Raw genomic sequence first — 72089 nt, forward strand, 5'->3', positions numbered from 1 at the left:
ATTGGGTTAAGACTAGGCTCACCACAACTGAGGAATATTATAAAATAACATTATAAAATACAGCAACGGAAAGTTCATGTTTTCATTAATTACTTACGTACATGTATAATACGCAACTCACACTAATAAATATACATTATCTCCTAAATGAAATGATACCAGTATGTACACAAAAGAACTGTTCGCTAGTAGACAATGGGGAAAATAGCTTAACAGCTTAGTATGCATTAAAAACATCGTGGCCATCGTTAGGACACACTCTATTTTCTTGTGTTGTGAAGTAAGACGTGATTAGTGCTCGTCGATATCTCTGCTGGTTCCACTTCCGTGGTTCTCACTTTGAGAGCATGGGGAAATCTGGATTTGACCTAGATTTACACGGTGAAATGGCGAGTGCCGTGGATGAAGCGGAGGATGCTTACCGTTCCGGAACACCTGGACCTATTCTTGAAGTTTTTCAAAGGTCCGTTTTTGTGTCATTTCTGAATATTCACTTATATTTACCATTAAGATAATTATATCTATTGTACTAGTATGTTTGAAAACATTCCTTGGTGTGTTTTAATGCTTCTGAAAAAGTGTCGTGTCCATAGTGTCCATACTTTATCAATAGTAAACAACAAAAATCAACATTCCTGTTATAAATATCATATATATAATGATATATACACTCTGTATAATGCTGTCATGTTGACTTATATTAGTGTGTGTGGTACGTTATCAATGTCGTTTTAAACTGTGGGTAATGTCCACGTTCTCCCAGTTCTATAAAATATTCCTCTTTTCTACATTGCGAACCTGTTCAAACCTGTAAAGTAGGACTTTTAAGTGTTCACTCACTTAGACGACACCTGTATACACTAAATGGATACCAGCAGTTAATAAATCAAAGTTAGAAATTGACGATGATTGAATTAGTATGAAGTGAGGACATGGAGATATTTGTAAGTGTTAATGTAATACAAAACCTTTATCCAAACCATCACTACCACATTCTAAAATAGTATAAACCATTCACATATCATATACATGTGTAGAATTAAATTCTAAAAATTGTAGAAAGGAAAGACGATTCATAATTATAGAAATCGAAACTCAAACGCGTATCATATAAGTTGTAAGTTGACAAGGAGATTTATATTTTTTTCCAAAAATCTTAAAATCACGCGAAAGAAAATAACCCAACGAATGTGGTATTCATTACCACATTTTGTTTTCTTCAAAATAACGTTAACACCATCGTGATACGGTCAGTCAAGTTGTAAGAGATTATCCTATATCAGCTTGAAAGTTTATTCTAAAAAAGTGTAAAAGTATTCAGTAGATTAATTGTCTATGTCGTTAATTCTCGGTATAATTAACACATTTTTGTTTTTCCCCAGAAAATTATTACAAAAACATCCAACATTCAACCGACAGTAATGGAACCAGAGAAGCATCATGGAAATGTTTCACGTGTGTATTGTAAGTAGGTGTAATGAGCCCCCCATTGTCAATATCGATATCTTATCCGACAACAATCAGTATAGATAAATAAAATGTCCGCTGTACAACTCTCCCACTCAATAGTAATTTAATATTGATAAGATCCGTGTGTAGGAGGTACCCGTCCATAGCCGTCTCGCTTGATTACTGTGTAATTATTATATAGTTATTTATATTTTCTGTTTTTACTGACCGACACGACATTGGCGCGTCGTGATTATTGTGTCGCCTGTCAAGGGGAGACGTACAGGTTTGTGACGACATTCATTAATATGACTATTGCTGTATGTTAATGTGCTAAGCTCTGATGCCATAAATAAAAGTTGTTGACGATCATTAGTTTAAATAGTTCACTTAAGCAACCATTATATAGTCCAGTCTTCAGATAACCTTACCAAAATAGTCTAATCTTGATGTGTAAAATACTGTAAAAGTACATATTTTAGCGATAATCTTATTTTGGCGTTTTTCACCCTGGAAGCATTCCACTAAATTATGATTGCACTAATTATAGTTCATTTACATTGGTTACTATGGCAATCTTTGTTGGTGAGCTAATGAATCGTTCCGCTAATCTGTTTTAATTTGGTTTTGTGCGAAAATGTGAGTTGTCAAAATGAGTACGATTACAGTAAGTGTAAACATTGATGCTCAATTTATTAAAAACAATTACCATCACAAACTGTTAAATCTTTCGAGTCCTTTTTCGATAATAACCGAAAAAACTAATCACTACGCTATTATCCTAGAAAATCAATTATATTGCATATTAGCAAAATGTTTGGACAGTTAAATATGAACTTTCGAATAATGTTTGACAATGTATATCATGTCGATAATGTTTCAGTAACATAACTACGTATATGACGTGTTTGAATGTACTGGAACTAACTGCAAGGGATCGATCAAGTCCTAAACTAAATCAATGTGCCTGTGTTTCAGATGTGCTGTGCAATCCGAACAGATTAAACAGGGTTAATTTTTATGAACATGTATAAAAGCAAAAATCTGAATACACCCTAGAATTTGTTTGTGCCGGGATAAATGTCCTAGCATCAGCCGTGGTCAGAAGATAGATATGCTATTTAGATGAAAAAACTACTCGCTGTACACAGTTGTAACTACGGACACTGTTTTGTTGTTAACTTAAAAGTAAACTTTCTTATTTCCTACATGGAAGACTGTATTGTAACCATTTGTTTCCATACAACAAGCGTACTCTTCTTTCTGTTTTAATATACACAAACTGTATGTAAGCTCACATAACCCAACGTATGTCAACAGCAGAGATAAGAAAAATCCAATTAACTTCGCTGTGACTGGTCAACAATTGATAATTGTCTCCTTTGGAAGATTTCAACAATGTCACATGAAAACAAAATCGTTACCTTCTATAGTAGTACATTGTATGCGCGTTCAGGCAATAGAAATTACGTATTCTATTGTTTATTAAAAAGTCATTATCTACAATAGATACATTGTAGTACCCGTTTTCGGTTTAAATACATCAGGAGAGTTGGGACTATTGGTGTATTAATTATCACAATTTTGAAAGCCTCCTATGTTAGAGCACACAATATTTTGTCACCCAGATGATATCAGTCTATAACTGTACGTAGAAGAATGAATTTCTGTATTGGTCACAGCTGTGTGGTGGTACTGTAAGAAGGCTTGATCTTTTGTGACATTTCCCCCAACATATTATTGTATGTGATGTAGGTTTCGAAATACCTAGCTTTAATACTTGCGCTCTTCGCACAGCTCGAAACTTTTACACGTTTTGCAATAACATGAAACCTGGGCTGTCAGGTTTGAAAATCAGAATATTGATGAATTATAACACCAAGTAACATATTCAGTCAATCTAGGAAAGTGGGGAATTTCGCAACTCACGTGTACCCGACTAGGAATGCGCTATGGAATTTACAGATAATTTAACAGGTGGTCAAGTAGCAAATATGCTTTATAAAAGATCTACTATAGCTCTTGTTATTGCTTAAATTAACACAGCCTGTTTCAGGCTTTAGTAAGCATTAGATTTGTATTTATGACTCATAGTATGGCAGGCTAAATACAAATTGTACACTGTAATCGAATTTATTTTGGCGTGAATTTAACCTTTTCGCGCTGTTTGTGCAGCGCTAATTCATTTACAGGGCTAAACCTTTCAATTTAAAAGTAGCATATACATGCGGACACTTTTTCCAGTCCCGTTAATTTTTTTCTATACACGTATGTCTTTGTATTGGTCGCTTCAGTACTATGACCATCCCGCATAACGACCACTTCTGACTGTCCCAAAGACCAGTGATCAACGTTGATTGACTAATTAATATTGATTGATCCCATAATTGCGACCACAGCTTAAATCAAATCCAGATCAAGTATAAAATAAAGTATATATACAAGAACAACAGAAACCATTGGATAATGCTTGAAATAGAAATAATTGTATACTATCTTGTAACATTATGAAAAGATACATAAAAAAGAACATAATGATACATATTATTATGAAACTTATATTTTTATGTCTAGTCGATGGAAGGTAATGTTTTCATATCATGTTTTGTATATATAGAACTCACTATGTACATTGTTTAAGATATTTTATTTTTACGTCCGGAAAGAAATTTTATTGTTGTATAAAGCTCAGGTATTTACATCTCTAAGCGTTATCCCTGGTCATGAACTCCATTTTGTTGATCCCTTTACAATAACACCAGTTTAAAATTAAAATAATATTTTCATATCAATAAAGACATCACAGATAAGCTTCTAATAACCGTACTTAAGCGGAAGAGTAACATTATCAGAGAAAAGACTCGCCTGATATAAACAGTATCTCGTTTTAATGTAACCAGTGAAAAGCCTGTCATTTACAGAGGATTATCTGGACAGACATCATAGAATCCCAGTATAATGAAACAAAATCGACCATAGTAAATATTTATACTCAGAACTAATCTCGGTTAATCTGCATTTACAATTTCATCATCTGACGTATTATCAATTGCTTATAAAGTCTATATTTATGCTCTGTGTGTATCTAGTAAAGGAAAATCCCAAGCGATAAGGGCACATTACTCGATAAAATCTTCACCGAGGACGTATTGATGATGTCACCTTTCATACATTAGAAAGGTTAAACAGATAATATAAAGGTGTATTCCGATACCCTACCTAATAAAGTACACTCGGAGTAACAATCACCTGTCATGCTTAGTGTTGACGGCATGCTTGTTAGGGTTGCCAAGGAACGGGAAATCCTAGCTGAAAAATGACCAATCAAGGGATTTAAAAGGGGCTTTCACACCTTCAGTGATAAAAATAGACGAGACAGATATTTACTCAATAATATACCGGGGATTCGGCAGCGTGGTAATATGTTGTGCAGTAGGATGGTTATAGATTTACAGAACTTCATAGGACGACAGAATTTGTAACTGTATGTACTGTGGTCATGGATTAAAACACAGGTAAGTCTTAAGATAAATTTTAAAAACAACAACTTTCATGTCATTATTATCAAAGAGTCCTTATGTATACAAGTTATTTGTACTGTTGAATGCCTGGTTATAATACCGCCCTGTACTGTATTGGTATAAGTAATAGAAAACTTTAGTTTACACGTGAGCACATGCTGTCTGACATGAAGACATGCTAGTATTTATTGCTGGTATTCAATTTATCGTCTGTTGTAATATTTTAGTTACCATGATCGTTAAACACAAGTTTTGTCTTGTTGTAGCATTTAAGTTTCATTTCAACCATGACCTTGTTTTGTAGACTTATCCCGTGCCGTGGTTTTAACTTAGCCTAATGTTTTGTATCTCGGTAGAGAAATGAAATATGATATATCCAGTGTAGGTAAAAGGGGAATATCTATATACAGCAAAATTAGTTTGACCGAACTTTAAGCAGATCGACAGCTATTTCACTAAACAATATACCGTCTTGTGAAGATTTACAGACACGTGAAGATTGAAATGAGATTTTCAATAATGTTTGATAAGCATTATTTGATCATAACTTTACAGAACATTCTCACGCATCAGCAAACAGCCCTCATGTCGATTTAAATGTGCTAGGCTGTGCCATGACCAATATCCTATTTGGATGATAAAGCTCCCTTCGTCAACGCCTGTTTAACCTACCTGTGTGTCAGAACCTTTAATTTAAATGAGTTGCACAAATACCGTACAGGTAAGATGATTCGGTTTACACCTGTCATATCCTATTGTTGTCAGAACAAATCAACACGCGCTTATCAAGTGATTATATCTAGTAGCAATTGATGAGTTATGTTATTTGCACTTATTTGGAATTTTCAAAAGAGATAATTTTATCTGAAGACAAAAAGTATAATAATACCTCGATCTTAAGATTAGCTTTTATTTCTTCGTTGGCTCTCTTTTATCTAAATCTCAGTTTGTACTGAAACGTGATCGTATCGTGTAAGTCTTTCGTACAATCCTTTTAAAGGAATCTTAAGCATATACATGTATCCATGTCATTTTTTTTTTATTTATTTAGTTTTTAATTGCATGTTATATATGTCGTCTGAACGGTTTATACAGAATTAATTTTTAACTAAAGACAAATAATGCTATAAATCTTAATCTGAACTATGGTACGTTATGACTGAGTGCAATATCGGTAACAATTACTGAAAAACTATTTCCATTTATGTAATTTATAGGCCTACTTCATAAACAATTTGTCACATTGGCACGACTGTAGTGTCATGTCATGTTATATATGGCTACTCGGATAGAAAGAACAGACTAAGCACTTAAATGCTGCCATAATCATTGAAATGTCCTGTGTGACATTTGAACAAGGACACATAATTTATATTACAATATATTTCATACTTTGACCAATTTATGTTTATACAACAAGTGCCTTATGCAATAAATAATGTCACCTGGTACCTAATTTAACTGATCCTATGGGAAAACAAATTTATCGCCATTTGAAAAAATACCAAATATTGAAATAAAAGATAGGGTAATTGAAACGGCCAGTACTGGACACGTCAAATACAAGTATGATATGTAGAGTCTAACAATGACTCTTGGTAAATAAAGTCGTGCGTCAGTCCCTACTTAAGATAACAAGAACCATTTATTTGTTAGTGGACCTTTTTTAACATTTTGGTAAATTAGGTTGTGCGACATCCTTCTTAAGATAACGATAACGAGAACCATTTAATTGCTAGTGGACATATTTATTACTTATGACGTGGACCAATTTATTACTTATGACATTGCGTATGTTTCCACAAAGGTCAAATAATGTTGTTCATTTGGTAGGTATGATTTTTCTCGTCATGCGTACCTGGCAGGTGAACATAAGTCTAAACATCAACAAGTCATGCCACATGCTTTCTCGTGAGTCTTGTTTATTGATTTAGAGTTAATCTGCAGCTTCAATAGACGTATGTCTTATTGACTCTTGCTGTTGATCTTGGCTGCTGCCAACAACCTTCAAACAACCATCAACAACCTTCAAACAACCTTCAAACAGCTTTTAACACCCTTCGCAAGGGTCAATTTTGATACGATCCGACATAAACATCCCACTCATGAATTCTATTGACAAAGATACAAATGAAGGATTTGGTTGTTCAAAATAAATTAAAGATAAACAATATACTGCTCGCTGATTCTAAGATTGCATTGAGCATGTTTTAAGAAAGACGTACTGCTCCACTATCTCGGGCGCATACATGGAACACAAGAAATGCTATGGAAATTTTGTTTTGAAAAATCTGAAACAAAATAAACAAAACTTTATGGACAATGGTAATTGCTTGTTTACCGAATGGAAAATTAATGAAGCTTTGGTCTACAATGTTTAATGCTTTATCTGGAATTATAAAGGCATGATATAGGTAAAAAGGGCATATAAACGTATCCAAATGTATATGACGATTCGTGTACACTCAAATAATATTGTTGATATGCAAATTACATGTTTTTATATTTCGTACGTATAATGGACAAGGCTTGTGAATCCAATTAAAGTATACCTATAAATAATACTCGTCGACAGTATCAACGACTTTATTCATAACAGTAGTACGTGTATTTGAAATTGCCATTTTGTTCATTAACGAAAACAGACATTCGGTCATTTACATTCCTTTTTTCATAATGAAGCATTCGTCAATAATTTATATGCTATTAAAGAAACACAATATGATACAATCATTGAAATATAAAGGTAGTTATTCCAATAATGGACGGTGTCAATGATGACAAAGCAGGTCTCCATTTGGATCTCAATTCGTTGTGCACTTGACAAGACATGTCGTTCTGATAAAGAGCTTTCCCAATAAACCTAACTCCTAGTTTCTATAGCTCGGGTTGCGTGACCGCTGATATGTCTGTCGTAAACGGAGATGCAGAGACTGAAGATAATTGATGGCTATATAGTACTGATTATTAACGCTCGTCAGGTCAGCCTGATTGTTACTGCTGTAGTCTCCATATACTCTAGATCGATCACGTATTTATATACATCAGAAATAACGATCCGAAATTGTGTAGGAACTCGCTACTTTTACATGATATAAACAAATACCCTAATGGCATTCTTATGTAACACTACGGACATAGAGAAAAGTTCACACTTAAATAACACCGTACACACAAAGAGCGATGGAGTTTAGCATAAATTAACGGAAGGTGTTGAGCAACGATGTTCTTGTATACTTTCGCTCAAGCGTATCCATTAAATACTTTAGGTAAATACGCCTATGTATTTATGACGTGTTGAAAGGGTGACTGGTTAGGCCAATTCAGAGGACAGGTAGTAGTATAATGGTCGTTCGGGTGAAATTTGTATCATACCAACCCAGGACAGTAGCTCTGTAGGATCTTTATACCGCTGTGTCATGGCTAACAGGGATTTTACGTCTTAATGCTTGCCTGTTTTATGAAGATATTCTTTGTTGTGTGATGATATCCTAGTAAGGTGAGTCAAATTGTTAATGTTCATAACACAAAATTAATAAACCGCAAAACAGAAAAAATGGGCGGAAAATAATAAAAATTCAAAAGAATTCAATAAAATAAAACATCTTTAATGTGTGGAAGTGCAGGCATGGCAGTTGTTTTGTAATTTATAAGAAGGCGGTAATTTTATTATTTAATCTTGACATTGCAATAGCAATTCTTACACGGTTTTAAACAATAAAACAATCGAATATCAAATTATATCAAAAGTAAAACTATTCTCTAACCTGGTTTGAATTGCTCTATTTGAACGAGTGACTGACTGGTCACATCCAACCCAATATAGTTAACGCGTTGATAAATCGTATTGGAAAAGTCCACTTAATAGAGATATTGCTAATACAAAAAGTGTAGCTTGGGATGACCTTACAAGGTTTATACAGCAGATTTTTACTGTTCTTTCGATCAAAATTTTAAATTGCATTTGCTTCACTGACTATAGCAGTCTTTGAATACCCATAGCATTGAAATATTTTCTTATTTTCCTCATACCACTGAAATACCAGTTAAATATTGAGCCTTCATCACACGGACCTATCATTTTAGATCTTATTTCGCCCAGTTGACCATCTAGTCAACGTTGTACTGGACATGAAATTAATATCAGTTTGTTTATAGGGCCCACCATTACCATCCCATAATAGATTGGTTATATATCTGTTTTTAACTTGATTTTGATTCTTAAATATCATCGCGTTTCCATTCCTTTTTAAAACAGATACGCGCCATAGGATATTGATATTCACACTTAAATTACTGTAATTGATTTTCAAAAAATGTATTTCAAGATAACTTCTTGAAAATTGATTGCAAAAAATTCTTCTCAAGATCATTCCAATATTGTATTTTTAGGTTATGTATATTTATTTCTGAACAACCGAAGAAATCTCCTAGCTTCTTTTCTTTTGAAGATTGACATATTGCCCTTTACAATTATTTGAAGTAGCAATATAGCACTCTTAACAACTCTGACGTCACCGAGTATAATTAGTGTAATTTCTACATTCGTTCCTAGTGATAACAAACACGGCCATCTACAATTAGAAATGACAGGTAATATAATATACACGTTGTTTTCCTGACATAAAACAATAATAAGACCGCTAAGTATATGTTTGTATGATACCTAAGTCTCTGTTTAAACGCCCGATATTGTCCCAGCTGGTGGCTTGACAGGGTGCGTGGTAGTCAGGGACAATCTGGAGAGATTTGTGGTCTTGTATTTGATATCCTTATGATTCACCTCCTAATAATGAAGTACTCCAGACAACGCTCAATGATTAATGTTGGTATTCGTCTTCCTGTTAGGCAGGTTCATTAATGATTCTCTGGATTGCTTATCCGGAATTAAGTATTGGGCTTGGTCTTGTAGCCTTGCGTCTTCATTGCACTTTATCGAAATTAACTATCAGTTGTAACAGCCTATTGAGATGCTTTCAATGCCGACTTGCATATACTCGGCCTAGTAATCACTCTATAACAGAAGAGTTTCTCTGTAAAGCCTGCCCATCAGGTAGGGCGTAAGAATCGTGCTTTCTGTCCCGTGTCGTGGTCGTAAGAGACTATTAAATTTGTGATCTCTTCTTTCTAAACAACTTTCTTCTTCTGAATGTCTTCCTTGACACTGCCTCACTTTTGGCCTTTAGATGAGCGTTCCCCCCTTTTAGAAAGACTTAAGGTTCAATTCTTTGCCTCGACATATCGGTCTCCAAATTGGTAGTGTCTACCCCTGATTAAGGCTCAAATGTTTGGGAATGGGACGACAGGTTCGTCCGTTGTCAGTATAATGTGACCGGGCGGGGTATCCTGCTGGATGGCTTAGGCAATATGTTTCAGTGAGGCAGCACTATAAATTCAGCATCAGGTCCGCTCTATCCCATGGGACACAAACATGAACATACCACAGTCTCAAACAACACACACTCACCAGATGCACTCATCTCGTACATTGGACGTCGTCCTTAAATGATAGAACGTTAAAAAATACGAAACTAAATCAAACTATGTGCAAAGCAAACTTACTGCGTAACGTCTTGTTTGTTTTGTTTTATAAAATCATTTACATTTTACTTACCGATACTTGTACATTCATTAAAAGCAATACGGCAGAATTAAACGATTATTTGGAATGTAGCTCCTTGGTACACTGTTTATAAAATATTTAATTAATAATTCGCTTTTTATCTGGTTTCGTAAGGATGATTCATCACTTAAACCCCACTCTACATTTCACTCTCTATCACATATCATCATAGAGTTCAGTTATTTGGACTCCAAAGTCTTTAGTGTATGGTTTTGGATTAAACTCGTTCAACTCTCCTTTTAATGATATGTGCAAACGCAACATGCACCTAAGTGTACCTGATACCACAATTTACTCGATGTGTTGGTCTATGATATCCAGTTGACAACTTGACAGATTATAATCACAATCGAGTGTACTCACATAACGGGCCTCGTCCATATCGGCAGTCTATCGACCTGTGAGCTACATGTGGGGGCTAGGACACACCTGGATATTATGTCGATGCACATTCGTTGATAAGCATGCAGGAAATCAAACTACAGGGGTCTCTTAAAAGATCTATATATAACATTGTATCACATATCAGGGGGGTAGTTCAAAATTTCACATTATACGGTTTATACATATTTACCATATACTAAATGGGGGCCGCGGTGGCCGAGTGGTTAAGGTGTCCCGACACTTTAACGCTAGCCTTCCACCTCTGGGTTGCGAGTTCGAAACCTACGTGGGGCGGTTGCCAGGTACTGACCGTAGGCCAGTGGTTTTTTCTCCAGGTACTCCGGCTTTCCTCCACCTCCAAACCTGGCACGTCCTTAAATGACCATGGCTGTTAATATGACGTTAAACAAAAACAAACAAACAAACCATATACTTAACACAGAGTTATATCATGTTTAATATCAATTCGATAACCTACACGAAATACTTGATATGGAGGTTACACAAATAATGGTTGTTTCATATGGCATTTCTTTCACTTGATAATACACAAGCTTTGGTGAGTGTTTTGGTAACGTTTGGAAAATAACTAATACGGGTAAAGAAATACCATACAACAACAACGAGTGTGTTTGACATGTTTCTACTACAATAAAGAAGTCTTGAGTTTTGTTTATTATCGGTTGGGGAATAATAGTACATATTGTGCAATGCCGCTAAACACAAAACTGATAATTTCAGAAATACTTGGAGACATAAGAAGTTATGATTTATAAGTTTATGATAGTCAAAACAAGAAAAAGATAGAAATATATATAAACAAAAATACTGTTCATGTGTTATCATTTCAACGACCTAATGAAGCACCTTTCTGTCAAAGTTTACCGCGTTAGCCAATCCAAAATTGCATTTACAGTCCATACCACATGTGGTATACATTCGTATAATGTATCTTATACTACAGTTGTAATGCTTAATTGATGTATTAGAGATTAACAACTTCCATTGTTGTAGAAATGGTGTTAGATTCACTGTTTTATGAATCTCCCTAAAACTATTCACGAGATTAGTATGTTTGTTCTTGCTAGCAAAAAGTACAAATGTAGATGGATTTTACTTCAGCTACTCGTACATAGTGTATCAAAGAACAAAGTATTTCAGAGGATACATGTAATTTTGCTTTTATGTTCTTCATGGTCTATTCTTTGATGTAGAGCAGTCAAAACATAAAAATGAATCGAAATAATAGATTGTTTCCGGTGCCAATGTTTGGTAAATTTCTTCAAATTCACTAATTTGATGTCGATATTTTAGCATAGTTTTACTTAGTGGTATACCTCAGGCTCCCAACATTTATGGAATTTCAAAACATTGACAAATGTAATTTTTAAATAATTTCATATATTAAAAAATATATATATTCTTGCGTGTTTCTGCTGTTTTGGACGTTACAATTTTTCAGATATTCGTTGGACACTTCAACAACTTTTATCTAGATGAGCATATTTGTTTTCTAAAAGAAACATTACTCGTTTGGTGAATTCACCATATCAGCACAAGTGTCGTATCTGAGAGCTGTCTGAATATCTACCGATATTAATAGTCGCATTCATTGACAGTTGTCAGGATCAACTGTAGATTTTATTAGTCTCATTTATTGACCATAGTTAAGATCAACAGTCGCAATGACAGTTGTCAGGATCAAGACTTGATAAAAATAGTCTCAGTCCTTGTAATATGTTTGTATTACAAGTCGATATGCACCATCACGAACCCATTGTGGTAGGTGTACACGCTTTCGTGTGTGTTATAAGGCATTGTTTTAAAGTTTACCGTATTCTAGGTAGGTTTAAAGCCAAAGTTACATAATTGTATGACTCGGTAGTGTTGTGTAACAAGAGGTTTAATTCGATAACCTCAATCATCAGTATATGGAAATAATTAAAGCGTCTAAGGAATTCTGTTGTTGCCGCCGTTACTCTCTCAGATTGTTTTCTCGTCTGAACGGTTAAAGACTATTATTTACGGTTGGAAGAATATCTGATGTACTTACATATATATATATTTAAAAATATAATCAACATGGTTGTTGGGTTTATATACATGTACACTGTATTGCAGTGTGTTAACAGAACTGGGAGGGATTAATTATAGAATCGACGAACTGTGGGGATTTATTATAAACTTGACGAACTGGGAGAGATTCGTTATGGAATTAACGAACCGGGAGGGATTCATTACGACATTGACGAACTGGGAGTGATTCAATATGGGATTGACGAACTGGGAGGGATTCAATATGGGATTGACGAATTGGGAGGGATTTATTACATAATTGACGAACTGGGAGGGATTCAATATGGGATTGACGAATTGGGAGGGATTTATTACATAATTAACGAACTGGGAGGGATTCAATATGGGATTGACGAATTGGGAGGGATTTGTTACATAATTAACGAACTGGGAGGGATTCGTTATGGAATTGACGAACTGGGAGGGATTCATTATAGAATTGACGAACTGGGAGGGATTCGTTATGGAATTGACGAACTGGGAGGGATTCATTATGGAATTAACGAACTGGGAGGGATTCATTATGGAATTAACGAACTGGGAGGGATTCATTATGGAATTAACGAACTGGGAGGGATTCATTATAGAATTGACGAACTGGGTTGGATTTATTACATAATTGACGAAATGGGAGGAATTCAATATGGGATTGAAAAACTGGAGGGATTCATCACGGCATTGACGAACTTAGAAGAATTCATTATAGAATTGACGAATTGGGAGGGATTCAATATGGAATTGACGAATTGGGAGGGATTCATTACGGAATTGACGAACTGGGAGGGATTCGTTATTGAATTGACGAACTGGGAGGGATTCAATATGGGATTGACGAACTGGGAGGAGTTCATTACGTCATTGAGGAACTGGGAGGGATTCATTATAGAATTGACGAATTGGGAGGGATTCATTACGGAATTGACGAAATTGGTTCTATATAAGTATTTAATCGACCTACTACAAACCATAACAAAATTCATGGATGCACAACACACTTACATTACGTACAAGTACTACAGTTTAAGTCAACCGTCTCTATTCATGCAACAGATAGCGTAATATTCCAACGTTTGTTGTACCCGTTAATATACCACACATTGTTGTTGTAATTTAATTCGCTCGTGCAGATCTATATTTTGTTCGTGATTTGCCCTCGCTCTATCGATTTTCAGTTATTGAATTACGGTTTCATTTGTACATCGGTATTCTTTGTTTGTTCTTGGTCTATTTACGTTACGATAACAAAGGAGTCAGGTTATTTTAAGAATAAGATTCATCGGAGTAAATTCACTTCCTCGAATAAATATGTATGTATATAATAACATATATATATTAAATGAAACGTTTTCCATACAGGATAAAATAAACGAAAAAAAAACAACTAACAAAAAAAAAAAAAAAAAAAAAAACAACAACAACAACAACAAAACAACAAAATAAAACAAACAAAAAAAAACAAAAAAAAAAACAAACAAAAAACAAACAAAAAACAAAAAAAACTAAAATTACGAACGCATTAAGGTGTTATCTACCAATTAACTAATTTCAAGATAACATTTTACAAGATAATTGCAAGTATTTACACGCGTTGTAATGTAGTCTCTGGGGAAGAAATGGATGTCGCAGGAAGAAAAAATATCTGTGGTCAACCATTGAAAGATATTTTATCTGATTACGTTGGGCTCGTATGTTTCGGTTCCATCATTGATAACCGTGAATATGCAGCAATGATTCTCAGTGTGTTTAAGTGTGTCGTGTCGATAACCCCCACTCCTTCAATATATTCTGAGTTTTTTGTCTGTATTTCAAATGATAAGAAAAGAAATGCTTTGTATCCTCGTTATTTTCAATTGGAATCACTTCATTTTTTTTTATTATGACTTATATTACTTTTCGAAATTCACAATATGACAAAGTAAGATTTCTTTCAACTGACAGGTTTCGGAATCCCTGGTAATTTTCCCCCTCACAATGATGTTCTGTAAAAGGATAATTCAGGGTAACTGTCATTAAATAAACCTGAACTTTATTTACACCCGGGGTGGATTTTAGTTCAAGTACCATATTTGGGAGTTAGAGTGTCGAGACGTGATAGACAACCAGTATGTTAACAAGTGTAAATACAGACCCAGGGCCTTCTCAATTATTTCAATAACTGTGTAAATGAACGATTCTTGGTCTTCTGTAGTCGCTGCTTCTGTAGGACGTTTTGTCGTTGCTGAATTTAACCAGTACACTAACTTCGAGTTGGTCTGCCATTGTATTGGAAATACGAGATGTTGTTTAGACGCTTCTGAACCTTCGTCAATCCAATTATTATTGAATTATCATATACGACGCTCAAAACTGTTCTTCCAAATGTACTATTTGTTGTCGAATAAACTGTATTGAATTTTCAAATCGGTATTTGAATCTGTACATATCTGCAATATTTTGTTAAGTAACGTTAAGCTTATTTTGGTTCAGGACTATTTAAAAGAGAACAATTCATTTTCACCCTAGATATGGATATTATCTGACGACGAAAATGAAATAAGTATTGGTGCGGTGCAGAATTTTATTCTTTATTCTAAAAGGTTCGACTAAAAGCAATCTGAATATATATCATATTTATCCCCAGTAGCAAATCAAATTGAAACTATTTACGTGATAATTATGTATCAATGTATGATATTCAAACAACTCGCAACTATTTTTCGTTATGCATGTTCCAACAATTTTCTGTAACTGACATTTCGTTCCTTGAATGTACATCTTATGTTTTAATACATTTTCATTTGTATTACTACCTATTTAAATTGTAAAAGGATTAAGCAGCGCTGTAACATGACCTATATGTCAGATAAAATCATGCTGAACTTCGGAGGGAGATGGATTAACATAGGCTCAAGCTTGTTTCCAGATCCTTTGGCGAATCAGAAAAGGATATTTTTGTTAGCATGTCTATGGACTAAATAAAGTACTCTTTAAACTAACAGTCATCTTAACCAGACTCTATATTATTCAATATGTAACTTCCGGTATACAGTAATTAAGGGTTTGATACTGGCTTTGTCATTAAAGAATAGTTCCTGGTTACGCCAGTGTTTAGATCCTTTTTCAACAAGTTAACATTAGATGCCGAGACAAGCATTCTGTCAAGTTATTGCATATAGATGCAAATCTGACTGAAAGTTCTTTATTAACAAGTTCCTGGAGCGTTTTGGGTATATTTTCTTATTTGTTAAAAATTTCAAAGTGATCATTTAAGCTGGTATGCAATTTACAGGAACTATAGACTGGTTGGGGCACCATTTCAAATATGTCTGGCGAAAGCATGTCACTTTTTCTAAGGGCCTGTCTGTGTCGACAATGGACTGTTTAGTTTTGTCACATCAAGCGGCGGGGTAGACACCAAAGATTTGACATGGCGAATATATGGCCGTGTTTAGATACTAGGAACGGAGTTTAGATATCAATCCATATATGACAGACACCGCGATACAAGTCAATATTTGTATGTTAGAGTCTCGTCGGTCGGGGTGGAGGGGAATACCGAGATTTGGGTTCGTCTCCTGGAGTCTCCTACAATAAGCGGAACGTTAGGCCTCGAGTTTATAGTTTAACAAAACACTAGTGCTTAAAACAGCTAATCAGACAGAAAAACGAAATTGAAAACCAACAGGCAGAGCCCGTAAAAGATAATATCATTGTGTCAATATGTCATTCTAAAACTTTAAATCCCATTGTAACCCTGGTCAATGCTTTAGGGTGTCTACCTAGATCTAAACAGCATGTACAGTATTGCTGTGTATATTTGCGATCAGCGAAAACGTCCTGGAGACAATAGTCGCCCATTTAATTTCTCTCTCAAGCGGCCTCTCACTTAGAGGTATACGTCTTTCATTATCTTTGACTTCCTACCAATCGATCGCAAGAATGTCCGGCAAACGCAGATCGATAATTGGCGCATTTAAACGAGCGTAGACGGTTTCCACCCCTAAGACAAGTAAGTGTTACCGTTTCGGAGTGAGAGTGTGCTGGGTTGTGAAGGCTAACGTGCTTATCCCACTCGCGAGCTACTCTTACCGTTTTCAACTTGTACGGCCCATTGCATACTGTTATCACACTGATTTTACTTTGCCAAGAACCATTTTAATTGCCAGGTCGTCACGCTTTCTAGAGACGCATTCGATAAATGTCTTGGTTTGGACATTTATAAAGGATATAAACGTGGAAAGTTCATATCTAATTTGTATTGTGTGTATTGGGTCGACTTGGAGATGTTTGCGATTGAGGATATACAGCTGTTGGATAAAAATCTTTTCGTTTCTGACATGATGACTTCCTGATAATGAAACCGACGTTATACATTCACCGTTAACGGTCCCGGTAAGGCTGAAGTACATTTCTATAATCTTTTAGAAAAGTTCATGGAAAAATATCTGACATCCGTCATTGTAATTGAATTTGTAATATAATTAATATGTATAGGCTTTCAACAGCAATATTAACTGCCACAGTATTTACATACAACATCAATTATACCTGTTTATTTAACATATTCAAATGAATTTTCCTCTTTATTGAACAAGTTTAAAAGGGCAAACTTGTGAAGGTTGAGAAGCCTTTTATTACAACGAATCTGTACAGGGCAAATGACACACGACTGGTTCCGCGGGGCGATTAATTGGGGCTAGCACTGTAGATTTAGATAAATTACACACTGACTACACGGTGGAAGCAAACATAACAAGTAATGAAAGGAATATAACATAACCAAGGTCTGCTATCTGAGATCTCAATAGGTATAGTTCACTCTTAATGGCTATTGTTGACGAAAGAGGCCAGCGCTGCCTAATGCACTTTGTAATTGTATCCAATTCGTTGTATTTCTATAATCAAAAGGCAATTTTTTTTCATTCATAAATGGTATTTTTCTAAAGGCCTTTTTACGAGCGTCGACAAGTTTGAGCTTGACATAAGGTTGTATTCCGAAATCTCATTTTGTTTACATTTAATTACGTTGAGATGAAAATCAATTATCGACTACATTCAATTATTGTAAATACTAATCCAATATATCTAATTATTGTATTATTGTCAAATGACTTTTCGCTGTAACAACACATATGTAGTTATTGTGCCGGTAACATTGATAATAAGGTTTATTCTTAGGTTCTGTGCATATCGCTTTTAATAACCTAATTGTCAACTACAAATTAATTTCAACACTTCTGGAATGATCTGCTTCTTTATCGATATACATGTGTATATCTTAAGTTATTTACTGTAAAAATTATTGTTGTTTTTTTATATAACTTAAAACGCATAATTTAGTAAATTACATTTATATAATAGAACCGAGAAAATGACACATCAACATTCATCAGATTAAAATATCATAAAACATATATCAACATTAAAACGTCCTAACGACTGTTTTATTTATTAGCTGAGGTCAATGGTTTAAAAAGTATGTTTAAACATAATAAATTGTGTCCAAAATTCAATTACCAATGTCAGCTCTTTTCATCACTAATCAGTAGTCATATTTAGTTGTTTTGTTCACCTGTATTATAAAAAATAAGTAAGTAGATAAATAAAAATAACGGTGATAATCTCCTTAAAATGTCAGTATAACTCTGATATGATTGCTCAACGTAAACAAAAACGATAGAATGGAACTTGAGCTTGTAAGCCGGAGAAAAGCTCTCAAATTACGTCACCTAACAGGCAATTACGTCATATTACTGCAGTTTAGTGTTATGTTATTTCGTAATCTGTATTAACCACGCGTACAGACACTTTGATCGGTAATCAGTCTATGGGTGGGGATTAATATCATCATCAGAACAGGTGGCCGTGAAAAATAGGCTAAAAGATGCGTATATTTTTATTACAAAATCCTACATTTACCCAAAACTATTGACGAAATATGAGTTGTTTATTGCTTATTTTCTTGAAGATTATACATTCAACAGTTACGTTAATATTAAAGACTCATGGGTGACTACCACACACCCCTGCGATTACCCTGGTCGCTATAAGGCTAAATAGATTACGTATTACGGGTAATCTTTTAGATGGAACAGCCATTTTGACGGCGACTTGGCGTCGTCACTGTGGTTTAAATTATAGTTTGGAGTCGTTTATAATCACACTTGTATGTCTAGTCGGTTTTAAACTTGACATTACCATATTTTTTTTAAAATATCACTGCCACCGCTATTTCTTGGACCAGATCGGTTATGTCCCTTTCTTTTCCTTCTCGTATAGTGATGTGTCTTGTTCGTGGGTATGACGTATCTGTTCTGTTACGTCATTAGGTTGGCGATAATGAGGACTAAAGTAAATTAAAACTACTGGTTACACTTAAGAGCCAATCCTGATTGCAATGACAAATCTACTGTTATCGCCAGAGGAGTGATTGATCTTATTTAATCAACTATCAGGCACATGGGGACTTGCGACAATGTTTCTGGGGGTGGGGGCTTGTGTAATATACTTTAAATAACATACAGGGACATGCGACAATGTTTCTGGGGGTGGGGGCTTGTGTAGTATACTATAAATAACACATATGGACATGCGACAATGTTTCTGGGGGTGGGGGCTTGTGTAATATACTATAAATAACACATAGGGACATGCGACAATGTTTCTGGGGGTGGGGGCTTGTGTAGTATACTATAAATAACACATAGGGACATGCGACAATGTCTCTGGGGGTGGGGGTTTGTGTACTGTACTATAAATAACACACAGGGGCATGTTACACTGTTTCTGGGGGAGGTGTTTGTGTAGTATACCATAAGTAAAACACAAGGACATGGAACAATGTTCCTGGGGAGGGACCTGTGTAGTATACTACTAGTTGCCCACAGGGGCTTGTAGCAATATTTTTTGGGGAAGAGGATTGTATACTATAGTATTTCATGGGGAAGGGAGATGTGAAGTATACTATAAGGAGTACCACAGGGGCAGGAAGCCATGTTTTTGTGGGAGGAAGCTTGTGTAGTATACTATACGTAGAACACAGGGGCATGTAACAATATGTCTTGGACAGGGGGCTTGTGTAATATATATAATATAAGTTACACACAGGGGCATGTGACAATATTTCTGGGAGAGGAAGCTTGTGTAGTATACTGGTTAGTTGTTATCAGTAATTAAAGTATACTACACATGCCCCTCCCTCAGAGACATTGGTCTCCGTGTGACATAGAAAGAAGTATTTTCACTCTCACACAATTAAGCACTTGATCAAGTTGAGGCGACCCATGTGTTAAAACCTGTAGAGTCGTACGTAAGCCAATACCAATACCGACATTGTTGGTGAAGCTTCTAGAGTAGTGAAGGACATCTCTATCAACTCTTCTCTAGCAACGTGGACATCACCTTCTCACAACATCAGGTACGCGATATCTGAACAAATACTTTCCATTTAGAATGAATCTGAAATCCATAATACTACCAGGTAGCATAAGTAATGTGTTAGGTTAAATGGAGAATCAGTAAATATTGACTTTACCATGTAGAGGTGTATGACAATGAGCCGAAGTGTGTTAGGGTACTGTCCAAGTGTCTATACATCTATATGGGGTATTGTGATTGTCAGAGAGCGTTTTGACACATATCCAGGCAATTTATAGTTTTCTATAGGACGTGGGTACAATAATAATGTACGTGATTTTGTTGTTAAGAGTGGTCTTACTGAGAAGTAGTCAAATAAAAGCTTGAAAGGAAGTTGGCCAGAATAAGAGTGATGGTCATGACAAACTCTGTCCTATTTTTACCAGACGTTTGGCATTCACAGCATTATTGTTATATATACATATATATATTTCAAATATTGAACGGGTGTTTCAAATACTAAAACCATAAAAAAATCTTAATAAAACGCATACAGGGGAGACAACTCGTTCAACTGTGAGTAAAGTAGTATATACCCTTAATGTATATCAACAACAACAAAATATGTGTGTGATATATACAGTTTCATTTTACATATGGGATACTGTTTGATATGGAAAAGGAAGCGTACAAAGAAACATAGACAGTGTGAGTGAAATGTAGTTCTTCGATCCACTTTATTCCAGCAGTGGAACCAATCGTCATCCTAAATACACTGAGCAGTCTTTTGTTGTTCATGGTGTGCACGTATATGTTCTATAGCACCTGCCATATGAATTACCAATTCGTAATATTTTCTCCATTCAATATCAGACATGACCTTATTCATAAGCATCTTTTAATAATTGTATTGCTTTGTTCCAGATTCGTGAAGTGATCACGTGACCGGCGCCATGTCTGGCCAGCGCCGCCTCGATAATGACCACGAAAAGGCGGTCATTCGGTACAAACTGAAGCAGCAAAGAACCCTGGAGAAGTCCATGCAAACTCTTCAGCTAGAAAAGGACTATTCCATCAAACTGCTTAACCTTGACCATAGGATCGTCAAGGTCAACTACAAACGCCTTAAGGAAAAAGTGTCGCGAATAAAATCAAATTTAAACGCTGATGAAATTTCAACTTTGAAGGATTTAGATTCAAAAGGCAAGCTAAAATCATATAGCAATACTGTGAACTTAAGTAGTGCGCTTAAAATCGCAGCGGCAGCAAAAAGACTCAAACTTCAAGGTCAGCCACAACGTGCTGTGAGTGTGTATCCATTCCCTATCACAGCTGTGGACAGTAAAAACGGCACACCCCGTCCCGATACTGTGCCGCCCAAATTAGGCCGAAGTAACTCCGTCACAGGGGCTTTCATAGATGCTCCCGAACCAGTGTTCCAAAAGCGACGGAACTCAATTGATGGTGGCCGACCGTCTAGTGCAGTCAATGCCGTGGCCAATGAAAATACTTTAAAGCGTGCGCGACCTCAAACCGCAAGTCGTCCTTCTGCCCAAACGCCAAGGTCACCAACCGCAACGACAATGCCGTCGCATTCCTTATACTCATCGCATACCGCTGTCGAGAAAGATCTTCGGGTGCAGACTGCGCCTGCGCCTACCGCGTGTTTCTCTGACGATTCCATAGATAGTAACCTTGGGGAGGATTTATACGAGGAGAGGCGACAGGAGATGTTACTGGAGGAAGAACTTCGTTATAAATCACTCCAGGAGAGAAAGGATGACTTCATGGTGAGGCTGAATGAGTACATCGCCGCTAACCCTTCACCAGACTGGTCAAATGCCATGGCGCACTTCGATTTCCCGGATAGTACTGCGGAACGTGAGGAGGAATTAGAGGACGAAGAAGAAGACACGCATAGTATCAGGCCGAAACCGAGGAAGAGATTGCTTCCGGGAAGGTCACGTCTAAATATGGCGACCTCATTCTCAAACGAAGAGGTGTATAAACAGAAAATGTTAGAACTTTGGCAGGACTTGAACAAATGTCGGTACCTGAGACTGCCGGATGAGAGGATTGACATCTCTGGTGTAGATACATTAGCTAAGCGACAAGTGAAGTTGTATCAAATGATCAAGGATCGCGATGGTCAGGCTGTGGCCTAATGACAGGGAGATAGTGGTTATACTCATCTTATATCATCAATCATGGGTCACTGTTATCGGCTAATTATATTGACACGTTTATGGAATATGTGATTATATGCTGTGAAACTTGACGCAAGAAAAATTATCGCGAGATGAATTCAAGAACTGTTCTTGTGCTGTTCTGGCAAACGAACGAGGGGTGAATGTGTTCCATACATGTCCTCAACGTTACCGCTTTGACTCCAGACTGGGTGGGTCTAATGCATTAATGGATTTTACACTGGCATTGTGATGATGTTGCAAATCCATCGGATTTGGATGATGTCTAGTTTACGTAATACGGATTATAACATACAGTGGCACGTGCGTGTAGACCGCAGTACGATAGGTAATAATGAGACACTACGTCATGAAGGTAATACTTCCTTATCGTAATGATGTTAAATCGCGGTATAGCACGCGATGGATTTGGAATCTATGTGTCAAATCAATAGTCTTCCTGGTGTCTGTTACCGCTGACGACAAACGGCGATTGACGACGTGCAATTCTTAAGTTATGTCAATCTCTTTCAAATGCCTCAAGTATTAATAACATGTTGTACAAATGCTTCTGATGTTATATGTACACATATCCTGGTGACGTCAGTGTCCGAAATGTACCCAATTTCTGGTTACGTCATACTCAATCAACGTAATGATATCAGAAAAAGTATGTGTGTGCACAAACGTTTAACGTCTTATTTAAAGTTATATTGACTGAACCTTTTTAGGTCCATCCCAGAGGTTGTGGGGTATGTGTACTTTGTAAAACGCAAACCATACTAGATTGTATGTGCTCATGACTGAAACATTGGGTAGTTTGGTACACATTTTAACAATACAAATACATCGGTAGCGAACACTAACACAATTGTTATGCATTAATAAAATATATTACGCAATGTATTTACAATGTGTTATGCGTTTTATTGTCATAGTATTGAGTGTCAGTTTTCAAATACATAGCCAGGTAAGCGCACGTGCAGCAATTTACAATTAATCAATTTACAGGGCGGTGGACCAGTAAGCCGAGGGTCGCGGGTTCAATCCCCGATGGAGGCACACCTCTCGCTTTCCTATTACATATCAGTCAAACTAAATAGCAATATTCATGTAAAATGAAGAGTAACATGAATTCGTCACATTTTGTTTTGTTCAACTAGAGACGGCTATTTTACACATTAAAATTATTTAGTAAATTGATAGTTATATTATGAAGTTGATACGGAGAGACCAGTCTTGTTAAAGAGATATTGAGACAGATTGCATTACAGCTGACAATATTTTCTAATAGTCTATCCATAGAAACGGTATATTTCTGTAATCAATGCCAACGCCGATTACGTCAATTGTGTGTATACCTTGGCTCAGTTATTAGGACCTGACTAACTTTATGTACATTTTAAACTCAAAACGAGCATGATTTCACTGAAGATTGATAGTGAAAATCAACATTTTGTATTTTGGGGGATAAAACAAGAAAAACGTATGAATGTATTAATGCCATTCTGTTTTTGTTTGTTTGTTTTGTTTGTTTGTTTTTTTGGTGGGGGGGGGAATTTCGATTACATAGGACCAGTCCTACACAAGTTAACACTATATTATAGAATGGACGATAATGCTGTTTTTGCTATTTTAATTATCAGAAAAAATATATATCTATGTCGACTGAAGCTAGTTTTATGAAATAAGGTCCATGGTACATGTAAGTAGAAGTAGGTACCTGTTCTGTCGACTGTTATGTCTACAAAATCAAAAACAAGAGAGATTTGTTAGAAAAAAAGATCTTCCTCCATTTATTACATATCATCCCACACTCGACATTTTATCAGGGTTTTTCACCTTTTAACCATTTATCAACGGCTGACGATTACCAGTCCGGAGCACAGGGGCTTGGCACGATTTTCCAAATGATGGTCCATATATATATGTATTATAGTGTCCCTTGACACTATTATACATATATATATGGACCATCATTTGGAAAATCGTGCCAGGACCACAGGGGCTTGGCACGATTTTCCAAATGATGGTCCATATATATATGTATTATAGTGTCCCTTGACACTATTATACATATATATATGGACCATCATTTGGAAAATCGTGCCAAGCCCCTGTGGTCCGGAGCATAGTACTCTTCAATAGACGTACCAACAATGATTACAGTTGTGTTGCTATTTTACATGCAAATGCAGCTTGATACATTTTACTGACTTCAGCAAGTATGTACGCTCCATACTTTATGTAATTAAATGCTGCTTGCGTTTGTTTAGAAGGGGTATCCATAACAAACAAGTGCTGACTGTCTATCGATCCATTGTAATTATATATGGCTGTCAGTGTTCCGACTTCTCCATCAGTCTCGGATACAGCCGTTCGATACACCTCCAACAGTTACCTATTGAATTCATCTACCCGGAAAGATTGAGTGCCCTAATATAGCAATTAACTAGTACGCTCCACTTGTACTGGACAAAGTCGGTCTGTGAGGCAGCCTGGGAAAGACATTGTGTGTAAAATAATAAGGTAACGAACTATAATATGAACGAAATTGATTAAAGGGGCATTCCTTCTTTTTAAAAAAAAGTTAAGGTCGTCATAATTAAACTTACTGGAAAATACGTATTTTTTTCAAGAGGTTAAAGTTATAATCTTTACATTAAGACAGTTTTATTCTCAAGATAAACCAAGGTTCTTCGAGTATTTTGTCCTGAAAAATTCTTACTTCGACCCGAAGTATCACTAAATACTGCAAAGGCATACGGGATTTGTACATTTGTACATTTCGGCGTTAATTCTATGTAGGCACAGACACTCATATAAACATCGTTCGAACATAGAATTCATCAATAGAAAATGTGCATGTTTCTGATGTCCGAACAAACGAATGCCCCTTTAAGACTCATGACCTTTTAACCTTAGCAGGAAATGTACTTAGTATTTGATTTTGAACTGTTAATGAATGTATGAAACTTAATCAGAAGCAGCGTAACCACTTCTACACACTGCGGCTTAGAAAATAAGTCATTTAAAATGAAATAATTTGTGTGTGTCATTACACGAATGAAAAAAATGGTAAAGGGTCAGCTTTTCAGGTAAACATATATCCTAAGCTTACCACAAATAATATAATATTTTAGAACTCGTTATTTTTCGACTGACATTTTCTCCTGAAAAAAAACACTTGGCTGTTGCATATATTAGTAAACCAGTATGAATAAAATGAGTTATGTTGTGTCAAACAGACATATTGTTTCTTATTGCGTTTAAATAGTGAAGACGTGTTCCTAGTGGCGATGGAGGTAAGTAAGTGAAATACCAAGGATTGTCTACCTTGATGTGTTCACGAAACTAATTATTTAAAGCCACATACTCCGGAGGAACATATATCAATGCTAACATTTTGAGCTTTTAACAGTTTTCGGACTTCAGAAACTGAAAGAAAATGTGTATTTATGAAAGTATACGGGGAATTCCCAAAAATAATAACTGTGGCTGCCGGACCAAGTTTCTCTGCAATTCAACGGCGGTTTTCACAGTCCATAGAAAATGGCGGAACGCCGAAAGCGTGGACCTGCGAAAACGCAGACAGATTCTGCCAAAGACGCAAATGTGAGTGGAATCGGCAAAACCCGAGTATTTCCTTAGGAAAGGAAATGATCCGTTGGAACCTAGCGTGAGAAGGAAAGAGACTAGACTCGAATTCCGATTTTGCCGGACGTCTATTGGATTGCTGGTTAGCTTTTGAACATTATCAATTTCATCGATCTAAAATATTATCGATGTTTTGTTGTTTGCATTTTGCTACATTTTTTAATTAAGTATTTACAGGTAAGCTATGTTTGTTTATTTTGTTCAGTTACTTGGGTAATACGCGAATATTCTGTTAATATGTTTAAATGAAAGCATTATTAGGCAAAGTCCACGTATGCTCGATATGTAAACAACGGCCCTGTGCAGTGCTTGTTCTCGGCTCCGTGACAAATCTCGCAATAAATATAAATGCTGCGAGTTATTTTTATACACTGATGTCTCAAGGACTCCCCGGTCAAGCGACCAGGCCAGTGGTCATTTTAATGTTAGGAGAGCGTGAATGAGCATCTTCAATTGCCAGTAATACATGTATGCAACTAGAATTTTAGGTTGTTTGGGAGTATGTGGCTTTAAAGGTAAAAGAAAAACGAAAAAAGTTCACAATTATTCACCACACGTTTACGATAATTAATTTAGATGGAAAATACCCTACAACCAAATCCCAATACACTCCGATAATCGTATTGATACCTGAATGTATTGCAGGTTTGGAACATTTTTATTCAATTTCTTATGTATACCAGAGTTACTTCCCTTACAATAAATGTGTACACAAGCGGGAATTTTCCTTTTAGCCTATACATTCCTATGTATTATCGGACAGGAATCGGACCCGGGCCGACGGTGTTATAATCCGCTGATCTACATTCTGAGCAAAAGAAGCATACTTCATTAGCTGAATGACAAAGGCCGTTACCTACAGTGTAAAATGCGATGAAATCCAGGCCTAACGTCATTGGATACGGTTATCAACGAGAGGAAGGGATGAGTTATATTTTGTTGCATTTCGCACGTGATGATGCACATGAGGAAGGTAAGACATCAAATGACGATAAGGTAATTGAAGATGATTAAAGTCATGACAATAAAGATATATTACAGTTATATTGTTTAAGGATTCACGAAGAGAACCTCGTCCGTGTGAAATATGTTGTGTACAAAGCACCATGTACCCTATGAAGAAGGGGAGGTAACTATCGCTATCATACAGGTATGGCACCGTGATTTATTTCCCATACTCTACCATGTAATGTGTCGACGCACTTACATACTAATGAATTACTTATACCTACTTATACAAAGTAAAAGTGAGCGGATAGGTTTTTACACTTAATTTATGTTCACAATGCTCAACAAAAAACTCTTTCAATCACTCTTTGCGAATAAAAACAATAGAAGGGATTTTCATATAAAGCTCATTGCACACGGGTCATAAGAAAAGACGTGGTCCCAAATAATATATTTTCAACCAATCAGCAGTGCCAAAAATTTTCCGGATATGTCTTTCGCAGTTGATTTCCAACCAATATGTCCGTTCAAACAATTCCTAAAACAGCATCACTACTAATATTACATTTTAATTTTCTATTGCAATTTTGGGTAATATACCTTGCAATAAATATTGGAGTTTAACTATTTTTATAATAAATCCTCACACAAATAACCTACTATCATTTAGTCAATGCCTTTAAGCGTTTTCATGAGCTGAATCTGATCTGTTCCGAGTGTGCGCATGCCCGAATGATCAATCATTTCGTTTGGAATCCTGAGGTAGCGACATTTCTTTATACCGTTCCATGTCATGTTGGGGTCGGTATCTTTTTTGTTCTGCCGCTCGAACGCAGCTTTGTTGTGTTGATATTTGCATTTTCTCCTATTTTTGAAATAAGTGGCTGGATCAAATGTGACAATTACAGGTTCCTCAACAGTTTTCTTAAAGCGGAGCGGTTTGAACCAGTCAGGTATTATCTTACCCGAGCGTTCTAAATATTCGTCCATCTTATTTAGGAATAAGGTCATTTTGTCTTCAATCTTTGCGAATTTCAGTTTCTCCAATTTGATAAGACTTTTGCGAAATCCTTGCAACACGTTCTCGTTAAATACGTTATCTGCGGCGGCACGCTCTAAGTAATCCGCCATTGCCTCCTCGAATGACGAATATACCTTGGGAGGTAGATTTTCCTCTTGTTCTTTCTGATGTTTTTCTGTCGCAATTTTATGAGAATCAAAATGAAATTTCAAAGCCGACGGCTTTTTTGGTGTTTTTGTACGCACTGCTATTCTGCTTGGGGCCGGGACTGAGGCATCATGGGTAACATATTCTGTTTGGCCGGGTGCTTGTATTCTTCTCTCTGCAGGGGCGCTGGGCGGGCGCGGAGAATGAATAATAGCCTGAGTGACAACCGATTCCCGTTCTGTTCCAGTTTGGGTTGGATATTTCTCCAACTGTGGTCTGTGTTGTGGTGTTGTAGGTAACATCCTGGCCGTCCGAGGTCTTGGAATGCTAGTTCTTGCGGCAGGCGGATCTCCAGTAGTGATCTGTGTCCTTGCTGTTGTTGGTCTCTGCATTGGTCGCGGTGGTTTGGCGCTGATGACGTGTTCATTTGTGTCATATGCCCTGCTTAAAGATCTACGAAAGTCTGAAGCAGAACTGACAGCCTCGTCCTCAGGTGGTGATCGGTGACTAACCTGAGCAGCAGCGCGAGGCCTGGCACTGCCGGGCCGAGGTATTGATGTTTGTGTGTTTGGTTGTTGTTGGTATTGTGTTGTATGAGAAGCTTGCTTATAATGATAGTCCACCACTGCTTCGTGATTTTTACTGAGGTGTGCACTACTCTGCTGGTTACCAGGAAGGGGATCCTGGTCCCCATTAGCAACGTGCGTTCTCTGATCAGAAGAACTATGACTGGGATGAACAGCATGTGACTCCCGCGGTTGGTCTGATGATGTATGTTTACTTTGTAACACCATTGGAATCTCATTAGCCTGACTGTGCCCACTATTTCCTGATGAAGCATACGGTAACACGCTAGAGAAATCATTCAATCTGTCTACAACAGACGCATTTATTCTTTTAGATGAAGATGACGTAACAGTTACAACTCGTGGGGTGCGTGGAACGATACTTGCCCTTTGCTGTGGAGCTATCGGCACGTGTCGAGGAACATCGGTCATGGATTGTGACGAAGGATCCTGCGATTGTCGTGTTGACAAAGCACTCGTTAATGATTTTGATTCCAACCTGGGTGTCATATTATCTCTGGGACTTATAGGCGGAGGAAGAGTTGGAGTATTTAAAGTATTTTCAGGGGCAGAATATTCAGGAACATTTGTACTTATAGCACTAGTGTACACCGGATTGACATTTGCTTTTGCCGTTCGTGGACGAGACAGCCGTCTTTGAGGGACAGGCCTAGGAGCTTCTTGTTCAATCTCTACTGAATAAGAATGAGCTGTAACAGGACGTACAGGAATTCTGGTACTGGGAGACCGGTCTGGCCGAACAGGCAGCTGCCGTGATGGACTTCGTGCGAAGTCCTGGTTATCAGGTCTACTTTGACGACTTCTAGAGCTGCTTGTATGATCAGGTGATCGTACACGGCGATTGCGATGTATTTCGGCATAACCAAGCGACGGAGGTACTTTAGCAGTTTTCGGCCGATTTGTATCGCGACTTACTTCATTGTTATTGTGTGATTGAGGAAAGTGTTCCATCGCCCTGTCCTCGTTTGACACATGTTTCGCCGTTTGTGGCCTTCTTTTGACCTGCTTTGCGTCCCCATTTCTCACAGGAATCCCACTTCCGGGTCGGGATGTACGATGTTGTCCGTCTACTGCCGTCGACTGTGTAGAATCATTACATACCATTGAAATCTGGGTTGCAGAAGGCACCACTCGCATCGGCGTTCCCTTGTAAGGACACCGCGTTTGTTTATTGGACTTTTCAGGCTTTGTGTGTGCCTGGCACCTGTCTCCTCTCTCTTGTCGTTTTGGCGGCACTGGTAACTCACGGTATTTCGGACGTGGTGCTGGTTTCTCGATTGGGACTTCCTGAACCGTAGGGGGTTTCTCCTCCTCGCATGGCATAAATACTTGGTCGTTTGGCAGTTCCTCTATGTCACTAACAGTATCATCGACATTTTCTGCTGTTGGAATCACTATGCTCTTCACTACAGGTGACGGGATGGATGTCCCCCTGTTGCCAGAACTGCCATTGACATTATGACTAGAGGGAACAAAAGCAGTATTTGGCCGCTTGCGAGGTTTAGGTGACGGTCGAGCCCAGGTTGTGTTGTTATCTTGATCTGCAGAATCGTTGGCCGACATTTGATGAAGGTTCGAAAGAGAGGGCTGTTTAACAAGCGACTTCGGTCTATATTCACGCGATTCTTCTTGGCTTGGTGTATTTGTGTCATCACTTCTACTGTCCTCGATATTCGGGGAATATTTACGATTGTTGTCATATTGACGAACAGGTAAAGCTGTCTTTGCGCGAGGTTTTATATTAAGTCTCTTTTCAGCTGCTGCTAAGATAGCAGATGAAGCTGACGCTGTTTTGTTTCCTACACCCTTCATTTTTCCTGATGCTTCCAGCTCCTTCATCTTGATAATGTCTACCGTTGTCAGGTGAGATTTGATTTTGGACGTGCGTTCGTTCATCTTATTACGGTAGTGGTTGATATCTCTACTATCTAGATTGAGGATGCGCATTGCGTACGCTTCCTCTACATTCAGGATGTTGATGTTTTTCTCGAGGAGGCGCTGTTCCTTGATATTGGACTTGACAGCATTGGACTCGAACTCTGCGTGAGTCCGCTTCTGTGGGATCGACATCTGAAAGAAGATAGAGTCACACATTTACAATTTATTGTTTCTCTATGGGTCTCAGCACAATACTTTAACGGAAACAAAGTATAAAACTAGACTAAGAAGAAGAAGAAGAAGAAGAAGAAGAAGAAGAAGACATCATTATATCAAAACATTATCCTGTAGGGCGATATCATAGCATTATAAAACACGAAGATTACCGGGCTATCATAACATTATCCTGTAGGGCGATATCATAACGATATATAACACGACTATTAATACAACATAACAGGCTATCATAACAGTATCCTGTAGGGCGATACCATAACGATATATAACACGAAGATTAATATAACATAACGGCTGTCATAACATTATCCTGTAGGGCGATACCATAACGATATATAACACGACTATTAATACAACATAACAGGCTATCATAACATTATCCTGTAGGGCGATACCATAACGTATATAACACGAAGATTAATACAACATAACAGGCTATCATAACATTATCCTGTAGGGCGACACCATAACGTTATATAACACGAAGATTAATACAACATAACAGGCTATCATAACAGTATCCTGTAGGGCGATACCATAACGCTATATAACACGAAGATCAACGGGCTATCATAACAGTATCCTGTAGGGCGATACCATAACGCTATATAACACGAAGATTAATATAACATAACAGGCTATCATAACAGTAACCTGTAGGGCGATACCATAGCGATATATAACACGAAGATTAACGGGCTATCATAACAGTATCCTGTAGGGCGATACCATAACGTTATATAACACGACTATTAATATAACATAACGGGCTATCATAACATTATCCTGTAGGGCGATACCATAACGATATATAACACGAAGATTAATACAACATAACAGGCTATCATAACAGTATCCTGTAGGGCGACACCATAACGTTATATAACACGAAGATCAACGGGCTATCATAACATTATCCTGTAGGGCGATACCATAACGATATATAACACGAAGATTAATACAACATAACAGGCTATCATAACATTATCCTGTAGGGCGATACCATAACGTTATATAACACGAAGATTAATATAACATAACATTCTATCATAACAGTATCCTGTAGGGCGATACCATAACGTTATATAACACGAATATTAATATAACATAACGGGCTATCATAACAGTATCCTGTAGGGCGATACCATAACGATATATAACACGACTATTAATACAACATAACAGGCTATCATAACATTATCCTGTAGGGCGATACCATAACGTTATATAACACGAAGATTAATACAACATAACGGGCTATCATAACAGTATCCTGTAGGGCGACACCATAACGATATATAACACGAAGATTAATACAACATAACGGGCTATCATAACAGTATCCTGTAGGGCGACACCATAACGTTATATAACACGAAGATTAATACAACATAACAGGCTATCATAACAGTATCCTGTAGGGCGATACCATAACATTATATAACACGAAGATTAATACAACATAACGGGCTATCATAACAGTATCATGTAGGGCGATACCATAACGTTATATAACACGACTATTAATACAACATAACAGGCTATCATAACAGTATCCTGTAGGGCGACACCATAACGATATATAACACGAAGATTAATACAACATAACGGGCTATCATAACAGTATCCTGTAGGGCGACACCATAACGTTATATAACACGAAGATTAATACAACATAACAGGCTATCATAACAGTATCCTGTAGGGCGACACCATAACGTTATATAACACGACTATTAATACAACATAACGGGCTATCATAACATTATCCTGTAGGGCGATACCATAACATTATATAACACGAAGATTAATACAACATAACGGGCTATCATAACAGTATCATGTAGGGCGATACCATAACGTTATATAACACGACTATTAATACAACATAACGGGCTATCATAACAGTAACCTGTAGGGCGATACCATAACGATATATAACACGAAGATTAATACAACATAACGGGCTATCATAACAGTATCCTGTAGGGCGATACCATAACGATATATAACACGAAGATTAACAGGCTATCATAACAGTATCCTGTAGGGCGATACCATAACGATATATAACACGACTATTAATATAACATAACGGGCTATCATAACATTATCCTGTAGGGCGATACCATAACGTATAACACGTAGATTAACGGGCTATCATAACGTTATCTTGTAGGGCGACACCATAACGATATATAACACGAAGATTAATATAACATAACGGCTATCATAACATTATCCTGTAGGGCGATACCATAACGTATATAACACGAATATTAATACAACATAACAGGCTATCATAACATTATCCTGTAGGGCGATACCATAACGTATAACACGTAGATTAACGGGCTATCATAACGTTATCTTGTAGGGCGACACCATAACGATATATAACACGAAGATTAATACAACATAACAGACTATCATAACAGTATCCTGTAGGGCGATATCATAACGATATATAACACGAATATTAATACAACATAACAGGCTATTATAACAGTATCCTGTAGGGCGATACCATCACGTTATATAACACGAAGATTAATAAAACATAACAGACTATCATAACATTATCCTGTAGGGCGATACCATAACGATATATAACACGAAGATTAATACAACATAACAGACTATCATAACATTATCCTGTAGGGCGATACCATAACGTTATATAACACGAAGATTAATACAACATAACAGGCTATCATACCATTATCCTGTAGGGCGACACCATAACGATATATAACACGAAGATTAATACAACATAACAGACTATCATAACATTATCCTGTAGGGCGATACCATAACGATATATAACACGAAGATTAACGGGCTATCATAACAGTATCCTGTAGGGCGACACCATAACGATATATAACACGAAGATTAATACAACATAACAGACTACCATAACAGTATCCTGTAGGGCGATACCATAACGATATATAACACGAAGATTAATACAACATAACAGGCTATCATAACAGTATCCTGTAGGGCGACACCATAACGATATATAACACGAAGATTAATACAACATAACAGGCTATCATCAAATTATTATTTAGGGCGACACCATAACGATATATAACACGAAGATTAACAGGCTATCATAACATTATCCTGTAGGGCGACACCATAACGATATATAACACGAAGATTAATACAACATAACAGGCTATCATAACATTATCCTGTAGGGCGATACCATAACGATATATAACACGAAGATTAACGGGCTATCATACCATTATCCTGTAGGGCGACACCATAACGATATATAACACGAAGATTAATACAACATAACAGGCTATCATAACGTTATCCTGTAGGGCGATACCATAACGATATATAACACGAAGATTAATACAACATAACAGGCTATCATAACGTTATCCTGTAGGACGATACCATAACGCTATGTAACACGAAGATTAACAGGCTATCATAACATTATCCTGTAGGGCGATACCATAACGATATATAACACGAAGATTAACAGGCTATCATGCCATTATCCTGTAGGGCGATACCATAACGATATATAACACGAAGATTAATATAACATAACAGGCTATTATAACAGTATCCTGTAGGGCGACACCATAACGCTATATAACACGAAGATTAATACAACATAACAGACTATCATAACAGTATCCTGTAGGGCGATACCATAACGATATATAACACTAAGATTGATATAACATAACGGCTATCATAACAGTATCCTGTAGGGCGATACCATAACGTTATATAACACGACTATTAATACAACATAACAGTCTATTATAACAGTATCCTGTAGGGCGATACCATAACGATATATAACACGACTATTAATATAACATAACGGCTATCATAACAGTATCCTGTAGGGCGATACCATAACGCTATATAACACGAAGATTAATACAACATAACGGGCTATCATAACAGTATCCTGTAGGGCGACACCATAACGATATATAACACGAAGATTAACGGGCTATCATAACAGTATCCTGTAGGGCGATACCATAACGATATATAACACGAAGATTGATACAACATAACAGGCTATCATAACATTATCCTGTAGGGCGATACCATAACGATATATAACACGAAGATTGATACAACATAACAGGCTATCATAACATTATCCTGTAGGGCGATACCATAACGATATATAACACGAAGATTGATACAACATAACAGGCTATCATAACATTATCCTGTAGGGCGATACCATAACGATATATAACACGAAGATTAATATAACATAACGGCTATCATAACATTATCCTGTAGGGCGATACCATAACGATATATAACACGAAGATTAATACAACATAACAGGCTATCATAACATTATCCTGTAGGGCGATACCATAACGATATATAACACGAAGATTAATATAACATAACAGGCTATCATAACATTATCCTGTAGGGCGATACCATAACGATATATAACACGAAGATTAATACAACATAACAGGCTATCATAACATTATCCTGTAGGGCGATACCATAACGATATATAACACGAAGATTAATATAACATAACGGCTATCATAACATTATCCTGTAGGGCGATACCATAACGATATATAACACGAAGATTAATATAACATAACTGCTATCATAACAGTATCCTGTAGGGCGATACCATAACGTTATATAACACGAAGATTAATACAACATAACAGACTATTATAACATTATCCTGTAGGGCGATACCATAACGTTATATAACACGAAGATTAATACAACATAACAGGCTATCATAACAGTATCCTGTAGGGCGACACCATAACGATATATAACACCACTATTAATACAACATAACGGGCTATCATAACATTATCCTGTAGGGCGACACCATAACGATATATAACACGAAGATTAATACAACATAACAGTCTATCATAACAGTATCCTGTAGGGCGATACCATAACGTTATATAACACGAAGATTAACGGGCTATCATAACAGTATCCTGTAGGGCGATACCATAACGATATATAACACGAAGATTAATACAACATAACAGGCTATCATAACATTATCCTGTAGGGCGATACCATAACGTTATATAACACGAAGATTAATACAACATAACGGTCTATCATAACAGTATCCTGTAGGGCGATACCATAACGTTATATAACACGAAGATTAATACAACATAACAGGCTATCATAACATTATCCTGTAGGGCGATACCATAACGTTATATAACACGAAGATTAATACAACATAACGGTCTATCATAACAGTATCCTGTAGGGCGATACCATAACGTTATATAACACGAAGATCAACGGGCTATCATAACAGTATCCTGTAGGGCGATACCATAACGATATATAACACGACTATTAATACAACATAACAGGCTATTATAACATTATCCTGTAGGGCGATACCATAACGGTATATAACACGAAGATTAATACAACATAACAGGCTATCATAACAGTATCCTGTAGGGCGATACCATAACGTTATATAACACGAAGATTAATACAACATAACAGGCTATCATAACAGTATCCTGTAGGGCGATACCATAACGATATATAACACGAAGATCAACGGGCTATCATAACAGTATCCTGTAGGGCGATACCATAACGATATATAACACGAAGATTAATACAACATAACGGGCTATCATAACAGTATCCTGTAGGGCGATACCATAGCGATATATAACACGACTATTAATACAACATAACGGCTATCATAACAGTATCATGTAGGGCGATACCATAACGATATATAACACGAAGATTAATACAACATAACGGCTATCATAACATTATCCTGTAGGGCGATACCATAGCGATATATAACACGAATATTAATACAACATAACAGGCTATCATAACAGTATCATGTAGGGCGATACCATAACGCTATATAACACGAAGATTAATACAACATAACATGCTATCATAACAGTATCCTGTAGGGCGATACCATAACGATATATAACACGAAGATTAATACAACATAACAGGCTATCATAACATTATCCTGTAGGGCGATACCATAACGATATATAACACGAAGATTAATACAACATAACAGACTATCATAACAGTATCCTGTAGGGCGATACCATAACGATATATAACACGAATATTAATACAACATAACGGACTATCATAACAGTATCCTGTAGGGCGATACCATAACGTTATATAACACTAAGATTGATATAACATAACAGGCTATCATAACAGTATCCTGTAGGGCGATACCATAACGCTATATAACACGAAGATTAATATAACATAACGGCTATCATAACATTATCCTATAGGGCGATACCATAACGATATATAACACGAAGATTAACGGGCTATCATAACATTATCCTGTAGGGCGATACCATAACGTTATATAACACGAAGATCAACGGGCTATCATAACAGTATCCTGTAGGGCGATACCATAACGATATATAACACGAAGATTAATACAACATAACGGTCTATTATAACATTATCCTGTAGGGCGATACCATAACAATATATAACACGAATAATCTAACGGAGATTATATATCATTGTACATTGTGATACGAAGTGACATTATTTAAAACAATTTGTTTTATAAATGACTGAAGACTCAACCTTTTCTGAATAGCTAAGATGCATCTGTGTTATTTTGCCAAAACGCACTGGCAGCTTTAAAATAACCCGCTCACTATGTTGACTATATCAATCTACTGGTGTCTGTCTATTCTCCATGTTCTAAAATTAGCAACGAATGATGATTTGTTTTTCAATATTCAGGATTCTACATTTTTCGATATCAATAGGTTGGCACTGTGAAATATTCATTAATGTTGTATCCTCATTATATACAAAATGATCGTAAGTTGGGTTCATATTGTTTTTAACTGCATTTGTACTTATAATGGAAGCAATGCTACAGTACTGACAAAAAACGATCGGACCTGTTTAAAAATCACCAATGTCATAGGTTAGATGTTTATATATATATATATATATATATATTGTTTCCATTATCAGAATCAATCTATATCAAAAATAGGATCAATCAGTCGACGTCATCTTACCTTTTATGTTGTCTGGCTCACACCTCCATTTTAGTTATAACAATATATTTATATTATATGATTCCTGTCACCCTTTCTTCCTCTGCCATTTTGAAATTTAACTGTATAAACGATACCAATGCGATTGAACACAAAGAACCAGTATAGACGTATCCGATTATACCGACACTCACTCCTGGTCACTAATGCGGATTATCCCGATTGGCCTGCAATTGTAATTTATACGAGTTCATTGTCTAAGGTGCATTATAATCCATTTCTTTATTTCATATGAGAAGTACTTTCTTGCCACTGTTGAAAATACCCACTGGACCTGAGAGGTTAGAGGTTATCGAATACAGTTGCTTGTCCTTTGGTAGAAACTACAAGGTTAAGTCGCTTATAATCCTGTTTCTTCACTGGTTATAACTTGTGTACTGACGAATATCTGTTGTATTTTGATAGGATTGTTAATTGAAAACATTATCGAGTTATACCTTTGTGAAACATGTATTAAGAGAAGTTATTTGTGACTGTCACAAAAAGAGCCCTTCCTAGCTTTGGTTCAACAATTACTTTTCCTGGAAAATCCAACAGTGGACCTCTTGTAAATTACTAGGGTGCAAAGTTCAGTTTAACTAAGTAATCTGTTGTTACCCAGATGTAGCTATTGTGGCCTGAAATCTATACTTTAATATCATAGATTTCATTAAAAACCGTCAGTACTTTTGTTTACTGTGTTTTGGCGTATCATTTAATGACACCAATCTTAAATTTCCCTTAACTCACACGATTACATTTAATTACCTTGATTGACAAATTTAATGACCCCATACCAGGAATCGGAATTACCTTTATGTGCGCGACATGAAGTTAGACGCGTTTGATATCCGTAGATATTCATCGATCCATTTTCACCAACCCGGTTATCCGTTTGAGAACATGACATTATCTTTTATATAGAATTATATTGCGGTTGTCACAAATGAAAGAGACGATTGATATCCTTCCGGACTATCTGCTCTTAATCTCCTTATACAGTACTTTTAAACGGTCTCCATACGTCAAATATTAGTTTGTTTTAAGTCAGAATTACATTAACCGTGACACGTATATTTTCCAATGTCTTAAGGGTGTATGTAGTTACCATGATCGATTGGCTAACTATTGTTAGATGGTTGAGTGGACTATACGGATTTACCTGACTAATGCACCTCAATACATAGAGTATAGGTTTTCCCTCGACTAATGTACATACATAACTTGTCACTTTGTTTCCACATACAAAGTACGTGTATTTACTGAAGTCTCTTATCTACAGCTGTTTACTGTTAGTATTTGTTTAACCTTACCTGTCTTACAAATAACAATGTATATGTTTCGTCATAGAGTATGCTTATTGACTACAGCCATTACGCAATGTCGATAACAATATCATTACAATATTTAAGGACATTTACAAGCGGGCTCATTTGTACGATGTCAAGACCGGTGATATATCGGGGAAATGTCTGTTCTTGGAAACAGTCAGTAGAAAACAATATTATCATTCAACATAATGTCTGAAATTTTCCATGGATTATTTTAAGGAGATAGTATGCCATAGTCCAATGCCTTATTAGCCAAAACTGTTGACCTGATTTATTGTGTCTAGAGGCATGAAACAATTGTTTGACTGTTGACCAGCTTGTACCGATTTTCTAGTAATTTTTCCGTCCTGGAGAAATACTTGATTTTCAGAGAAAAATTATATATGACGTCATATGTATATGTATATATATGGCCGATATGTTGAAAACCCCTAAAAACAGTTATAATTCCCAACAATAACGTCAATCGTTTCCTGGATGTATTTAGTATGTAGTTACCTCCTCATGGAGATCATGTGATTTTAAGTCCAGAACTACAACAGACTTTGATCTTTTTGACATTTATGTTTTGATATATCTTAAGTTCATATAGGTTAAACTTTAAATGGAGCCTCATAGCCAGGACATGTCCTTATAGCCAGGACATGTCCTTATAGCCAGGACATGCTCATAGCCAGGACATGCTCATAGCCAGGACATGCTCTTAGTCAGGACATGCTCATAGCCATGACATATGTTCATAGCCAGGACATATGCTCATAGCCAGGACATATGCTCATAGCCAGGACATGCTCATAGCCAGGACATATGCTCATAGCCAGGACATGCTCTTAGTCAGGACAAGCTCATAGCCATGACATATGCTCATAGCCAGGACATATGCTCATAGCCAGGACATATGCTCATAGCCATGGCATGCTCATAGCCAGGACATATGCTCATAGCCAGGACATCTGCTCATAGCCAGGACATATGCTCATAGCCAGGACATCTGCTCATAGCCAGGACATGCTTATAGCCACGATGGTATGATGCATTGGAATGCGGAGTAACTATCTTAGGAATTGTGAGATAACTGCCTCGGCGATGGTGAGACAATGTTCATAAGTTGGCAAGGGAATTGTTTTGAAATAGTCAGATTATTTTATTCGAGATGACAAAATAACTGTCTGGGCTGATAAGGTAACTTTCTGATTGACAGCAAAATAACTTTACTGGAGAAGACGAGAAAATGCGCTACCAGTGTTGAAGAAACAGCGATATCTAATCACCTAAGAAAGATTCTATGTTTCCAAACATTATCCTCATGTCCAGTTTAAGATTCTAAATGCGGTGTTGACTATCTGTTTTGAATTATCGCCATCGATGATATTGTATGCCTCAAAGTTGGCCTTGGATATGGCGGAGATATTTTGCACCTCTATTATTGTGATTAGAAACACTTATGTTAAGAGAAAAAGAAATGTCCATACTTGGCCATGCATTTAAAGAAGAAGCAACAATGGGTGTGTTTTTTAAATGCAAAGTAAAACAAAAGTAATACAAGGTTGGTGTTATATCTTTGTCAAATGTCTATTATATCATAACAATTTTAGTTTGATAAATAGTTAATTGATGAATGAAATATGCTTAACACATAATCCCTAAAGTTTAGAGATAGTCAAAACGTCATCAAAAACTCAAAACAAGAATTTTTTCGTCGTTTAAAGAGTTCCAATGTCGTTAATAAATACATAGCATGTCAATGTTCAACATAGATTAAATTACTAGGGTAATTACTTCATGGTGTCTTGAATAGTAATCAGAATAAATATTCATGATATGGCTTTAAATCATTGTCAATTTATTTGTCACCAGAACACATGATAGCCATTCATTACATCTCCTCGATGTTTTGTCGCATTGCACCTAGCAGTCTCATTTGTTCTGAAGCCAACGTTACTATACCAGACAAGTCGATTTTGTCTGATGGCACTCTTAAATACCGGCACTTATTGACGTCCTTCCACATCTCTTGTGCACGACGTTTCCTTTCCTCCTCTGATATCGAAGACCTATGCATACCCTGCCTCATTTTATTGAGCCTTGATGCCTTGGCACGTTCCCCAGCTTCCCGTCGTGCTTGACGTAGAACACTGTCTGGAATATCCATGCTGGGAACAATGACCGACATCTGTCGGTTCTTCTTCTCCATCTCTCTGATATACATGTCTAGTCGTTCCATAAATATTTCCTTTTGATCCAGCAGGTCATGTACCCGTTCCTGTTCCCCAGATATCATTTTCTGTCGTCTTTCCTCATACGGGTCGTCTCCTAGGTATTCCCCGATCCTGTCGTCTCCTCCGGAGAACATATCCAGTCTCGATGGAGCAGCGCCGTCGCGATCCTGTAATGTGTGACAGGAGAATTGCCCAGCAGAAGCATTGCTGTATCGCGTGACATTAGACACGCGGCTGAGACTAAGTCTATCCGGCCCTATGTCATATCCTTCCTCCACTTTATCCGTTTTCTTATGTTTGCCCTCCTTATCTAAAAGCACTATAGCATCATCCTGATGTTCCATAAGATTGTTATGCAAGGGTTTCCCTATCAAATGAGGTTTCTTGTCACATGATCTAGGAACAGCAAGGGTGTTTGGGTCTGGCTCATTAACGGGCGGTCCATTATCAGTTCCCTGTGCTGAAGGATCAGGACAGACCGACACCGATTCCGTGTCTATCCGAACATGCATCTTTTTATGATTATTTTGTTTCTGGTCGTTGACATCTTCCGATGAAATAGTATTTTTTGATTCTCGAATTTTCGTCATTATACTTTTGACGGAGTTGACAAGGATAGATGCTGGCTTGCTATCGGATCTGGCCACCATGGGACTTCGTGGACTATGCGGACTTCGTGGACTTTTTGGATTTTTGACATTGGCAGTATCCAGATCCGAGGAGCGTTGAGAGAACTGACCCGATTTTGATAGTTGTTTTCCATAAGAGGGTTTGTTTCGCGGTATCCCTTTAGGTAACTCTGTGGTCTCCATAACTACACCTGCAAAAAATGACAAATAAAATTTTTTACCGTGGAAATATTTATCTTTGTGAGTCAACAATAGTAGTTATTCCCCTGAAAATATTTATTTTTGTGGGTCAGCAATAGTAGTTATTGCCGAGAAAATGTGTTTTTTTGGGGTCAACAAATGTAGTTATTCCCGTGGAAATATGTATCTTTGTGGTTCAACTATAGTAGTTATTCCCGTGAATTTTTTTTTATTTTTGTGGGTCAGCAATAGTAGTTATTCCCATGAAGATGTTTATTATTGTGGGTTAGCAATAGTTATTCCCGTGAAAATATTTATTTTTTGGATAAATAAATGTCTGAAATGGTATAATGATATCAAATAATGCCATCAACTTCAGTACACAGACGTACGTATAAAGCAGGCACGTAAAGAATTTTGTGATTGATTAAACAGGAAACAAAGTTAATGGAAAATCAGATATACGATATAAATTATTTCTTTTCCACTGTTCTCACTATCGTTCGTGTTTTCATTAGGGTATTTGTTGATATTGTAATTCTTTGTTAGTATTAACTTTCTACAATACACGTGTTTGTAATTATCTGTGTAGAGTATAAATATCTACAGTAATACACGTGTTTGTAATTATCTGTATAGAGTATAAATATCTACAGTTATAAACGTTTTCGTAATTATCTGTATAGAATTTAAATATCTAGTTATAAACGTTTTTGTACTTATCCGTGTAGAGCATACATATCCACAGTAATATACGTGATTATAATTATCTGTGTATTGAATAAATACCTACAGTTATACACGTATTTGTAATTATATGTGTAGAGTATACATATCTACAGTAATACACGTATTTGTAAATAGATGTGTAGAGTATAACTATCTACAGTAATACACGTATTTGTAAATATATGTGTAGAGTATAAATATCTACAGTAATACACGTATTTGTAAATATATGTGTAGAGTATAAATATCTACAGTAATACACGTATTTGTAAATAGATGTGTAGAGTATAAATATCTACAGTAATACACGTATTTGTAAATAGATGTGTAGAGTATAAATATCTACAGTAATACACGTATTTGTAAATATATGTGTAGAGTATAAATATCTACAGTAATACACGTATTTGTAAATATATGTGTAGAGTATAAATATCTACAGTAATACATATTGTGTTTGTGATTGATTGTGAAAATGAATGTCTACAGTAATACACGTGTTTGTTCTTACCTGTATATATCTACATTAAGACACGTGTTTGTGATTATGAATATGATTGTCTAGAGTAAGACACGTGTTTGTGATTATCTGTGTTTATGATTGTCTACAACAAAACAGGTGTTCGTGATTAACTATGTATATGATTGTCTACAGTAAGACACGTGTTTGTGATTATCTGTGTTTATCATTGTCTACAGTAAGACACCTGTTTGTGATTGTCTGTGTTTATCATTGTCTACAATAAGACACCTGTTCGTGATTATCTGTGTTATGATTGTCTACAGTAAGACACGTGTTTGTGATTATCTCTGTAGATAAATATCTATTGTAGTACATGTCTTTGATCTCTGTAGAGTATTGCTACAGTAGTACACAAACCTTGTGAATCAGGTATTGTGATAATCATTATTACCAGGATACGAAATCACTTTGTAGAGAACAAATCCTTTCTTAATCATTGACGTAAACGCCATCAGTCATAGTAAATATCCTCTCAAGCAACACACTTACCGACAGAATTGCGCTTAGAATCCTGTCGTAGGTACAACTTTTTATCATTCGTTCCACCGGTGGTGTTCGGCCTCTGATGTCCTCTGTCATACGGTATTAATGACTCCACACTGTTCAATGTATTCTGCCTCATCAGTGGATTTGCGCTTCTCGCCTTTCTCGTATTGTCTGTACTTTGAATTTTTAGCCTCTTTTCGGCGTCTGCTATCCTTAAAGCTCCACTACTATTCATGTTTTTATTAATGTTTGGCATTTTCCCTCTTGCCTCTAAATCTTGCATGGCAGCAAGGTCCTCAGCATTCAAGTGGGATTTGATGCGGGATACCTTGTCCTTGAAGCGCTTGTAAAACACTCGAATTCCTCTGTTATCAAGGTCTATGAGTTTGAGGGAGTATATTGCTTCTGCATCAAGGATGCTTAAGTTTTTTTGAAGGCATCGTTGTTCCTTCAAATTGAACCGAAAGGCGTTAACCTCCTTGTCACTGTTCAGGATTTTCGACCTCGACATTTTCTGGAAATTAAATACATAGATAATGATGTTATGTTTGACGTGTTAAAAAAGATATCTATTCAAATAAGACATCACAACAAAAATAAATGTCACTAATTCCGTGGTTTATTGATTTGTAGAACTATGTGTTATAGATTTACGAATCTGTCATACTTTACATACACTATACGATGTGGATACTGATTCATTCATTCATTCATTCATTCATTCATTCATTCTTGAATTCCTCTTAAAGAGATACAGAGAAAATACAGATAAGTACAAAGCAATTATTTTTGGTATTACAGTCAATGATTTTCAAAAGAGAAGGAAATGAAAAAATGGGTCATCGCGTTCGCGTCGCGACACGCTTTTCCTTGTTTTAAAAACTGTCCTCAGCTGCAAGGTATGCATGTGATGCAGCTCTCAGGAATCGAGTGGCCATCATCTGTAGAGATCTGATATCTTCAGTTCTATCATTGGTTTTTCCAAATAGTATCTGGACAAAATCTTCGTCGGTAGTATTGTCCAACACAATAAAAGTTTCTGTATCGCATAAGTCTAGGACATCTGTAATGAATTTGTCTCTTACAATATGTGTGGAATCGCACTGCGTCACGTAATGTCGTATGATGTCAGATCTTATTTTTCCACATTTGCTATATGTACATCTCTGTTCATTATTCTGTGGAGGGTAAGTTAGTAATTTTGACACGAAACGCGCACAAGCAAGGTGTGAGGATGATTTGGGGTTAAGCCAAAGTCCATACTGGATACTGATGATTATTATCATATAAGTAAAGTGTGGCCATCATGAAACAGACATTCATCTAAACAAGTGATATACAGTTTAATTGCCGACGGAACTATGATTAAATGCATTTATTACAACAGATATAATGAACGATTTCCAGGTATTATAAGATAATCATATAAGATATCACTTGGGTTATTGAGTCATATCTTCCGCATAATATCTTAACTGCAATAGGTCTATCATATATATACACCGTATATCAATACAATTCTTAAAATGTTTTCCTCCGGGTGTTTTAATATACTCCAATAACAGAGAAATCATCAAATTTAAAACTACAAATTCTAACTCAAAGACAAAATTCGATACGAGCCCGTTTTGTATGACAGATTTACATTACACTATTGTATTTTCAGTTCGTGTTGTACGTGTTACTAATCAACAAACCTTTGTTGAAAGCAGGACAGACAGGATATCGTTGTCGTTACTCCAGAAAGGCCCGCATCACCAGGTACCTCATTTCTATCAGTAATTAAGTCCAATGTCCGCCTTTTTACTTTTTACGGCACCATGTGAATATTTCTAATTTCTGTCCTCGGCGACTAAGTCTTGTTTTGTTGTTGACCACCGAGAAAGGTCTCTCAACATAATCCAGTTTTACTAATCCATTGGTCTCGCATACACAGAGCGATTAACATAATGCATATTAAGCCTATGTGTACGTATCTGTTCTTATTTCTATAAGATTACATGCATAAATAATAACATGTTAGCATTGGTATCCGTGTATAAGAAGCCTATAAAGCGTGAGTCATTGTTACACCGCAGCATATTTCTATTTTATTTGAATTTAATTCTGTTCTATGGTTGATTGCGATCCGCTAACCATCATATACACAAGTGTACGTCAAGTGGTTTTTTTTTACGTTGATTACCATGTCATAAGATAAAACGCTTGTTTACAGTCTATATAATGTTTGTGATACAATCTAAATGCATAATCGCTAAGGTCAAATCAACATAACATATTGTACTTTTAATGTAAACAAACCAATTGTGTTTCTTTAACCATGATGACGGATCCGATTTTGTTCTGGATATTTTTAAGCATTTATATTATTGAACAAGACCGTATACAAAATTGATCCGTGTAAAAGCATTTTCAGTGATGTGTTTAATTTGTTTTTAAAAACCGACTTTTTAAAATACGATGTTGAAGAGCTTTTCAGAATAGCTAATTGTGACATTAAAAAGTCGTTTAGTTTCACATATAGGTGAATTGATTATATGCTATCTTTAAACAAAAACATTATTGACTATGGAGATCGCATATACCCCGCAAAACTTTAAATCTGGGCCACTGCAGACTTTCAACATCAGCCGCTTATCTCGATCTTTCGATCTTTACTTACAACATTAGCATTAGGGACAGCTCACAACTATGCTGTATGGTAAGCGTTTCAATTTCCGAAATGATAATTTCTTATTTCTGGATAGTAGTACCCCTGCTTTCCCTACCTGCGGTGTTTACATGTCGCAGTTGATTCGATGTTCAATAACATTATACCATTATCACGATTTCCGTTACGGATATCGACTACTGATGCAAAACAAAAACAAAAACAAAAACAACAAACAAACAAACAAACAAAAAACAAAAACAAACAAACAACACAAAGGTTTCGCGAAATGTAGGACGATGAAGACTATGTTTTATTGTCGACATCACGATCTCATTTGGATCAACTCGAACCTGATATGACATAGAAGTAGCAGACGCTTAATCTGGTGGAACACCTGGTCTTATTTTCCTTGCGCTTTGCCAAGGGTGCCAATACAAGCTTTATGTTGTCTTATCTTTGCCCTTGCTTTAAAGGGACCGCGGTGGCCTAGTGGTTAAGGTGTCCCGTCACTTTTTCACTAGCCCTCCACCTCTGAGTTGCGAGTTCGAAACCTACGTGGGGCAGTTGCCAGGTACTGACCGTAGGTCGGTGGTTTTTCCCAGGGTACTCTGGCTTTCCTCCACCTCCAAACCTGGCACGTCCTTAAATGACCCTCGCTGTTAATAGGACATCAAACAAAATAAACCAAACCAAAACCAAACTCTTGCTTTATCAATTCTAATTTAGAGTTGTGGATTTATTTAATTTTCGGTATTCTCTTGAGTTATTCATATATCTAAAAACCAGGTAAATATATCTCTATTCTAAGTCGCACATGTAATGTTAAACAATGAATTAAAACCTTATCCAGTTAATCCGACTTCTTAGGGTGCATTCAATTGACTATCTGATTATCCATTGTGTATATATTTTACTACATTACTATTCTATCTCTCAGACTTCATATGCGATTGGGTCAGGCTAGGTAAGCTTGTTTGTATCAATAGGAAACAATATACAAATAACTGTATGTATGGATTGTTGACTAATATTCTATCAAATTATTAATTTGCCCTTTATGCAATTTTGAATCAGAATTTCGTTTGAATATCTGTAATCCCCGAAGAGACACAGATGTGACTTGTCCATAACTATTTCATATTTAATGTAATCAAATTCATTTTGATGGTTTGATTCCTATTATATAATGGTCTATAAGGAAAGCATAATCTCTTCATGGCGTGATTCTTCTTGTATATTATGTAAGCCTATCAGACAAATTGCGTCGCTATCCTTATCACAATCTGGGACTGAAAGGTCAATATATAGGGCATGTTTTCACCTATCGTATCAGTAAAGTTAGATCCCAGTTAGTCTTGTGGAGAAGCATCGTCAAACAATGGACAAGTTTCTGATAGTACTCCTTTCGTTGTCCCTTCTGTTGGGGGCGGTTGTTTCATCAGGTAGGATTTTTTCTAATGCTGTTTGTATCTAAGTCTACCTTGGGTGACTTTTCTCTCTTTTCTTCTGACCTCGAGGAAGGAATTCTATAATTTTATTCCTCTCTTAATCAGCTTGGGTTATTTCTACAATTAACGTCTTAATAAACGGATTTAACTTACTTCTGATCTGAAAGCACTTAATCACGGTCTCTGTCACTCGGTATATGTCGGAGACCGGGTTCGATTCCTGTCAAGACACTTGACCGAAATATGCATCACATATTCTGTCAAGAAGAGCAAATACCGGATACCTATATGGATACTTTAATTTTGATCAACATGTAGGTCCATTGTTTTTTCAGCATTGATATGTTTTTGCGCACTTTGACACGTTTCTTTTGTCAAAGCGAACCACAGAAGACATATGAAGCGCTCAATATTCAGACAAAGCTGAGCTGAGCACAGCTCATCAAGTCCAATACTGTACCACGCAAATATGTAATCAAAATGTTGTAATCCATCTCATTTGTACTTCTTGGGCGAACAATTTTGGAAGGATTTCGACATCTGTATCTAGATCAAAACAATAGGTACGTCGTCGTTTTCTTGTAAAACGCAGTTACCAACTACTTATGTGTGAAAACCACGTAGCATTTTGTGATTTTATTATACCACTTTTAACTGAGGGTATTGTCTTCTTTTTATTTGTCTATCATATAGATCTATCTTATTTTGTAGAAGTAGTGAATGAGTCAAAGGATGATCCGGAAGTGAAAACAACTATCCATTGTAAGTATACCTGTATACCTTAAGTGTCTTCGTCTATTATTTTATAGCTCCGATACCCCTGTAATAGGTCACACTGTTTCATCATGGCAAAAATGGATTGTCTTACCTCCTGTTCTTCTCGGGGTCATCCTTTAAAATTTCCTTTGTTCATATTTTGCTCTCCTTTAGGAAGAGTTTTGTTTACCTTCGGAGGTTCCCTTTTGTTATGTCCAAAAACTAGACCGAACCTACCTCCATCTTGAGGCGCGCGTTTGCGTTATGAAATGTTGAATTATGCATCATGATTCAGCCACCCTTATTAGATGTTACCTGAGCTGTGTTAAACGGTTTGTCTCTTTAGTCAATGTGTATATAGTGTACCACATTCTTATTCCATCTCTCAGACTTCGTATGTAAAGTTACTGGGTCAGGTTAAGTAACTTTGTCTATAATCATAGACAAAATATATTAAAACCTATGTATATTTATGTGTGCAGACGTGCTGTTTAAAAGTTGGTTAAATAAATTGAATTAGCAAGTATACATACATCTACTGTAAAGTACATTTACGTTTAAAACATTCAGAAAAGAGAAGAGAATACAAACATGCAATCCCCCGAAGTTGAGGTATGTGGGTTTTCAATTTGATGCGCATAAATGTACATGTATTTATCATTGTACCTGTAACCTAGTTTACCTTCGGTATATCAAAGGGAGTCAGTTAGGTAATAAGATTGGATTCTTAAATAGTGTTATCCAATCGACTTTGTCACTAGACCAGTTTTATAATATGGCTAGATAGTAAGGTTTTTCCCTGTCGCAAAATAATATGACGTTTGTTTGTAAATGTGTCTGTGTAAAATATTATTTATAATGTGAAAAATCAAAGTACTATCTTTAAATTTAATAGCGAGATTTGGTTGGTGTATGCCAGCCAGATACGGCAGATGCATCAGCAGAGAGTGTGATCTCCAAGGAGAAGAATGCTGCTGTCCGCCATTGTTCCCCGGGAAGTAATCCAATACTTAAGTGAAGCAGGCAGATATAAAATATATCGTGAAATACACAAATGTATATATTAAACTTGTGTCTGTCTGTATACATTTGATTTGTTTATTTATTTGAATTTTAAATGAAATTTAAACCTGGGTTATATGTACTTAAAGATTTAAATATACATATTTACGCAAAATTAACATCTGCAGTTGTTAAGACACACATACAAAATTAGCACGTCTGTCTGTAACCTTCAGTAGTAAAGTTGACTTGATATCTTTTGTTTATTTTGATTTTAATCAAAATCTAATTGAATAATTTGAATTAACAATTAAACGCTAATTTTCATTATCCGCGACGATTCAGATATCCTTTTAGCGTCTACTGATGACTCTATATAAGTAAACAAGTAATATATTTTATGTCTATACTGTTTAGAAGAAACTTAAAGTTTCACATTCCTAGGCGAAAGCTTCACGTTATTATGCTTTTTTTTTCAACGGAAATTAACCCAACTGACTTTTGTACACGATAGAACGGCAAAATAAAAAGAACAAATTATATTGAACTTTATTTACAAAGTATATTATGTAAATGTACAAAATTTATATATATATATAACAATTATAACAATTATTACAGATTCATATTTCATATCTGCTGCCTCGAACGGAAGCGGGTCAGAACCATCTCCATGTAAGAGGAAATCGCATCACCCCATATAATCGGGTAGTTGACATTTGCATGTCCGAGCGGGGAATAACATATACTAAAGAGTTAGCTTGATAGATAAAGTGAAAATTATGATAGATGAATATTTCCGTTTGATATGATTCCAATTCAGAGCAATCAATGATAAATGTTACTCAGATAAGAGTTATATATAGATTAAAAGTATAATTGCTGTTCCAGTCTGCATATAATGTAATGAAATGTGAAAGGCAGTGTTACCATGGCATGGAATACATCATAATTAACGATGAAGATGGAATACTGGATAACATTCCCGCGGTTATGTATTTGATAACAAACCAATTCGCAGAAAAGGATGAATGGTGAAGTATGCAATGAGGTAAATGAACTTAAATGAATAACAAAACATTCTTCAAATTCCGTACATGAAAAAGATATACTTTCATACACATTGTCAATATTTCCGCTTTCATACATTTGCTCGCTACCGTACCCGATGTCTTCATGTGTGCATTGAATCGGTTAAAGCCGTATCCTGAAGGAGCTGAAATTAAAATCAAAGGCATTATAATGAAGCAATGCATTCAACACTTTACACTATAGAATAGAAATCTGAATGTCATGTTACTACCGATCCGATTTTCCCAATATCGAGTCGCTACCAGTCCGATTGTCCCGATGTCTTGTAACGCTCAATATCAAATCACTTCTAATCCGATTATTACTACAAATCCAGTTGCCCAATATCGAACTCTCTAGTCCAATTGTCCTAACGTTTTGCAATTTCGTTTGTCATATTCATAACTTTCTATCGAAATGAACTAACAATGCGGTGTCGGGATTAACATGACCTAGATGTAAATAACAATTCTAATATTTTCAACCAAGCTAAAATGGGGTCTTGAATTTTGAAGCCCAACGGTACTTTGGCGTAAATATGTTCCTTTTCCTGTAAATCACTACACATACCTCTCAAACTCAGGAGCTTTTGAGATGACATGTTGAAATTCTGAAAATGATATCAAGTTATCATTATCTAGATCAGCCTCTTTCAGGATCTACAACAGAAAATGGGCGTATATATGGCTCAGAGAATAACTACGTGCAGTTTTAAAGTGGTGTTCGTGTTAGTACTTATGGTTGTAATATTTCATCATATTTTAACACAGAGTCCACGTTTGTCCATGTAATGGAGATATAAAGCCTACCTCGTTGACTAGCCTATCCCTCTCTTCATCTTTCAGTACCGTCTCGTTTTGCGAGGAACTCAATCGTGTCACCATTTTCCCCAGATCTTCGCGGGATATCGCGTCGTCGTCATCAAAGTCTGAAAGAGATGTAAAGCTTAGGAAAGTTACGCTGCCATTATGTTATTATTGATGTAACATATTCGATATCGTATTTTTGAGTAATGGTGACATTGTGCAAAATCTGAATTCTTATGGATAGTGGCACTCACCGGTTCATTATATACAGAAATAGGTCAAGTTCGTGTAATTTCAAAAACATTCAATATCTAAAAACAATCTTTAAATTCTTCAGAATATCCTCTAAAAAGTGTAGTTATTTCCTAATTGTTTCTTATTCACTCGCCAAGACGAAGTCCAGGAGAACTAATGCAATCCCCTGGCGTCGACGTCGGCGTTCGTAGACAGCTAGGGTAAAGTTTTTATATAACAGTGTGGTGTCAATACTAATGAGGATATACAGCTTAGGTATTTAACGTATATCTTCCTCGTGATTACATCTTTCCATTGCTACTGCTTTTGCTGACCTGACCTTAGCCGTGAACTTTGACCTACTTTTGAAAAATTAATTCCTAATTTCGACCCACTCGCAGAGCTATGTTGTCAACTGCTAACTCTTGTTCGGTGTGTGATGGTGTATTGGGGTTTTGATATCATATTTCAAAGTAAAATTATCAAAGTAATACAGTCGATTCTCCAATAGCTTCAACAGCATAACTTCTCTTTTTAATGAATTTTTAATTATTAACTTACCATATATTTTGAAGGCATATTGTGTCTTTATTTCCTTGGGAGCTTTTTCACTGAACACTGACATCATATCTAAGAAATCTTCAAAAGACAATCCACCTTCCTCTGAAGAAAACACCTTCACTATACGGTCCTTAAACGGATTCATCTACAATTATTAAACACATACGTTGTCATCGTCGGCCATTTAACGATATACCACAGACAGCTAATACCGCCGACTAGCATGTCGCCCTCAATTTAAACATTTCTTTGTATCATTCTAAGGAATATTTAATGCATATTCAATGCAAAATGATAGACTGCACTAAAAAATTAATAGGCAAGAAATTTAAGTATATTTTACGATGATATGTACTTATTTTAGTTTCCACCCGCTATACTGTATAATGTCCTTTGGATAATGAACAGATGATGGACCAAAGTCATTATCAGGTAAACAGCATTAACTTCTAAGAAAGAATACGTTTGTCTATGTAGCATATACAAACTAAACCTTGAGTTCTGGCAGGGACATCACCAGGTCCTCACTTATCTTGGCATTGCGGTCTCTGTCTACGGCGTCTGGATACAGCCCTCGGAAGATCTTAAATACACTGTAAATATATTACAGAAATAGGAAGGGAAGAGGATGGTGCATGTTTTTATTGTACATGTATTACTTCAACGTGAATCACATGTCAACATGTAAAGTCATACGATTTTAACATACATCATTAACTATATTGTTTTTAAATACAGTATTATAGTTAACCACTGTGACTGAAATGTCCAGCGACCACAGAACCAAATCAAAAATAGAATGTGGGTTTTCCCCGTTTGGCAGAAGATTTAATAGGAAGGTGAATACATCGGAGGCCTACTGATTGGATATTAAGGTGAGAGAAGTTTCCAAAGTTTTAATATGTGGGTCGGGCAATACCTATAGATGTAAAATATAGATAAAAACAGTTATTTTTTTGCTAGCCTGTTTTTGTCAGGGGGAGGTAAGTAAGTGTGTATTTTGTTGTTAATTTAGATGAATTTTTGGTGCTGATTTCAATACAAGATGTCGGCCCCCATTTAAAAAAAGTTCAAATTGGTAGAATTTTTTATAATTCCATTTAGAGGTTTCCGAGATGACATACTTCAAATTATTGCTACTGGACCAGTGTTGAAAACTCCATTTAAGCAGTACAGTGATAAATGTTAACATTACCGTCTATGGGAAATCATTTGGTTCCGTGGTCCCTCCAGGAGCAGAGCTACACCCTATTTCTAGTTTATATTTCATATGTCAACCAAAGAAACATTAGTACCTTTTAAAAATCATTTTGACATTTTTCGTTCGAAGGATAACATATGTTTAACAAGGGGTAATGATATTGATATACTGTATTGTACAGTATATGTATTTGATAAATCAGACGGCCAGTGCAATGCTGGAAATGATCGGACAGTGGTACCATTTAGCAGGTTAACATATAAAGTTATATAGTTTTAATAGCAGTAATCTGTATACATATATTCTATACACATATAAACATCTTTAAGCTGGCTACGAAATGTATCTGTACACATTAAAACAATACATTTAATACAATCAGAGACACAATTCCTCTTATTGCATCTATGGATAAACAAATAAAAACCTTCCGGACAACACACGTGATGGGCACTGTCAATGACCGACTGCTCCAATACTATGAAACTCTGCTCTTTTTTTCTAATCCTTTTGGCATTTTTCGTTCGAATGATAACACAGATTTAATCAGGAACAGTGATTATTATATAATGTTAAGTATATATATTTGATAAATTGGCTAGCCAGTGCAATACTGAAATTCTAGAATGAACAGCGATTTAACGAATGAAAAATATCGTGCTACTATATATATGGCTTTAATGGCAGTATATGTGTACATAATTATTATATACAACGTAAATGTATTGAAACTGGCTACGAAATTCATGTTTACACATAGACAAATGGTATGATCCAAACATATCAGTAATAAGCTTCACTATAGTTTTAATGGCAGTATAGTCTGTGTACAGAATTACTATACAAATGTAAATATGTTGAAACTGGTTACGAAATTCATCTTTACACATAGACAAATAGTGGAACACAAACAGAACAGTAATAAGCTTCATTACAATAACATGTACAAATGTTCACAAATAAACAGAGATGTAAATAAGCTGGAGACGAAAATGGACTACACACGTAATCAACACAACACTTTAATATTTGACCGTAATAAGGAATATGATTTTATACTACGCACGGAGCTTTTTTACTTTCAATAGTGGAAAATACCTATTAAATATTGCATATAAGCCTTGTTTTTTCTACTTATTTGATATTCCATATAAGAAAAATAAAATTTATGCATTTTCTTAATAATGAACGGTATTAACATATATTTAGTCCATCTGGAAACATCGAATAGTCTCCAGCATAATTTTTAGAACGTTATTTTGTCATTCTATATGAATGTGTTACAAGGTAGCAATTATGGTTAATATCTGTTGTGATGGGCATGCGAGTATTAGATAGCTTATAATGGAAGCTTTGTCGCTGCAGTATGTTTTGATCTATTATGAATATTATTTTTATACTTACTGTAAAATTTCCTTTTTCGTAAAATATGTCAGATCCTGTTGAACAAACAGAAAATGAGATGTTACATATATTGAATTAATGACTTGGTATATCTAAAATATATATATACCTAATTTGATTGATTGATGAACCTTCTTAACCTGACCTGTAAATTGATGAGTATAGAAAATTCGTACCAGATTTATTTTATCATTTTTGTAGTTTAGGAAAATGAACATTCCAAGTAGAAAGATCTTGATTTAAAAATATTTCTGCAAAAATGCCAAACCCTAGGATTGATTTTGTGTCAGGTGACATAATGCTGTGTGGAAATGTAATCCCTCATACTTATGATATTGGTATACACACTTTTACCAGATAAAAAGTAAAGAAAATAATTCACACAGTAGGAGATTAGACAAAAGCAACATTTCGGACTCGGTATGTCGGTATTTTTTAACCTGGGAATGCTTTTCCCTCGAGTTACGGTCCCAAAGTATCTAAAGGTTTCTATTAATCTTTCTTTTAGATTATTACAGCATATATGATGTATTCCTATTGTAATTTTGATAATTAAATGATCGATATTCTCCCTTATTAAAAGTAACTTCTTGTATCAATATATCATTGTGTGAAGTTTAGTATATTGTTATTATTGTACATATCTTACATATTGTTTACCATTATTCCCAAAAGTAATATAGCGTACTGAAACAATTCACTTATATTTTTACAATAGCATTGACAACAAGATGACAATGCAGTTGACAACCATTAAAGCCCACTAGAAAAAAAAAGAACTTAAAATTCTTTTTTTTCTAGTGGGCTAAAAGAAACTCATACCAAAAAATAAATTAGCCATGTAACACTTTTCAAAGCAGGGTATAACTAGGGGGAATTATATTACTCTGTACTTCGCCTCGGTGTCAGAGATAAGAAAGGCTGTAAACGTGACCAAGGCTATAAGTGAAAAGTTTCGTGTCTCAATACAATGGTGAATGATATAAATAAACAGTCTCAAAAGGAAAGCACAATCACATGAGGTGTCTATATTGTATTTCATTACATTCCGCACTTTATATCATCAGCTTTACAGTACATGAAGTCCCACTTTCTAGCCATTTAACTTAACCCATTTCGCTAACACTACAGTATGAATTTTGAAACAATGAGAATAGATCTCGTATCCTAGACTACGGGGTCACGCGCCATTCGGTATACTATCATTAGCACATCTCGTACATCCGTAAACATATTAATGTACATTCACTATTAACGCGTCTGGTATCCTTTCTGAGCCCTCTTTAGAGTCGGATACCAGACGCTTCCCTCTTTTTATAGTGATCTCCTATTAGGTTGCACAATTTTAAATTTCATAGCAGAAAGTAAACAAATAGTTTAGCAGTTTCGACGTCGGTTGGCTTGGTTTTTTATTTCAATATTTACTTAGCATGTAACAGTGCACCTTTTCATCTTAAAGCGCAGATTTCTTTTCCTTTTTATTATCGTTCAATGTAATAATTATTCAGGTGTTTTTTGGGAAATGAATTAATATGAGTTCCGATCCCAAATTATAAAAATGTATAGTACATTTGAATTAGTTTTGAATAAAGATTTAGCTCAACTAGCCAGATGTTGTATGTACACTAAACATTGAAATGATACTAGATATAGATATATATATACTTAGCTATAAGGTAATGTTTACAAAAGATCATATACTACGATAAAACCCTATTAGTATGGCGACAGGTGCACTTCCTATTTGATTACATGATTTCCACGAAAAATAGAACTAAAAAAAGGAATATACTCGAGGTTTCGTACACATGGGTTCACACATATGAATTAACAATCTAAGATGCATTGATAGGCAAATTAAACTGCTGCTACCAGTTATAGAATAGCGATCAAGTTTAAAATTTTCAAATACATTTAGGCATATATGGACGCCATGAAACTTTTAATTTAAACTGATGTTCTAAAATGTTTATTTGAATGTGGCATCATTTACAGTCAATGTGCAACACCTCTTATATGAATTAGCCAAATTGTAATTTACAAATGTTCTACCAACAGCGAAATTATCTTCAATAATCTAAATCTACGTTTAAGCCAAGTTCGCAACCGTGCATAAATCATTTCAATAATTATATGCTGAACAACATCTTAACAGAATTAATACCGCTCCGTCATAACACACTGTGAAGGTTACTTAGGTCCAAACATATATAACATATGGCTAACTGTATATATATACCTACAATATCTATATAGATAACAAGCCATCTGTTGTACAAGGTTTACATATATCGATATCTACCTTATCAAAACCATGTGTTGCTATCTTGAGTCACAATAACAATGTTATATAGTTCTGATAAAACCTATTTTATGTCTACATTGTCATTAGAAACCACTGTTCCTGATCAATTATAACGACCAGTTAATGTTAGTAATTAATTAATTAATTAATTAATTAATATATAATAATATATAAATGGTATTCCTTACCTGGTAATCCTGTAACTCCTCCTCACTGAATACGCTCTGAGTCGTACCCATACTGTCTGTAGATGCCTGCTTTACCCTCTGGTTATATCAGGTAAAACAGACGTATCTACATATATTTTTAAACTTCCTTATATTATACAATCTGTTCAGAAAATCAGGTATCTTTCCAGCCAAATATCAATACACTTGAGATTACTTAACGTGTCACGAATGTTTAAACGTAATAAACGCTAAGCCACGAGTGTTTAAAACGCCATAAATTACTGGCTATGTGTGGTTTACATTGCAACAAGCAAATACAAATAGAAGTCACCTCATAAACTGCGCATATAAAACGGCGTAATGTTACAGTCGTCAAATAGCCACTTAAGAGAGAACCAGGTTTTCCTGTCAATGTCGCTTCGGTGTTAATGTAAGTATGCAAGCAACGCTCAATTGAGCATTAACATATTCCCAGTTCAAGTAGACCACACAGCTGCAGCATCATACTTCATATGTATTTGTAATTAGCCAAATATTCTGTCCTCTAAACGACATCTGCATTGTGAGAAAAAAAAACTCTGGTGATGGACACAGCCAGTTGTCGTGGTATATGATTGTCGTTTCACACAAACCACTAAACGTACATCAAACACTGTGGTATCAAAGCAGGAAATTATTTATCAAACCAAACAATGAAACAAGATGAAATACTGTGTTATCTTCGGGACAAAGAGCGTCCAATCGCTAACCTATGGTATACACCGTACTTCCCGGGTACAACAGCGGGTCGATACCGTGCCTAGGATATAGGCCATAGCTGTGGTCGCTCATCATACATAATGTATTCAACAGAGCGGAGAAACATCAATTAGATATTCACGAGGAACTATCAATGTTAAACCATATATTTTAATATACCATGGATAGATATCAGATTACATACAATCCGAGAAGGGGAATAATGCTTAACACTTGATATGGACTTTCTGAAGTGCATATGAAGCATACAGAGTCAGACCTTCTTAAAAAGACACTGGCTTGGAATCGTATATTGTGTGGAACCTTCTGACATACAGACTGGCACAGTATATTGTGTCGGACCTTCTGATATACAGACGAGTACAGTATATTGTGTCAGACCTGACATACAGACTGGTACAGTATATTGTGTCAGACCTTCTGACATATAGATTGGTACAGTATATTGTGTCAGACCTGACATACAGACTGGTACAGAATATTGTGTCAGACCTTCTGACATACAGACTGGTACAGTATATTGTGTCGGACCTGACATACAGACTGGTACAGTATATTGTGTCGGACCTGACATACAGACTGGTACAGTATATTGTGTCAGACCTTCTGACATACAGACTGGTACAGTATATTGTGTCAGACCTGACATACAGACTGGTACAGTATATTGTGTCGGACCTGACATACAGACTGGTACAGTGTATTGTGTCGGACCTGACATACAGACTGGTACAGTATATTGTGTCGGACCTGACATACAGACCGGTACAGTATAGTGTGTCGGACCTGACATACAGACTGGTACAGAATAGGGTGTCGGACCTTCTGACATACAGACTGGTACAGTATATTGTGTCAGACCTTCTGACATACGGACTGGTACAGTATATTGTGTCAGACCTTCTGACATACAGACTGGTACAGTATATTGTGTCAGACCTGACATACAGACTGGTACAGAATATTGTGTCGGACCTTCTGACATATAGATTGGTACAGTATATTGTGTCAGACCTTCTGACATACAGACTGGTACGGTATATTGTGTCAGACCTTCTGATATACAGACTGGTACAGTATATTGTGTCAGACCTGACATACAGACTGGTACAGAATATTGTGTCAGACCTTCTGACATACAGACTGGTACAGTATATTGTGTCGGACCTGACACAAAGACTGGTACAGTATATTGTGTCAGACCTGACATACAGACTGGTACAGAATATTGTGTCAGACCTTCTGACATACAGACTGGTACGGTATATTGTGTCAGACCTGACATACAGACTGGTACAGAATATTGTGTCAGACCTTCTGACATACAGACTGGTACAGAATATTGTGTCAGACCTGACATACAGACTGGTACAGTATAGTGTGTCGGACCTGACATACAGACTGGTACAGTGTATTGTGTCGGACCTGACATACAGACTGGTACAGAATATTGTGTCAGACCTTCTGACATACAGACTGGTACAGTATATTGTGTCAGACCTTCTGACATACAGTCTATTTCAGAAGTGTCCTAGAGTTTCTGACAAGAGCTTGACGGACAGGTGTATTCCGGAAAGCATTATTGCATGCGTTCGGAGATTTTCTTTGAAATAGGTTGGCAAGGTCGGATACAGGATTTTCAGTTAGGGGGCGTGCCAAATTACGTTACTCCTCCGTGAAAAAATTTTAGCAGGTAAATGCAAAATCCTGTATTCTAATGTATTTCACGATAGATTCATACAATTTTAGGGAATGCGCCCCCCTCCTTAAATCCGCCAGTTGTTGGATGAAATTAATCTTACATATACCTATATCAACAATGCATTTATGACGTTAGTTTGTAGATGGAGATTTTCTTTAGTACAATTAATCTCAATATTCTTTTGATTTACGTTTCTACAGAGAAAACAACGACATTCCTATCTATATCAGGAACAAGGGCCCAATGGGCCCAAATCGCTCACCTGCAATGCAGTGATCTTTTCATATATGGATCCTGCAGTTATTTGAAAGCATGCTACAGGACCAATATAATGTCTCTCTGCACTTTGGCTTTTCACTAAAAGTCATTTAAAGATTTAAGCATACTTGATCGACGTGACCTTGAATGTGAGTCAGTGTCATTCATTTGAAAACAAATTGGTAGCCCTTCACCGCAGCATGCTACAGACCCAATATTAACTCCATGGGACTCTTGGTTATTGAGAAGAAGTCGTTTCAAGATTTTAGTCTTTTTGACTCCTGTGACCTTGAATGAAGGTCAAGGTCATTCATTTGAACAAACTTGGTAGCCCTTTACCCCAGCATTTTACAGACCCAATATCAACTCACTGGGACTCTTGGTTATTGAGAAGAAGTCGTTTAAAGATTTTAGCCTTTTTGACTCCTGTGACCTTGAATGAAGGTCAATGTCATTCATTTGAACAAACTTGAGAGCCCTTCACCCCAGTATGCTACAGGCCAAATATTAGGTCTCTGGGACTGTTGGTTATTGAGAAGAAGTGATTTAAAAAAAATTAGCCTTTTTGACTCCTGTGACCTTGAATGAAGGTCAAGGTCATTCAATTGAACAAACTGGGTAGCCATTTACCGCAGCATGCAACAGACCCAATATCAACTCCCTGGGAGTCTTGGTTATTGAGAAGAAGTCGTTTAAAAATGTTAGCCTTTTTGACTCCTGTGACCTTGAATGAAGGTCAAGGTCATTCATTTGAACAAACTTATTAGCCCTTTACCCCAGCATGCTACAGGCCAAATATTATGTCTCTGGGACTGTTGGTTATTGAGAAGAAGTCGTTTAAAGATTTTAGCCTTTTTGACTCCTGTGACCTTGAATGAAGGTCAAGGTCATTCATTTGAACAAGCTTGGTAGCCCTTTACCGCAGCATGATACAGACCCAATATCAACTCCCTGGGACTCTTGGTTATTGAGAAGTCGTTTAAAGATTTTAGCCTTTTTGGCCCCTGTGACCTTGAATGAAGGTCAAGGTCATTCATTTGAACGAACTAGGTAGCACTTCACCCCAGCATGCTACAGACCCAATATCAACTCCCTGGGACTGTTGGTTATTGAGAAGAAATCGTTTCAAGATTTTAGCCTTTTTGGCCCATGTGACCTTGAATGAAGGTCAAGGTCATTCATTTGAACGAAACAGGTAGCCCTTCACCCCAGCATGCTACAGACCCAATATCAACTCCATGGGACTCTTGGTTATTGAGAAGTCGTTTAAAGATTTTAGTCTTTTTGACCCCTGTGACCTTGAATGAAGGTCAAGGTCATTCATTTGAACAAACTTGGTAGCCCTTTATCCCAGCATGCTACAGACCCAATATCAACTCCCTGGGACTGTTGGTTATTGAGAAGAAGTCGTTTAAAGATTTTAGCCTTTTTGACTCCTTTGACCTTGAATGAAGGTCGAGGTCATTCATTTGAACAAACTTGGTAGCCCTTTACCCCAGCATGCTACAGACCCAATATCAACTCCCTGGGAGTCTTTGTTATTGAGAAGTCGTTTAAAATGTTTAGCCTTTTTGACTCCTGTGACCTTGAATGAAGGTCAAGGTCATTCATTTGAACAAACTTGGGAACCCTTCACCCTAGCATGCTGCAGTCCAAATATTAGGTCTCTGGAACTGTTGGTTATTGAGAAGAAGTCGTTTAAAGATTTTAGCCTTTTTGGCTCCTGTGACCTTGAATGAAGGTCAAGGTCATTCATTTGAACAAACTTGGTAGCCCTTCACCCCAGCATACTACAGACCCAATATCAAGTCCCTGGGTCTTTTGGCTATTTAGAAGTCGTTTATTTTTTTTTTTAGCATATTTGACCCCTGTGACCTTGAATGAAGGTCAAGGTCATTCATTTGAACAAACTTGGTAGCCCTGCACCCCAGCATGCTACAGACCCAATATCAACTCCCTGGGACTCTTGGTTATTGAGAAGAAGTTGTTTAAAGATTTTAGCCTTTTTGACCCCTGTGACCTTGAATTAAGGTCAAGGTCAACAGAATCCATTTATCACAAAAATCATAGCAAACACCGTCTATACAGGGAGTTGTAATATTTAAAAGATTTGAAATTAATGGAATTTCTTTACATAGAATATCAGAGTACATTAATGTCTTTTAGGAAATCAAGAGTATTTTGGATTTTGTTAGAGGGAATCAACAAGAATCGTGTTATCGTAACCTGTGTTTTACCCCCAAAAAAAATCTAAATATTTTCATGACTCGTTTTTGTTATGGTAAATACCTCATCAATTTTCCAGGAACATTTATCTCCGCAAGGCGGGAATAAAGATCGATGATAAAAAAACACTAAAATAGCTATTACATATTTTATTTGGAATACTTATCCTCTCATCATGAGGAAAATCGCCAACACAACAAAATACAATGTATACAGAAATATCAATATATAATTAGATGTCTGGAAACATCAAACAACACACTAACCTACTTTGAAAAGTATGTCCCGCGGTGTGTGAATTTGCCCAGTGTCTGCAGAAATGTTTGGAATTTATCGCTTATACAAATCCCCTACCCAAAACAACCACAGATGTTTGACATTCCTTATTAATCTGGAACCCAACCTCAGCCCACTGTTTGACTGGCTTGCTTTTCCTGAGACTGTGTCTTTGACACAAGTATATTTGCAATTTTTGTGGTTATAAACTTTAAAAAAAAAAAATGTTTTCTTCAAAATCATTCTGATCTTCACAGAAAGTTAATCAAAATAACAGTTTAAAAAAAAAAAAAAAAAAATGTTTGTATTGCTCCAGAAAAAAAGGATAATTTTCAGCTTTTGTCTGAATGATGACTAGATGACAAGGCCAGCTTACCAATAGAACAAACATCTAGTAACAACACAACAATAAAAGCAAAACAAAAGAAATCATAAATATCAACAAAAAAAAACCCCAAAAATAGGAACCCCACGCAGAATGTAAAATAGCATCACCAGACTCCTCATCTCTGTGACACTACATTTATGTAATTGTTAATTTATGACACTGTATTTGAGTTTATTAAAAAAAGAAAAATTACGTTCATGGCCCATAGGTTTATAACCCAATGAAGAAATGGAGAACATATCACACACAGCAGCCATGATGTGACAGAGAATATGGGTTAAAATATGTATCAGCATAAAATCCAAATGGAGTGAAATGTGTAAATCAGGCTGCTAGAGTCCCTTTGTTGTGCCAGACAACCAAAACATTGTGACTGCACAGGCATAATGTAAAATTACAATAACATTTACAATAATTTATATAAAACAATTCCATCTAACACTAAAATCACACAACAATATATACATTATATATCTATATACACATAATATATACATCAATTATCTGCATATCAATGTCAAATTGACATCAAACCTCAATGACATGGACAACTTTAAAAAGACTAGTATTTCATGTATTTAACGACAATATCGACAAACAGTAAGTCTTTACATTTTTGAACTAGATCTATAATAATACATTGTAGTAAATGTAGATTTTATATATACAATTGTTCATGGAAATTTAATGATGCATTATTTCAACAGTTTCCCTACTCTATACAAATACAAGCTTTTAATACAAATTTATATCAATCATATATAGGGTCTAGATTCATTATTCTCCACATACTGTCATACATAGCGTACTACATCCATCATAGGAAGATAGACACTTCTTAATATTGAAACGCAGTCTTACCTCATTACCTCGAAGTTAATACGGCAATGAAAAAATTTCCGAGATATCCAGAGTTTTCGAGGTAACAAAGTTATTTTTTCTACATAAATTCGTTTTAATGTTTGAACTTAAACATTTATTTCAAATTAAGCAAGGTCTTCGAGCTATCAGTTTGAGATAACAAGTTTGTCAACGTATCTGAGGAGTTGCAGGTATTTTCTCCCTCTTGATAACGATAGCTGGATAGGTATTGTCTAAAAAAACTTTAACAAATCTGTCCAACATTTTCTGGTACACGTAAGTTATCAGATAATTTTAATTTTATCACTTTAGAAAATAAGAAACTATGTGTCAATATGTACATTGCATGTGTTATTTCATAACTTTATTTTCAGGACAATAAACTTTAAAATTTAAGCCTTGTGTAATAAAAGCGATACGTAATAAAACTTGGGGATGGATTTGGCCCTCAAATACCAAAGCAGTATTTTGTACAAGTTAACACACATACTATATTATTTCTACATTGATCTGTCAGGCAGTTATACTTCATTGGAATACACTGACGCAGTTGGTTAACTTAGAATAGTTCACAAGGGATGTAGTTAAAAGAAGGACGTTTTTGAATGTGTACATGTACACGTTTAAAATATAACTAAAACCTACACAATTATTTCAACATCAGCCAAGGACTACAATATAGGTACACTTATCGCAAGTTATCGGGAATGACAATCTGTACGCTTTACCATGCCAACACCAGAAACCGTATAGGAAAATGAAATCGTGATATTGCAGAAAATTACAAAAATGAAACCAGAGCAATTATGTCATACAGTTTTTTTTGTTTGATTAATAAAGTTGGTCTTGAGCCAGGCCGGGATGTTTGCAGTACAAGAATTTAAATATTGACTGATGTTAATATTTCTATATAAATAGCAATTCAGTATTCTGTTGATGTCATAGGATTTTTTTTTTTTTTTTGCCTAGTTTATTTCTCTTGGCCTATTTTACATTGATTACTGAGCTACTCTGATACCAGTGCCATAATGCCAGCTACATAAAACTAGTGCAGTTATGATTCGTTCCAATTGCTTCAAACGTAACATCAAATCTTTGCGTCGTCGTTGATGTTCTTTTGCATTCCGACATCAAAAACAAGAAAGTTTGGAGAGAAAAGTATCTGTATGAATTTTGTTCTCATGACCAACATTTCTCAAGACCTGTTATTTTGCCAACCCCAGGCAAGAGACTTTTGAATTTGACTCTAATTTTGAAAATAGATTTTCCGTAAAACTTCTTTTTGTTCATGATTTTTAAATCCAATTAGTCCAGAAGACATAGAAGCTTAAAATGTGTATTGTAAGGTATCAGTTTGCCAAAAGGTGGTCAATGAATTCCAAGAAGTTGGCAAGAATGTATAGCAATTCCACATGGTTCACAATGTACTATTGCAATATTTCTGTAGGGTGTATCTTTTGATCATTATAGCGATACGGTAAATCACTTAATATAAAAAATTTTGTTAAAAAACACTTTTTTTCAATTTTCTTAAAAGATCACAAGTCACTAATAAAAAAACAAAACATAACATATATTGTATAATGACACATATAATTTGATTTCAAACATTCTCCCATGAGGTAGCATGCAAATTATACACACAACTAAAAACACTCACTCAGAAGTCTTTCAATGACAAATTGCCAAAATTATCTGAAACTAACAAGTTATCCAATGATAATGTCTTATGTGTCACAGAATGCCATTATAGAATAAAATTCTAGATATTTCTAAACGAAAAATATGTTTTTAAAAAAGATAAACGGCATATATAGTTTTAATGCTGGTGGTTATAATGTAAAACTGATGGTGAAATAAATCAACGAACTAATGCATTTCAGCACGGATAACAAAATTATATCGATTTGAATCATTTTTGGTGATAATAAGACTGCATTTGAATCAGGAATATAATTTTATTTATGTGTCATTTGAAAAGATACATCCACTTATTCAGCTTGCATTCTTAACTTTGTTTCGTTTTTAACTGCATATCTGAATTTTGCATTTACTGCTACATTGACCAATCACATACTTCATCTTGACCAGTAACGCCACCTGTCACGTCATATCCAGGGTCAAAAGAATATTATACGGCTATCCCGAAAATTTTTACATTACTGGAACTTACATGAAGAAGTTCTATATGATTATATACATCTTCAGATTGGTGCTTTGATTAATGTTGGTGTAAAAATTCTGAGCTGTCAATGGAGTTTCCTAGAGAAAAATGTGCGTTCGAACTATGTGCATGTTCGAACTCACTGGAGGTTAACCGTAGTTTTTTTTCGAAGAAAAAATCATAAGGTCTTTAATTAGAAATTAAAAATCGTAAATACCTCACCCAATTAACTTATGGAATTTGTTTTAACATCAAGGAGATAATAATACAATAATATGTTACAGACTACCAAAAAATATCAACAGGTCTTTTGAAGACAACTTTTGTTCATTTGTACATTTCCAGTTTTCAATATGTGTATTTCATATTTGATACAGTACTTTAAAATGCAAGTTTACATATGACTTCTACAAATGCTTTCCATATATATGAGACAATTTGGTATAAATGGTATATGCAGATACATTTGAAAAATGCAATATACACATTCAAATAATAGTTTACATCTAAAAGCCACTAACCTTGACACAATCTATGTTTTAAAGTGTAGAAACTAAAGCAGACTTTGCTAATAAAATATCTAAAACTTGTGCACCCACAAAATATTACTGTGTAATTATAATCATAAGATGTTCAGAAAAAATATTACACTACTTTTTAGATGTGATTTTCATTTAAAATACTTTCATATTTTTTCTCACATGCAATTAAGTTTATCAAGTGGTCCTATATACATGTATGGTATGCCAATTTTTTCAGATGAATATTTTTTTTCACATACACAACTTAGTTCTATATATGGTAGGCCTATTTTTTCAGAGATATTTTAATAAAAAAAATTCATGTGTAATTAATTTCTATCAATTGGTCCTATATTTGGTATGCCTTTTTTCAGATCTTGTAAAAAATTAAATCCAGGGTAAATTGCATTATAATACTGGTACACCCAACAAAATGACTGTTCTAGCTATCTAATGGACCACACTGGTCGCAACTATTCTTTTACTTCATATATATAAAATCTAGAAAATAACAGCAAAAAAAAGCTAGGAAATATTAATCAATAAATGAATACAAAAAATCAAAATCAAAATTATTAATATGAATATACCATATCAAGTAAATTCAATGATTAAAACTTCCATAGGTTTTATTAAATGGAATTATATATCCACCATTTACCAATACACTAGTACAGGTGAGCTACATTTGCATATATTTACCTTGGTATTTTCATTTTACATATAGGTAAGTGGTTTGACAGATAAGTAAAGCCACATTTACAACTACATATCAACAATTGGTCTATGTAATTAAAATATTTTTTTTGAAAATATGATGTGCGAGTCTTAAATCAAACGTATACATCAACTGTTGAATTTAACATTACTGTATTACTGTTTGGTTAAATAGAAATAACGAAAAGCTCCAGTCTCATTTCTCTAGGGCACCAAGATTTTGTAGTCAGTTTGGCCTCAGGTATGCAGGGAAGGGAGACAACTCGCAAAAAAATACTGAATATTTCATTTACACTAGTACTTCTACACATGTACACATATACTACTTTGATAATCACCAATAAATATTCAATCAGATTAAAAAATTCAATTTGTATAATGTATAAATATGATATTGAGAACAATAATGAAACACAACAAAGTTTAATTGATACATTGTCCGACTATGCTATATAAAAATGCTGTTAAAATCAGGATTACTACGCATCCTGAAAATTTGTTGTACTATCCTGGTCACTTATCAGTTCCAGGCCAGATGGCATCAGATTCATCAACATCTCCATGCCCCCTGGTTCATCATGCTTCCTTCTGTGTCGCTTAAGGTTGTCCTTGCGACTGAAACTGGCAGAACACACGTCACATGGGTACCACCTGCCTATATGCGAGTTTGCATGTCGCAAGAGACTGTCCTTTCCACTAAGCTCCTTCAGACAAACAGTACATGTACACTGATTTGGAAGTTCAAGTTCATGGACTTCTCCATGATGGAGAATGTCTACTGGGCGTTCGAAAACCATACCACAGAAGTGGCAGATGGGAGCAGTCTTATTGACAGCACCTTTTCGTCCCTTTGGAACGCCGAGGTTACGGAGAAAATCAGCATTTCGCTCAGTGTAGGAGTCCATGCTAGTTGATTGGTCAGGACTGTCCACTCCTAGTAAGTTTGAGTCTGAGGAATTATCTCCCATATCGTCTATCACTCCCTCTCCGACGAATCCCTCCGAGGACCCTGAAGGGTGGCCGCTATCATCTCCCACTAGACTATTAGGAACTCCTTTGAGATTTTGTCCTCTTTGGTTTTGACTTTGAGCACTATCCTCATCCATGTCTGTAAACTTGCCTAGAGACTCGATGTCAATTACATCCATTGCCTGAAGTTCTTCCTGAATGCTTTTATGGGTAATGCCTGAGTGAGTTTGGCGACCTTGAGGGAATGTATAGTCAAGGTCAGAAGTGTAATGGTTGCTGTTGAGGAATGGTTTGATATCCTGCTCTTCTGCCTCCTCGTAGCCCTGGTGTGTTTGAACATTGCTTGAAGATGGCGTTTCCTCAGAGTGTTCAACAAGAACATGCCTCTTGAGTTCCTGGATACTGTTAAAGTGAACATCACAGGTGGCACATTTGTAGCTGAGAGCTGGTCTTAGTGAAATTCTTTCATCACTAGGACCAGGAGCAGGTGAAAATTGGCCCTGGTTTTGGTTGGACTGTTCATGTCCTGAGTTTTCCACCCTGACACTTGTATACCCTTGCTGGTCATCATCAGTCTGTGGCTCGGTTTTTATCTCGGTGCCCATTACCCTAAAATCTTGTTCGGACATGTCATTACTAGATTCGGGTGTACCAAAATCTGACGGTGACTCATAGATGTCTGTTCCTGCAGCATCCATTGCCCTCTGTGGCCAGTTCTTACCAAACTTCAGGACAAGCTTTTCCTTTGGATTTGGCTTGAACTTTTTCCCCTGAGGCCTTTCCATGACACCGATTCCTGACATAAGTCCACTACCAGGAATACCAGTACATTTCTTTTCTATGTGCCGCTTCAAATTATCTTTACGTGTGAAGTAAGCATCACAAGATGGGCAGGTGAACACCCTGTTGTCCACGTGTGTGATGAAGTGACGTAGCAGGCCTCCTCTCAGTGTGAATTGTTTACTACACACTGGACATTGTTTGAACATCTCATGTAGTTTACAATGGTGGAGAATATTGCTGTAGCTACTGACCTGCTCCCCACATTCGGTACACTTCAGGACCTCTGATGTGAGGCGTGCATTAAGACGCGGGAATGACCGGTTTCCTCCTTTCTTCCTCTTAAAAGTGCCCTGCTGATCAGGATCTGACTGGCTGTCATCAAAATCATCCAAATACATTTCTCCATCATTATCCTCCAAGTCCGAGTCCTGATCAGGTGTGAAGCTCAGTTCATCAGAGTTCTGTATAAACATTGCAGGGTTGTCTTTGCACATGTTTTGCCAGTTCTTGTCGTGTAGCTGGACATGTTGTATAAAGGCAGACATATCTCTTTTGCTGAAAAGGCCCTTACAGATAGGACAGGCCACCTCGTCCGAATCCTCAGATATCATACCATGGTCCTCCAATGCGTGTTCTACAATGGACTCCCAAGAATTGATTACTTTACGACAGTATTTACATTTATTTGGACCAGTACTTTTTTTATTCAACAGTGTATTTTTGCCTTTGAAGGTTCCTCGCACTTCAATACCCTTGTCTGTACCTACATTTGGCTGTGGTAAATTAATGGAGTCCAGCTTTTGTTTTAACCCACTAGCTAGAACCTGCATTTCCATAGAAGAAAATGAGGAAGGTTTCTTTTGACTTTTCTTGGTTTGGTGAGTCTGAGATGGTCTCTTTTGGCTAATCTCATTCCTTACTGGGTTTGTTGGCATAAGTGATAAATCCTCGCTCGGCCATGGTATCTCTCTCTCATTGTCTTCTTCTAAATCATCATCATCCTCCTGTTGTACCCAGCCAGGGTCTGAAGTTTGGTTAAAGCTAGGTACAGAGGGTTTTTTGGGGACCACCTTAACTGGCTTACTAGGTGTGATGGGAAACTCAGGTGGATGTTTGTCAAGTTCTGGTGGGGCGATAAAACTTGGACAAGGAACTGGTACAACACTGAGGGATGCTGGTAGTGATACTGTGACCTTCTCATTATCATTGGTTTTCTCCCCTTGTTTGGCAGCATCTACAACAGAGGATAAACATATGTTATAAAATAAAAATGTAGACAATATACATGATAAACATCAAATAGTAATAATTTGAAAGTACTGGGGGGGGGGACATATGATCTATTAGTCTCTTCCATGTCCCATAAGTTGGAGACACAGAGGAAAATCCCTGATTCTTCAAGGGGGGGGGGGGGCACTTCTGATCACTGTCTACGAAAAGCAAGCAGTGGAATACAGCAGTTTATTCTTATATACTTATATATATATTCTAAGACTACCTAATTTACCCTAAACAGAAGACAAAGGAGACCCCACCCCCGACCCTGCAGGAGGCCTCACAATTAGTCACCTCTTATAACATACGGTACCCTTACAACATGCAGTGATAAAAGTAGGCATATTCTCTTACTGCTCCCACAATGGTTTAATTGGTACCATAGATACCAGTATAAATGAGGACAACTTAATGACGTCATATTTCACATCCTCCCAACTACAACAGTGACATGACCTTACAATGTACATGTCTAATCAAAAAGAGTATAAGAAGTTGATCATGAGCACAAGTTTTACTGTGGCCTTATTATTAAAAAGGATAACTTAATGACATAATTGCACATCATCATACAACAATAGTAACATGACGTCATATATAGACATACTAAAATTGTATTGAAAAGAACAACTTAACGCCATAACTAGCATGTTGTCATAATGCAATAATGATTTTTAAACCCAAATCAAAACTTTTCAAACATCCACGTGTATGTTACAAGTCTAAGCAATGAAATGTAAACAAATACTGATTGGCATATACATATCAAATGCATTTTACTCTGTGCTTTTAATTTGGGCTCATTGGCCAGCTACCAAGGGAAAGTTTCACACTAGTTCTAATGTCCTTACTCAGGGCTTTTCCTCACTGGTTTCGGATAGGGGCCTATTTGTCTCTTTTTGGGAAGAAAATTGGTGAATTGGGAAAGATTTTTGCAGGAGTAAACTGCAATTTTGAGAATTTGGCTTCAAAATGAAATAATTCCAATTGGAAATGGGCCCATTAACGTCCCCCAAAAGCCCTGTTACCTATCTTTCAATCTTTATAGAATGGAGGGTATAAAGTCACTTTATTCTCTGGCAAGATTGAATTTCCCTTTAGCATGAGCTGGTAGGATGTATGCCAATAATCGCACAGAGCGTTTAGTTGGGAGTCTCCCAAATATTTTTCATTACATTTCATTATTTGCAGCTGTGTGTCAAAGGTATAACGTCTGGTCTTAGGGTCACAGGAAACTTGGCTAAGAGAACTTAACAGGTGCTAAGTTTTAATTCTGATTCAAAGATACAAGCCACAATAAGGCAGACATTTCATTAAACAGGACCTG

General features: G+C 36.1%; 6 protein-coding genes across 17 annotated transcripts in view; 2 read left to right on the plus strand and 4 right to left on the minus strand.

The window, feature by feature from the left end:
• Window positions 1–4830: 4830 nt before the first annotated feature.
• Window positions 4831–23480, plus strand: LOC117334652. 6 transcript variants are annotated; one of them, XM_033894394.1, is made up of 2 exons: window positions 4831–4964; window positions 21313–23480. In XM_033894394.1, exon 2 carries the CDS (start codon window positions 21342–21344, stop codon window positions 22551–22553), a length of 1212 nt encoding a protein of 403 aa, XP_033750285.1. In that variant the 5' UTR covers window positions 4831–4964; window positions 21313–21341; the 3' UTR covers window positions 22554–23480. The 6 variants fall into 6 exon arrangements, with proteins under 6 accessions (XP_033750285.1, XP_033750288.1, XP_033750289.1 ...); XM_033894397.1 differs by lacking the exon at window positions 4831–4964 and adding an exon at window positions 5671–5691; XM_033894398.1 differs by lacking the exon at window positions 4831–4964 and adding an exon at window positions 6858–6881.
• Window positions 23481–26672: 3192 nt separating this feature from the next.
• LOC117334467 lies at window positions 26673–50193 on the plus strand. Of its 7 annotated transcripts, none has more exons than XR_004534178.1 (4): window positions 26673–27227; window positions 45919–46013; window positions 49065–49115; window positions 50005–50193. XR_004534178.1 is itself a non-coding variant. In XM_033894108.1 (4 exons), exons 1-4 carry the CDS (start codon window positions 27105–27107, stop codon window positions 50109–50111), a joined length of 330 nt encoding a protein of 109 aa, XP_033749999.1. In that variant the 5' UTR covers window positions 26675–27104; the 3' UTR covers window positions 50112–50193. The 7 variants fall into 7 exon arrangements, 1 of the variants encoding a protein (XP_033749999.1); XM_033894108.1 differs by having other exon boundaries at window positions 26675–27227; window positions 45965–46013; XR_004534182.1 differs by lacking the exon at window positions 45919–46013.
• On the minus strand, window positions 27490–38252 carry LOC117334464 (nascent polypeptide-associated complex subunit alpha, muscle-specific form-like). The gene is made up of 2 exons (XM_033894106.1): window positions 38138–38252; window positions 27490–31004 (listed from the first exon to the last, which is right to left on the minus strand). The coding sequence occupies exon 2, from the start codon at window positions 31002–31004 to the stop codon at window positions 27846–27848; it is 3159 nt and encodes a 1052-aa protein (XP_033749997.1). The 5' UTR covers window positions 38138–38252; the 3' UTR covers window positions 27490–27845.
• On the minus strand, window positions 41043–46085 carry LOC117334465. The gene is made up of 3 exons (XM_033894107.1): window positions 45950–46085; window positions 44256–44766; window positions 41043–42525 (listed from the first exon to the last, which is right to left on the minus strand). Exons 2-3 carry the CDS (start codon window positions 44761–44763, stop codon window positions 41363–41365), a joined length of 1671 nt encoding a protein of 556 aa, XP_033749998.1. The 5' UTR covers window positions 44764–44766; window positions 45950–46085; the 3' UTR covers window positions 41043–41362.
• Window positions 50194–50654: 461 nt separating the features above from the next.
• Window positions 50655–58632, minus strand: LOC117334468 (calcium and integrin-binding protein 1-like). Its single transcript, XM_033894111.1, has 7 exons — window positions 57882–58632; window positions 55389–55423; window positions 53277–53376; window positions 52784–52928; window positions 51992–52110; window positions 51753–51841; window positions 50655–51327 (listed from the first exon to the last, which is right to left on the minus strand). Exons 1-7 carry the CDS (start codon window positions 57930–57932, stop codon window positions 51306–51308), a joined length of 561 nt encoding a protein of 186 aa, XP_033750002.1. The 5' UTR covers window positions 57933–58632; the 3' UTR covers window positions 50655–51305.
• Window positions 58633–66378: 7746 nt separating this feature from the next.
• The window catches only part of LOC117334559 (zinc finger protein Xfin-like), a 6314-nt gene continuing 603 nt past the window's right edge, over window positions 66379–72089 (minus strand). Inside the window, exon 2 of the mRNA XM_033894243.1 lies at window positions 66379–70721. Within this exon, the coding sequence (XP_033750134.1) occupies window positions 68215–70721 (2507 nt within the window). The 3' untranslated portion in view covers window positions 66379–68214. The remainder of the gene's footprint in view (window positions 70722–72089) is intronic.

The sequence above is a fragment of the Pecten maximus genome, chromosome 9 (genome assembly GCF_902652985.1).
Source record: "Pecten maximus chromosome 9, xPecMax1.1, whole genome shotgun sequence".
Taxonomy (NCBI): domain Eukaryota; kingdom Metazoa; phylum Mollusca; class Bivalvia; order Pectinida; family Pectinidae; genus Pecten; species Pecten maximus.

Excerpts from the sequence above, each read along its gene's own strand:
- LOC117334468 (XM_033894111.1), bottom strand. The coding sequence starts at position 57,932 with ATGGGTACGACTCAGAGCGTATTCAGTGAGGAGGAGTTACAGGATTAC. Across the intron at positions 53,377-55,388 it reads ACGAAAAAGGAAATTTTACA|TGTATTTAAGATCTTCCGAG; the intron begins GTAAGTATAAAA and ends ATATATTTACAG. Across the intron at positions 52,929-53,276 it reads TGTCCCTGCCAGAACTCAAG|ATGAATCCGTTTAAGGACCG; the intron begins GTTTAGTTTGTA and ends TAATAATTGTAG.
- LOC117334652 (XM_033894394.1), top strand. The coding sequence starts at position 21,342 with ATGTCTGGCCAGCGCCGCCTCGATAATGACCACGAAAAGGCGGTCATT.
- LOC117334464 (XM_033894106.1), bottom strand. The coding sequence starts at position 31,004 with ATGTCGATCCCACAGAAGCGGACTCACGCAGAGTTCGAGTCCAATGCT.
- LOC117334465 (XM_033894107.1), bottom strand. The coding sequence starts at position 44,763 with ATGTCGAGGTCGAAAATCCTGAACAGTGACAAGGAGGTTAACGCCTTT. Across the intron at positions 42,526-44,255 it reads TTCTAAGCGCAATTCTGTCG|GTGTAGTTATGGAGACCACA; the intron begins GTAAGTGTGTTG and ends CATTTTTTGCAG.
- LOC117334467 (XM_033894108.1), top strand. The coding sequence starts at position 27,105 with ATGAAATCCAGGCCTAACGTCATTGGATACGGTTATCAACGAGAGGAA. Across the intron at positions 27,228-45,964 it reads AGACATCAAATGACGATAAG|GACAGACAGGATATCGTTGT; the intron begins GTAATTGAAGAT and ends TGTTGAAAGCAG. Across the intron at positions 46,014-49,064 it reads AGAAAGGCCCGCATCACCAG|AAGTAGTGAATGAGTCAAAG; the intron begins GTACCTCATTTC and ends CTTATTTTGTAG.